The sequence below is a fragment of the Rhineura floridana genome, chromosome 15 (assembly GCF_030035675.1).
Source record: "Rhineura floridana isolate rRhiFlo1 chromosome 15, rRhiFlo1.hap2, whole genome shotgun sequence".
Taxonomy (NCBI): Eukaryota; Metazoa; Chordata; class Lepidosauria; order Squamata; family Rhineuridae; genus Rhineura; species Rhineura floridana.
This window is the reverse complement of record NC_084494.1, coordinates 18,154,291-18,226,379: the sequence shown is the minus strand read 5'-3', so window position 1 is coordinate 18,226,379 and position 72,089 is coordinate 18,154,291. Positions and strand designations below refer to the sequence as shown.

General features: G+C 44.1%; 1 protein-coding gene across 4 annotated transcripts; it reads right to left on the bottom strand.

The window, feature by feature from the left end:
- Positions 1–14,221: 14,221 nt before the first annotated feature.
- SESN2 (sestrin 2) lies at positions 14,222–70,578 on the bottom strand. Of its 4 annotated transcripts, none has more exons than XM_061596684.1 (11): positions 70,146–70,578; positions 62,279–62,338; positions 42,902–42,967; positions 34,805–35,002; positions 30,546–30,728; positions 28,789–29,001; positions 27,406–27,556; positions 26,896–27,014; positions 25,023–25,213; positions 22,055–22,199; positions 14,222–19,380 (listed from the first exon to the last, which is right to left on the bottom strand). In XM_061596684.1, the coding sequence occupies exons 1-11, from the start codon at positions 70,233–70,235 to the stop codon at positions 19,294–19,296; spliced, it is 1,503 nt and encodes a 500-aa protein (XP_061452668.1). In that variant the 5' UTR covers positions 70,236–70,578; the 3' UTR covers positions 14,222–19,293. The 4 variants fall into 4 exon arrangements, with proteins under 4 accessions (XP_061452668.1, XP_061452670.1, XP_061452671.1 ...); XM_061596686.1 differs by having other exon boundaries at positions 26,896–27,011; positions 70,146–70,577; XM_061596687.1 differs by lacking the exon at positions 62,279–62,338 and having other exon boundaries at positions 70,146–70,577.
- Positions 70,579–72,089: the final 1,511 nt, after the last annotated feature.

The window sequence follows — 72,089 nt, the reverse complement described above, 5'->3', positions numbered from 1 at the left end:
AGAAATCAGATCTGTACTGGCTGCTGAACAAAGAATATATATATATTTAAAAGTCTTTTGGCACCTTTAAAGATTAACAGGAGCAGGGGGGAATTGGGAGGAAAGCCTTTTCATGAAGCGGAGTCTATTTCACGAGATGGATTAAGTACTATTTTCCAATTGCTGGGAATCACAAGTGGGGAGACTGCTCTTGTACGCATGCTTTGCTTGCAGGCTTCCCATAGGCATCTGCTTGGCCATTGTGAAAGCAGAATGCTGGACTAGATAGGCTTTGGCCTGATCCAGCAAGGCTGTTCTTATTTTCTATTGGCAGGTTCCTATAGACATATATACATAGAAGGGTGGTGGTGATGGTGGGTGTAAACAGGTGGACCGAAAAGCCTAGAGTCTGTGGTATTTATTTTATTTATCTATAAATATATTTGTATACCGCTATCTTGTTAAAAACATCAAAGCGGTTTACAAGTTAAAAACCACCACCGCCATACAATAAAAACTTTAAAAGACAATAAAAACAAACATCAACTATTGCATGCAAAGCCCACATGTATACAAGGTAAGCCAACTGCATGGCAATTGCAACTTTTTTTCTATACCCATGGATGATATCTAGACATGCACTCGCACAACTTGAATTTACATGTATACTGACTCTGGTACTTGATGAAGTCGGCATTAAGCCACTGCTGCCACATATTTTACTCTTTAATGCAAGGGTGGGGAAACTTTGGCCCCACAGATGCTGCTGAACTACAACTCTCACCAGCCCCAGCAAGCAAGGCCAATGAGAGTTGTAGTTCAGCAACATCTGGAGGGCCAAAGGTTTCCCCACACCTGCTTTAAAGCACACAGAGCCTGTTGCCCTGCACATTGACAGCATCCAGAAGCCTGTGGACAGAACTATACTTTATGAAGAAAACATGCAAAGGACAGGGCAGTGAGGCAGTTGCAGGGAGAAACCAGCAAGTGGGAGGATTGCTTAACCCTTTCAGTATTCCCACCCCACCATATTCTTTCCTGGAAATTAATCCCAAGGCATTTCTTTCTTTCTTTTTGCCAACTCAGAAGCCAGAAGCAGGCACAGCTGAAGAAAAAACTGGTGACCTTTTACTCCTGAACAAAAAATGAACCTACTGTATTGTAACGGTCAACATTTCAGATTATGATCCAGGTGCAAAGCCTCACTTAGCCATGAAGCTCTAGATGGATTTTTTAAAATTTGCAATTTTAACCCAAATTATTAAGTAATAATAATAATAACATAAAAAGACACAGTATACAAATAATAATAAAAACATGTTTCACAATAGACAGATAGGTTTTTATTGGGAAATCAGTGCTGCCCATGGGTGCAACGTTTTTCTTTGCAGCATCTTACTGTCATCAGCAACAAAATGCCAACCTGTAATTTTCTTCTTACCCATTCAGTCAGGATTTACCCTTTATGCAGAAAATCCAGCAGGTGCTTGTTCTGAAAAGCAAACACCTTTTGACAACAAGCTGTTTGCAACATCGGATCATTTAGATCTGATGCAGTATTAATGCCCCATCTGGAAGCACCCTCTCTCTCACCATAACCAACCTCACAGGATTGTTGTAAAGATAAAATCAGCAGAAGGAGAAGTGGCGTATGCATCACCCTTGGAGGAAGGACAGGATTAAAATGTCAATATACAAAAATAAAACAAACAAAACAGCATTGGGGTGTTTATCTGATGTGTCAAGCTGTTATCCTCGCCTACACATTCCCTTTTTGTTTATGAAGAGATATTAGCCTTATGTAGTCATCGTGATGCAAGGTTCCCCACGTATTAAAAATCTGCAGGCACAAACAGCAATTTGCACACAACGTGATCATTTCTGCTGCCTTTGAAATCCCACTTTGCAAAGAGGCCTTATTGCTCAATGCATGGTTAGCCATCCATTGAGTGCATTTGCAGACTAATGATGATGGGAGTCACGTGCTGATCAGAGGGATCATGTGGACCCCTGGCCATTGGAGACATCCAGCACGTAATGTCTCTGTCAGCAGGAATCTTGTTAATGCGTGCAAACAGTAGCTGTCAACAGGGGACAAGGCTGCCCTTGTTGAGCTAATCACCACGGAAGTGGAGGAGATTTACTACTGTTATCTTGTGTATTCACAATGGGGGGAGATTCAGCCAAGACCACCCAAATAAGCTTCAGGACCTAGCATAGTCGATCTCCCATCCCAGCTACAACAAACTATCTCTTGGCCCATGGCTGACATCAGCAGTTGGCAAAATCAAGGGTGGTAGCAGCCAGTGTTATGGGGCAGAACTGCAGAGCCACCCTCCCAAAGCTGGTGTCTTTGAAGGTTATCAGTTTGGCTCTGGTGCAGGAGCGGTGTGGACAGGAGGGCCAATCTGATGCTCCTTCCAGTGCATCCATGCATCCCTGCCACTCTGCCCCATCCCCGTTCAGGTCAATTGTAGTGACACCAGTGTCAAGAGGGTGACTCTGCCCCGTCACACTAGCCACTTGTGGGATTCCCTCCTTAAAGTTCTATCCACAGAGAGCTGAAGACAATGATGGTAAGGATGGAGACTTTTTGGTGGTGGCCTCTTGATCAGTTGTAGCAACGCCAGTGTCAGGAGGGGGATTCTGTTCCACCACACCGGACACTAGTGGTGAAGAGCTTACTGCTGACCCATTAAAGCAGGGATGGGGAATCTTTTTCAATCCAAGGGCCATATTACCTTCTGGGCAACCTGTCAGTTGTAGGCAGGGCCAGAGGCAGTAGTGGGTAGAGCAACAAATGGTTAGTTCACACACATACACACACACACATCTTTCCTCTATACAGACAAGCAAGAGGTATTATCAGAGTTCCAGTCACACAAAAACATTCAGGGTGTGAAGCAGGGCCAGTGAAAGGTGTAGCTTGGGGAGAGTTCTCAGGGCCAAAAAGGAGACCTGGAGGGCCACATTCAGCCTCTGGGCTGGAGGTTCCCCACCCCAGCATTAAGGAAACTATTTGCCAAGCACAAGTGCTGCCACCTAGATTCTCACTTGGCACAAGGCCCGGATAGGTCAGAGATGTCATATGAGGTTTCTCTGTGAAGCTCTAGCGAAATAAGAATGCTTCTAGAGTCCTCTGTGATGGTAAAGGAGACTGTCTGAGGTGAATCTCTTTGTTCATGCGCCCAAAGGTCTTTCATCTCTTTGTTTGTTTATCTGTTTGTTTACAATATTTACATACATCCAGTAACAAAATATTATCAGAGCAGTTTACAGTAAAAAACAAAAACACACAAAGCAGCTTCCTGCAAGCTGATACTCTCCAGATTTTTGGACTCCAGCTCCCATCAGGCCTCACCAGCATGACCAGCAGTCAAGGACTACGGGAGTTGCAGCCCAACATATCTGAAGGGCACCATCAGGTAGCAGAAGTTTGCCTTAAAGCAGCGTTTCCCGACTAGTGGGCCACCAGATGTTGCTGGACCACAATTCCCATCTTTCCTGACCATTGGCAATGCTGGCTGAGGCTGATGGGAGTTGTGGTCCAACAACATCTGGTGGCCCACTAGTTGGGAAAGGCTGCCTTAAAGTATACAAATAGATACATGTAAAGCCCAAAAAGAGGAAAAGAAACAACAGTGGCAGAATAAAACCAGAATAGAATAAAACCAGGCGACAGGTAATAACAATAATGAAAAGATCTAAAAAGCACTAAACATTTTTTTTAAGACCAAAAGGTCTAGCACAACAAAAAGGTCTTTACCTGAGGACCCCCAGTCAAAGTCCACAATGGAGGCACCAGGCAAGTCTCTCTGGGGAAGGCATTCCACAACTGATGCGCTACCAGTGCAAAGGCCCTCTGTCTCCATCTTCCACCCTGAGGCAATTATGAGGGCTCCTTTCTAGGTGCCTGAGGGGCTCCCAAAAGCTGGAGTTGGCTATGCACTGTTGATCAGGCCCATTTCACAAATCAGGATAGTCCATTAGGACAAATGAGGCATTGTACCACCAGCCACAATTTGCCTTCACCTGTCTGCCTCCTTACCTACAGCCATACACACTTTGTATCCACCAGAAGCCATGTGTTCAGTATTGTGGGCCCAATTTTGTCAAACTCCCTCCCAGCTGAGATCTGACGGGCCCTCTCCCTGTTGAACCTCTGACCCCTACTGAGACTTTTATTCCAGCAGACATTTTAAGTCATTTTTAAATGTTACAGTTAGTTTTTAACTGATTTTATCTTGCATTTGTTGAGCTTGAGAGCATTGTAATTAAGTGGTACATAAATTGTCTCAATAAGTAAAAACCACTCCAGGGGGTGGCATTGTCTGTTAGCTTCTCCCTAGGCTTTGTGTTCCCCTTGTAGTACTCAGCAGGGAGGAGGATGGGGACATGACTAGAATTAGCTGGCTCTCCTTCTCCTTGGTTCTGGCTGCAGCTCTGCCTACTGTGGGTCTCTCTACTTTCCACCCTACCGATCTCAATGGGCACCAGTTACCACAGTCACAAATGTACCCCTCACTATTACCCAGTGGAATGCCTCAGCTGAAGAGCAAGGGTGCCATTACCATATCAGATGGACGTGGGGAAGAGAGATTCTGCAAAACCCAAAGGCCTGCTCCTCCTGGGTAAAGTTAAATGATCAAGGAAGGACTTCATTTAAGACCATGACATTGTGCTTTTTTCTTTTAAAAACCTCACAGTGTCCCAGTGCTATCAAAAATAGAACAGCACTCACCCATCCCAACTTTGTGCAACCACAACAAAAAAGCAAACTCTTCTCGAGGCAAATGGATTTGTGTCCCTTTGGCTTACAAACCTACTAGTACATTTAGTAACTTATCACACTGCTCACATAGCCTGGAGAACCAATAAGCAGGCCAGACAGAAGGGCCCCTCCTTTCACCTCAGCATTTGAGGTGATATATTAATGCTCCGTCTGCAGTATTTTATCGGTGCTGGTTGACACAAAAGTCATTACTTGATACCGCTGTCATGAACATTCATGTGTTAGCCCACAGACTATCTACACACAATTTTCGCTCTTGAGACCTTAGAAGCTTGCTTTTTGCGTGTGTGCTACTGGTGGATTGCATCTTTAAAAGTCTGAAAAAGTTTGTGCACGGTAATTAGGAAGTACGAAAGATAAGCTTTGGTAGAGTTGAGCTTTTAGGTTAAAGGGCTCTTTTGCAAGAGTTCAGCTCCTGCAGTAAGACTGTCAAAATAAATTATACTTATAGGCAGGCAGCTATAAGACATGTAGAGTCAGGAACAGGGGAAGCTTCTTTGTATGAAGTCAGACCACTGCTCTATACCCAGTGGGGGCTGGTGGCTCCAATATCAATGAGGCAATGAAACCGCTCTGAGTTTTTGTCAAACTTTCAAGGAGCTGTCTAAGGTACTGAAGCACCTTGGACACCTTGAATGTCCGGCTTCAAACTTGGAGCAGATTCACTACCCCACTGACATCAGAGCCACCAGCCTTCACTCTCTACACCAGGAGCGGCTAGACTTCAAGCTTGTGGGATCTACTTTGCTTTTTACTATTTATTTAATAATATTATTTAAAAGTATTTATAGACCACACTTTTCATAGAGCATAACAACATACAAAGGCATAAAAATCTAAAAACAATTAAAAATGTAATTAACAATAAAAATAATAATATTATTATTATTGGCATGTATAACCGAGACCTGGGTGGGCGAACAGGGAGGAGTTAGTCTCTCCCAGCTCTGCCCACCGGGGTATCTGGTTCAGCATCATGGTAGATCTGAGGGTCGGGGAGGTGGGGTTGCTGTGGTCTATATAAGAGTTCCATCTCACTCACCAAGCACCATGTCCATGCAATCACTGGTCTGGAGTGTTTGCACCTTGTGCTGGGCCAGAGGGACAGACTGGGAATCCTTTTGGTGTACCGCCCACCTTGCTGCCCAATGGCTTCCCTAACTGAGCTCACGGAAGTGGTCTCGGAGGTACTATTGAGATCCCCTAGACTATTAGTACTGGGAGATCTCAACATTCATGCTGAGGCTACTTTGTCTGGGGCAGCTCAGGACTTCATGGCCGCCATGACAACCATGGGGCTGTCTCAATATGTTAGTGGCCCAACACATACATCGGGGCATACTCTTGACCTGGTCTTTGCTACCGGACATGGGGATAGTGATCTGGATGTGGGGAGTTTTACATCTCTCCCGTTGTCATGGACAGATCATTGCTTGCTGAAGTTTAGACTTTCAGTAGCCTTTTCCCTCTGCAAGGGTGCGGGACCTATTAAATTGGTCCGCCCCCGGAGACTAATGAATTCTGAAGGTTTTCAAAAGGCTCTGGGGGTTTTTCCGGCTGATAAGACTGGCGCTCCTGTCGAAGCCCTGGCCGATCTGTGGAATACAGAGATGACCCGGGCTGTTGACACAATCGCTGCTGCGCGCCCTCTCCTATGTAGAGCTCATACAGCTCCTTGGTATACTCCGGAGCTGAGAGCGATGAAACAAGACAGGAGGCGGCTTGAGCGGAGATGGAGACGAACTCCCGACGAATGCAATTATGAGCTGGTTCGTGCTTCTACTAAGCTCTATGTAGGAGCGGTGAGGGCGGCAAAAAAACATTTCGCCGCCACTATTCAGTCATCTCTCTCACGCCCACGGGAGCTTTTTAAAGTGGTTCGTTGCCTACTCCATCCAGGCCTACAAGATACGGCAGATACATAGGTAGCTCGATGTAATAAATTTGCTGAACACTTCCAGCATAAGATCTCATGCATTCGCCGGGACTTAGACTCCTATTTAATAGCAGTTAATCCTACTGAGGTGTCCGGAGCACAGTCTTGTCATGTTTTGTTGGATGAGTTTCAGTTGGTTCAGTTCGAGAACATGGACAAGGTGCTTGGACAGGTTCGTGCGACCACTTCGGTACTGGATCCTTGCCCCTCTTGGCTAATTAAAACTAGCAAGGAAGGAACAGTTGGCTGGGCCAAGGAAGTGATTAATGCCTCTTTACGAGAGGGAGTGGTCCCTGGCTGTCTGAAAGAGGTGGCAGTGAGACCACTCCTGAAAAAACCTTCCTTGGACCCAGAGGATTTCAGCAGCTACAGACCAGTAGCCAATGTTCCGTTCCTGGGCAAGATCCTGGAACGTGTGGTTGCTGACCAGCTCCAGGCGCTATTGGATGAAACCGATTATCTAGATCCATTTCAATCAGGGTTCAGGCCTGGTTTTGGCACTGAGACTGCCTTGGTCGCCCTGTTTGATGACCTATGTCGGGAGAGAGACAGAGGGAGTGTAACTCTGTTGATTCTGCTTGACCTCTCAGCGGCTTTTGATACCATCGACCATGGTATCCTTCTGGAGAGGCTTGCGGAATTGGGAGTTGGAGGCACTGCTTGGCAGTGGTTCCACTCCTACTTAGCAGGTCTCCAGAAGATAGTGCTTGGGGAACATTGCTTGACACCGTGGGTTCTCCAATGTGGGGTCCCGCAGGGTTTGGTTCTGTCTCCCATGCTTTTTAACATTTATATGAAGCCGCTGGGGGCGGTCATCAGGAGTTTTGGAGTGCATTGTCATCAGTATGCTGATGACACGCAGCTCTACCTCTCCTTTACATCTTCTTCAGGCGAGGCAGTCGACGTGCTGAACCGTTGCCTGGCTGCGACAATGGACTGGATGAGAACTAACAAACTGAGACTCAATCCTGACAAGACTGAGATGCTGTTGGTGGATGGTTTCTCTGATCGGATGGTGGATATATACCCTGTCCTGGATGGGGTTACACTCCTCCTAAAGGAACAGGTGCGTAGTCTGGGAGTCATCTTAGATTCTTCCCTCACACTTGAGGCTCATGTAGCTTCAGTGGCCTGGAATGCGTTCTACCAACTTTGGTTGGTAGCCCAGCTACGTCCCTATCTAACATAAGAACATAAGAAGAGCCTGCTGGATCAGGCCAGTGGCCCATCTAGTCCAGCATCCTGTTCTCACAGCGGCCAACCAGGTGCCTGGGGGAAGCCCGCAAGCAGGAGCCGAGTGCAAGAACACTCTCCCCTCCTGAGGCTTCCAGCAACTGGTTTTCAGAAGCATGCTGCTTCTGACTAGGGTGGCAGAGCACAGCCATCATGGCTAGTAGCCATTGATAGCCCTGTCCTCCATGAATTTGTCTAATCTTCTTTTAAAGCCATCCAAGCTGGTGGCCATTACTGCATCTTGTGGGAGCAAATTCCATAGTTTAACTATGCGCTGAGTAAAGAAGTACTTCCTTTTGTCTGTCCTGAATCTTCCAACATTCAGCTTCTTTGAATGTCCACGAGTTATCTGAGTAAGGAGGACCTCACATCAGTGGTACATGCTATGGTAACCTCGCGTCTAGACTACTGCAATGCGCTTTACGTAGGGCTACCTTTGAAGACGGTTCGGAAGCTACAGCTAGTGCAAAATGCGGAGGCCAGACTGCTAACAAGAACTAAGCGGTCTGAGCATATAACACCTGTGCTAGCCCGTTTGCACTGGCTTCCAGTATGCTTCCGGGCCAGATTCAAAGTGTTGGTACTTACCTATAAAGCCTTATACGGTGCGGGACCACGATATCTGTCGGAACGCCTCTCCCGATATGAACCGGCCCGTACACTACGGTCTACTACGAAGGCCCTCCTCCGGGTTCCGACTCATAGGGAAGCCCAGAGAGTGGTGACAAGATCTAGGGCCTTCTCAGTGGTGGCCCCCGAACTATGGAATGGTCTCCCCGAGGAGGTGCGCCTGGCACCGACACTATCATCTTTTCGGCGCCAGGTTAAAACCTTTCTCTTCTCTGAGGCATTTTAATTTCTGTTAATTCTAAATTATTATATTTTGATTTTAGACTGTACAGTTTTTTGTACAGTTTTGTATTGTGATATACTGTATTGTGTTATTTTTATTGTATTTTTAATGTTCACCGCCCAGAGAGCTGTTGCTAGTCGGGCGGTATATAAGCTTAATTAAATAAATAAATAATAAAATTATAATAATAAAACCATCAAGAATACCATCTTGGCAGTGGTGGAAGCTAGAACTCAGAGATCTGCTAACTGGAGTCCAGTGCAAAACAGTAGCTCAGCTGAGTGGACATATGCTAAACATTAATGAACAGGATGCCTTTGAGCTTATGTTCAGCCCAAGAATATGTGATCAGTACCAGAACCAAGGTTAGCCTTTCATACCAAAATCTTGTTTTCCTCTGAACATTCTGTTTCAGCAACCTATGTTAAAGAGAGGTGTGTGTGTGTTAGTTACTGTTAGATAACATGGAATTGGAAACTCTTGCTGATTTATTGCAAATCAGATTCTGAGATGTTCTGATCTATGTTCTACTCTGACCGGCAACAGCTCTCCAGGGTTTTAGGACAGGTGTCTTTCTCAGTCCAACCTGGAGGCAGCAGGAATTGAATCAAGGTCCTTCTACATCAGGAGTGGGAATCTTTTTGGCTCCCTGGGCCAGAGTCTCATCATATCGTAGCCTCATGGGCCACAATGACATCAGGTTATATGGGCACTTTGAAGTCCCAAAGTCGAGACTTCAAAGCAGCATGCAGGGCTTGTGCATCATGAGAATAAAGGACGTCTTATACCACATCAGGCCATATCTAGCTCAGTTCATGTGAATTGGCAGGGCCTCTCCAGAGTTTCAGACAGGTCTTCCCTAGCGCTATGCGGAGATGCCAGGGACTGAACCAGATATCTTTTAAATGCAAAGCATGTGCTCTTTCACTAAGCTACGCCCCTTGCAAGGAGTTTAAACATTCCATGCCAGCTTTAATAAATAATAATGTAGGAGTGCACTTTAAGGGCAGTTATGCATTGGCAGCTGAGTCTCCACCTGCCCCATACCTGACATTGCATATGACGTCAGGTGTGGGGCAGGTTGGGTGTGGTTTGGGGAAAACCAAGTTTGGCCTGTGGGCCAGAGGTAAGGTTCTGCAGCCCTCTTCTGTCTGCAAAGCATGCTATCTACCACTGTGCTACAGTCTTCCCAAAATACTTTCAGCATTGCACTGGGGTGGCCTGCATGTTGCCTTATCCAAGGAGGAAGGCAGCTTTAAGTGGAGGCTGTCCATGTGGGGCTTTAACTTTTATGCAGCTTGCCACATACAATGTATGGAATGCCATTGAACTTGGCTGTTATCTCCCACTAACCAGATCGGCTTTTCACTCACACAGGATGGAACGTTCTGTGCCTCACTTCATGCTGCTCACCACTGATAAAAACTTGTTATCCCAGAAGCTCTTACAAAATTGGTGTTGAGTAACTCCTGCAAGCCGAGAGTCCTGGGCAGAACAACAACAAAACAATCCTCCAATGCTGGCCGTCAATGCTACACCCATGATTGGCCCTTATCACCAGCCAAATGCAAGCATCTATTGCCTGCATAGGCCTGCTGGCGAAAGGAGACTCCAGAATGATGGCTGTTTTCAAATGGCAGTGACCAGTCTACCTGTGAACATGTGCCACTTTTAGGCATCTCAGCCAGGGTTGTAGTATTCATACCACCACCTCAAGTGGTTTGTCCCCAAGCCATCTAGTTTTTTTTCCAGAGGGAAGGGGAGCTATTGCTCACTTGCATGATACATGCATGCAGAATTAGGACTTGCTCCTTGTTCATGTCAGAAAGCCAGGGTGAGGTAGTGATTAGTGTTGGACTAGGACCTAGGAGGCCAAGGTTCAAATCCACACTCAGCCAGGAAGTTCAGTGGGTGACCTTAGGCTAGTCATCTTTCTCTCAGCATCAGTGGAGGCTGGTGGCTCCATGTCAGTGGGGCAGTAGAATCCACTCCTAGGTTGGGGAGTGGGATGGGCATGTCAGTGGGCATGTCACTAAGTTGGCATGTCAGTGGGGTAGTGGAATCCACTCCTAGGTTTCAGCACCTTGTACAGCTCTTGGAAAACTCTGGAGTAGATTCCTCTGCCCCATTCACATGGAGCTGCTGACCTCCACTACTCAGCCTAGCCTACCTCACAGGATTGTTGCAAGGTTATATGGTACGGGGAAGAACCATGTATGCCACTTTGAGTTTTTTTGGACAGGTGGGATATAAATGTAGTAAATAAAATTTTAAAATATGTCAGATTACCAAGGCGGTGCAATTGCAGCAGCAAGCTTGGCATAATACAGATATGATAACAAAACCAGTTTGTTCTTGTCATTGTTAAGAATCTGCACCATGGTCTGAGCTTCTAGACATACCATTGGCAAACCATACGAGCCGCTTGTATGCTTTCCATTTTCATCTGCTCAGCTTCATATGTTCACTCTCATCTCCACGGTACAGCAGCCTCATCTTGAGACAGAGGGAAGGCTTTAGCTGTGGACATCAATCGTTGGTACAGTCAGGCATAAAACAGCAAAAAGCAGAATAGTTTGCAAACCAGCTTCAAGCCCCTTGCAAACCATGGTTTGTAAGTAGGCTCAGACACACAAAACTGTAGTTTGCCATTATTTAATTTAATTTAATTAATTCATATATATACCACTGGGTGCAGTAGGAATGAAGCCAATGACTTGGCATGCAGAACCGAACTGGAATCCTTGGCAATGGACAGCCACCCCTCCTTTAAAGACTATTTCTTTAAAGGTAACATACTTTACCACACCCACAATAAAGATTTATATATATATATATATACACACACACACGTCAGTGGTCAAAATAAAAGGTACATGTGCAGGGCCATTTTCCAACCCACTTCAGTTCCCAGAACTCAAAAGAAGATTGGCAGAAGTGACTGGCATATGCCACCTTGTTCATAAGATAGCATAATATAAGGTGTTCCCAGACAACCTGTTGATTGAGCATTCATCCTGATTTTTTTGCAGGGAGATTAGACACCCTTGGCTATTTAATGAGCATTCATTCTGATTTGTTTGCGGAGAGGGTAGATGGCATGATGTCAAAGCAAATCTTATTCCACACTTTCCAATGCATTTCCCTTTCACTTTCCTTATCGCAAAAAGTCAGATCTTTTGGGGAACTGGGTTTGTTGGGCAAGATCTCCCAGTAAACTATAGCTGTGCAACCTAAATTTGCCACTATATGACTGAATTCTATCTGGAAATAGGAACAGTCTGGAAATGGCCATATTGGGTACCTAAGGAACTCAGCCATGAGTTCAGGCACTTTCTCAGCCTCAGTCCTTTATCTGCAATATGGGGATAATACCATCCTGCTGCAGGAACCTAAATGACTTTGAACACACTTGATGGATGTGAAGGTTGGACAGTGAAAAAAGTGGACAAGAGAAAAATCAACTCATTTGAAATGTGGTGTTGAAGGAGAGCTTTACACATACCATGGACTGTGAAAAAGACAAATTATTGGGTGTTAGAACAAATTAACCCAGAACTATCACTAGAAACTAAAATGATGAAACTGAGGTTATCATACTTTGGACACATAATGAGAAGGCACGATTCATTAGAAAAGATAATAATGCTGGGAAAAACAGAACAGAGTAGAAAAAGAGGAAGGACAAACAAGAGATGGATTGATTCCACAAAGGAAGCCACAGACCTGAACTTACAAGATCTGAACAGGGTGGTTCATGACAGATGCTCTTGGAGATCACTGATTCATAGGGTCGTCATAAGTTGTAGTCGACTTGGAGGCACATAACAACAACAGCCATGTGAGCCATCTAAAAATGCCAAGTCACTACATCTTCTAGCCTAGGGTTGGGGAACCTGTAGTGGCCCTTCAGATGTTGGTGGACTACAGTTCCTATCATCCCCAGCCAGCATGGCCAATTAATCACGGATGATGGGAGTTTTGGTCCTGCAGATGTTGCTGGACCACAACTCCCATCATTATTGCCTATTCTGCCTGGGCTGATGGGAGTTGTATTGCAATAATACTCAGAGGGCCAAATGTTCCCCAGTCCTGTTCTAGGCCAACCAAAGGTTCAGCTGAGCAGGGCAAAAGCAGCTTGAAACCAAGCACACAGGGGTCATGCAGCTGTGTTGGAGAGATATGGGAGGGGAGCAGCAAGATGGAAAACTGTTATATCCACATTGAATAGGACAAGAGAAAGCTTTTAACTGACAGCTTATGCCAGAATAGTTAAGTCTGTATGGTGCTTTGTTTTAGCAATCACAGAGTCATCATCTTAATGGCTGCTTTATTAAAGAGTGACAAAGTCCACAGGCCAAACAGGAACAAGTTGCTGAGTGGGAATAGGAAGCAGACTGGCTTGTACCAGTGAGGGAGCAGCTGCAGCGGCTCTTCAGAGCCACACCTGGACTTGAGCCACCAGCCTAAACTTTATCCGGTAGGGTTGTTATGGTTGTTAAGATAAAGCACTATTGGAGTCCACCCTGAACCGCTGGGATACAACACAGAAGAAACTCATACAGAATGTTGGATTCTATGAAATTTGGTCTAATCAAGGAAAGCAATTCCCGTGTTTTGTTGTTGTTATGTGCCTTCAGGTCGTTCATGACTTATGGCAACCCTATGAATCAGCAACCTCCAAGAGCATCTGTCATGAACCACCCTGTAAGATCTTGTAAGTTCAGGTCTGTGATTTCCTTTATGGAATCAATCCATCTCTTGTTTGGTCTTCCGCTTTTTCTACTCCCTTCTGTTTTCCCCAGCATTATGGTCTTTTCTAGAGAATCATGTCTTCTCATATGTCCAAAGTATGATAACCTCAGTTTCATCATTTTAGCTTCTAGTGATAGTTCTGGTTTAATTTTTTCTAACACCCAATTATTTGTCTTTTTTGAAGTCCATGGTATGCGCAAAGCTCTCCTCCAACACCACATTTCAAATGGGTTGATTTTTCTCTTATCCACTTTTTTCACTGTGCAACTTTCACATCATACATTTGTTGTTGTTGTTATGTGCCTTCACGTCGATTACAACTTACAGCGACCCTATGAATCAGTGACCTCCAATAGCATCTGTTATGCACCATCCTGTTCAGATCTTGTAAGTTCAGGTCTGTGGCTTCCTTGATGGAATCCATCCATCTCTTGTTTGGCCTTCCTCTTTTTCTGCTACCTTCTACATATGCATATCTGGAATTAGAGGAGCACTACTTGATTGTAGCTAGTAAAATCATTGCCCTGTGTGCATAGTTGTGGTGTAGGGTTGTGGTGCCCACAACAGATCATCTCTTTTTGCAAATGCACCCACAGGCCCCAGAAGGCTGGCACCTCCTGGTTTTGCCAACATAGTTGAGAAGTGAATATAAAACCAACCAACCAACCAGATATTTGGAAAACCAAAAGGCAACTTTATTTCTCAAAAAATAACAACAAACAAGAACTGGTAGCAAAGTCACAACATCGGTACAGTCAAGAGTGAATACTTAAAAAACAAACAAACACATAATTTATATGGAGCAAAGGATCCATCCAGGTGACAGAGGTGGTCAGTTCTATATTACTGGAGGTGGGAGCTGGGGGTGGGGGGAAGAGGGAGAGAAAGTGACAGTATGCATGAGAGAAAGGATGCTGGATGGCAAGAGATTTGATAATGGTCATTTCACAGAGACCAGCACAGTGTGAAAGGTAGTGGCACATCCAGGCTAAAGCTATAGCCCTTCTGCCACCACCCCCATCCCACCCTGTGCCAATTAATCTCTCAAGGTCAAAAGAGACAGAAGTTTTGCGAGAAAGATCCATCTGAAATGGGACACATGGTAACTAAGAAACAGAACAGCATTTGGATACTGACATAACCATAAAAGTGGAGAGTATGTAAATCAACTGGAAAAGCCAGGGTGGGAAGGAAGGGCGGGGGGCACGAGGAAATGTTCAAAACCAGCTTGAGGAAAGAGTTGAGGCCTGCTCAGCTCAGTCTAGTCACGGGACAAGCTAGCCTTTGAATTTCACAGTGCATTTGCTGCCTGGATGTGCAATACTTCCATGGGCAAAGAGAGAGAATAATTGTGCTTTACTGGGGAGGAAGTGTTTCTCCAGAGAAGCTAAGTAGTGGGCTACTCTGGCAAAGCCAGTTCATATGTATTCTCCTGTGATCAAAGGAGGAGGGTGACTAAAGTTCTTGCAGAGTGTGCCCTAGAGGTTTAGATCCTTGCAGAGACAAGCCCCCGCTACAGAAAGACATACCGGTCTTTTTGCAGTGCAAGATGTGTACAAAAGTTAACACTGAGAGATTGTACAGCGTCTTTAAGCAGAGTAAACCAAGCAACCAAATATAAATCCCAGCTTTTTCATTTTTCCATCTAGGGAACAATGTTTCTGGGAGAAGAAAGAATATCATTTGCAACCTCTCAAGGCATCTACGGAGTCATGATCCCTAGTATCTTGAGAACGTACAAAACAATGGCTAATCTGTGGCCCTCCAGATATTGCTTGGCTCCAACTGACATAGCCAAATGGTCAGAAATGATGGGAATCCTAGTCCAATAGCATGTGAATGGCCACAGGTTACCCAGCCCGGTTTACAAGGCAACACAAAAACACCAGAATGATTAATTCTACACCCAACGGGAATTCCTAAAGAGAAACCCAAGGCTCTGTACCAAACCTACTGTAAAACACATTTTTTCTGGCCTCTGGTAAACCAAGAATAGCAAATGTTGTGCTTTCTAGAAGATACAGACTACAACTCCCATCAGCCCCAGCCAACATGGTCAATGGTCAGGAATGATGGGAGTTGTGGTCCAACAATGTCTGGAGGACATTTTGTTGGCTATCCTTGTAATAGAAGCCTCCAGGCAAATGAATCTTGAGCATCACAACGCTTAATACTGCTTTAGCTTCCCTGAATATGCTGGCATTGTGCCAACCTTACTCTTCCTGGGGCAGGGATGGGGCACCTGTAGCCCTCCAGATGTTGTTTGACTACAAATCCCATCAATCCTGAACATTGGTCATGCTGGTTGGGCTGTTGGGACCTGGAATCCAGCTACTTCTGAAGGGCTACAGGTTCCCCCATCGCTGTCCAAGGGCTTGTAGACACAATAAGGATATACTTCTGAACTCTGCACTGTCATCATAGGAAGCTTATAGGGAACACCTCATGCCATGAGGCCCCAACCATCTCAGAGATCTCTGACCTGACTAAGCCAGGCACTGGAGGGAAAAGTGAAAGGGGCAGCACTAGCTCCCAAGTCAGTGTCTTCCCCCCCAAAAAAAACCCTATCCAGCCCAGTTTTCCCCAACCTGTTGTCCTCCAGATGTTGTTTGACTGCAACTCCCATGAACCCTAGCCAGCACAGCCATGCTGGCTGGGACTAATGGGAATTATAGTCCAAAATATGGGAATTGTCATCCAAAATAATCTGGAGAGCACCAGGGTTGGGAAAGACTAGGCTGGCTTCAGCAACCTCTGGCTATGCCTGCAATGGCTGAAATTTAGATCTTGTAACCAGAGTACAGGCAGGCCCCACTTATACGGCAGGTTCCATTCCGGACTGCAGCCATAAAGTGGAAATCACCGTAAAGCGGAACCCATTGAGTATAATGGGGCACATCACGTGAAAATGCCGCAAAATCAGCTTTAAAACGGGGAATTTCCCCTAATTGAAAGCCGCCGCATTAGCGGAATGCCGGAATGCGAAGCGCCGGTAAGCGGGGCCCTACTGTAGTATGCTTTTGACGTATATTTCAAATGTGTATATTTCAGGAATTCTTCCTCATGTTCAGTCCTTATCAATTGTCCAAGCGTGGGATTTTCATTAGTAACATTTAGAAGAAGAGCCGGTACATACACAAAGAGCAACCTCCCAAAATTGCAGGCATACCCCAGGAGTTTTGTATTCATGGTTTCGCGGAAACAATCTAAGAAATAAAAATTCAAGATTGCAAGTATGAAAGGAGGAGGTGCCAGAACGTGACATGCATCTACACCACTTTAAATGCGAAACCTTTTTGAAATTATGGACAGTTAGTTCTTTCCTGAAGTTAAAAGAAAAGAAAAAGATGAGCAGCGGAGGAAAAAGAAAAGTAGCTTAAGAAACCCAACAAGAGTAGGGTGTTGTTTTTAAAGCCAACTTTTCAAAGTATTTTTTTTCACAGCTTAGTGATCTACTCACAGACCAGGGAAACCAGTTAAGGCAGATACACAGTGGACTCGTCAGAATTTTTGTGTGTGCGTACGCACATTGGCCTATCAAAACAGAACCAAATCAGGATAGCTCCTCTTTCCTTCTGCATGAACAAACTCACCTCAGTTGGAAAATTCAGGGCCTCGTGAGCACAGGGCCTGAATGGTATTTTTTTTTGGGGGGGGGACCTCTTAAATTGAGATGGAAATGAAAACTGCATAAAAGAGTGTTAAGGCAGGCTGTTTAAATCCTTTCCACTAGTCAACACTCTGAAGAACTTCTACATGTTGACATTTCAGGAGCCTGTTTAGGCTACAACTGAGGACCTGACCTAGACATGCAAGAGAGTGAGGCGGTACATAAGATTGTTCAATTATTCTATATTTTTAGGCCACAGACTTATTTTTTACAGAAATTAAAACTTTTCATATCTACGTTATAGAAATACATGGGTTGGATCCAATGCTAGTCCTACTCACAGCAGACCCACTAAAGTAATGAACATGACTAACTTAGGTTCATTGATTTCAATGGGTCTATTCTGAGTAAAACTTAGTTGGATACAATCCATCAGGTTTATTTAGTACCTTGACTTTATTGATTTTTTACAACAGAGTTGTACCACTTTAGGGAACTAGTGAGGGATCATATTTTTGCATAACCTACATAAAAAAGAAATTAAAGATCACAGCAAGTAAAGGTCAAGCACATCAGGGAGAGAAGGTCTAGCTGAACCTTCTCCTTTAATGCTAGTTCTCTATTCCCAGGGAGTTTAATTAATTAGTTACGGTAGGAGAGCATTTAAAAAAGGCTTCTCTCACCTGCAATATAAAGTGATGCAGAGCACTCTATTACCTCACAAGAATTACTGCTTTAGTCCACTGCACGGACAGATCAGGCCTTGGTCTTTTGAAAATAGCTCCTTAGTCCCCAACTCTGGATCATCTAAGTGGCAACATTCTACTGCCTAATCCAAAGGTAGATAGCTAAAACTGGAGCAAGACATTCAAATTTCAAAAGCTAACAATTTCAGGCTGTGCTGTGTGTGGCAGGGCTAAGAGGCAGAAAAGGTAACAGATTTGTAATGTTAAAAACTCAAAACACTTGAGGAAGAGCAGATCCTGGGTTCTGCAAGGCTGCCTAAATGTGCACATACATACTCTTGCATTGGAAAAGGGTGCTTTTTAAAGGGATGGCAGGCACAGATGGACATCCCCTTCTATATCGCCATTTTCACAGGTGAAGCATTCTTCCATTCTGCATCTAGTCCCTGAGATCTGTGTACTCCAGAGCTGGTTTCCTCACCTAAGAGATCCCTTGCCAGGAGAGACATTTGTATTTTACCCACTTTCATGAGGTGAAAAAAAAAATCTGGCCAAACTTAATCACAACCTTGGATTCTGTGTCCTGTTTGACCTCTTTTAAGCCAGCCACCATTTTCTCAAGACTGGGAGACTCCCATGTCTTATCTGTGACACAAGGACAAGTGTTTGGAGTGCAGTGATCTCAGGTACAAAGCTAAGAAATGTAGTGTAGTCACCAAAGTGCAGAGGCAAGCTGGTTGTTTCATATTCATTTGAGCTCTCCTACCCACCTTCCAAAGGGGGACCTGCTTGAACATTCAATGTCCTACATTCAAAGTTCTACAGGAGGCAGAGAAAAGAGAGCACTACGTCACAGCAGAGGGAACTCTTTGGTTAACCAAGTCTTCGCCTCAGCTGGTCCAGCAGCACCATCGTTGCAAAGGACACGGCCACAGGATTCGACATTCACTGCAATAATCACCAAATTGGGGTGGGAGGTAGCTGTGTGGGCAGCCATGATAGGAAGCCACCATCAATTTCAACACACACCAGACCAAGACAAGGGCATCAGCCTGAACAAAATGAGTCTTCCAAGATGGCAGCTGGCAGCTCTAACAACAAACATGACCCTCTTCCCCATGGGAGGCAGAGCCAACAAGCCACGCGGCAAAACAGGGATAAGTCTGCTGAGAAGGCTGGGCTTGGGCAAAGTTGGTTTTCAGTTGACATGTCACTGAGCAGTTTGGTTTCCCCCACAGCCCTTCTTGGCTTGTCCCTTGGCAAGAGATGCTCAAGAGCGCCTCAAAAACACACACGTGTACATCTCCAAAAAGCTGCAAGTAAGGGGGGGAGAGGTGACAAAATGTCTTTCGCAACGTGTTCCAGAAACTTGCATTTTGGGGGAAAGCTCCCCTAGTCCAAAACAGTTGGGCCTGCCCCTTGCAGAGGACAAGGGGGAGCGCAGTCCCGTCAGGTCATGTAGCGGGTGATGGCGCGCAGGGCGTACAGCAGGGCAGCCTGCATGCGGGCCTCCAGCAGAAGCAGATTGATGTGCACCTGGAAGAAGAGAAGGGGCCAGTCAGAACGGAAAAGGGAAGGCCCACAGAGAGAGCCATGCAAGGCCTGACACCTCCGAAAGCAGCAGCACTCGAATTCTGGAGCATCTGCCTTGCACACAGAAGGGCCCAGGTTCAATCCCTGGCATCTCCAGGTAGGACAAGGAGAGGTGCCTGCCTGACATGCTGGAGAGCCGCTGCCAGTCAGGGCAGACAAGACTGAGCTAGATGGACAGGGGTCTGACGTGGTATAAGGCAGCTTCCTATGTTCTTATGGGTTCTTGAGCAGCTGCTACTGACCCATGATGCCTGCCCTGAGCCCCCCCTTAAATCTGTATCCTTGGCAACTGGTGCCCCAATCAGCACCAGGTGGCACCATTTCCCATTATGCTCCCTTGTGTTTCTTTGGGACATTGTGGGAAATGTAAATGGCGACACCCAATGGAGTCTTTGCTGAGAGCTCAGCACTGATTGAGAGCACCGTTGCTCACCACCAACACCAGTTAAGGCCACCAAAGTAACAGAGGGCCCACTAGAGCTGACCCCAATCCTCTTCCTTCTCTTCTCTATCCTGTTTGACACAACAAGACAAAAACTGTGCTCCCCTTTTGCTACCAAGGAGTAAGGATTAGGGTGAGAACCAATGTGGTGTGATGCAGCCTTTCTCAATCTTTGGGTCCCCAGATGTAGCTGGACTACAACTCCCATCAGCCCCAGCCAGTATGGCCAATGGTGAGGAATGATGGGAATTGTAGTCTGGCAACATCTGGGGACCCAAAGGTTGGGAAAGGCTGGCGTAACAGTTAGTGGGCTGTCTTTAAGCCATGGAGATCACAGCTCAAATCCTTGCTCAGCCATGGAATTCATTAGGAGACCTTGGGTCACTCTCCCTCACCCTAACCCATCTCACGTGATTGTTATATGTGGTTCCCAGCACATGCACACAAACACACACATCCATCATCTTCTCACATCATCCTGACCTCCTTGCTGAGCAGACTTAAAAGACATATATAATTATCCAAGCCATTTTGGAGACAAATGCACCTATACGCCATGGGAGACTGGGTTGTATCCAGTGCCAGTCCTACTCAAAGCATTGAAATTAATGCAGTTAACTAACTTAGGACCATTAATTTCAATCGGTCTGCTTGGAGTAGAGCTTGGTAGGCTACAACCCCACTGACTTAATACATGGGCATCTCTCCCCATTGGAATGGAATATATATCAACATTCTGCAGGTACACAGAATTTTGCTTCCAGAGATGCTCTGCTTTTCTTTAAAAATAAAAATAAGCAAGTTTCTAGCCCTTATGACTATGAAGATATGCTGGAAAAGCCACTCAGGGAATATTTATTGATGGCAGGCTATATAAGCAAAATGAAATGAAATACAATGTCAGATAGGTAGCCCAGTAAGATTTGTAGTGGTAATAGTGGCTTCAGCACACTGCACAGCTGTTTGCTGCTCTCCAAAATACTAGCAAAACCAGAAGCGTTAAAAATCATAGTAACAAAACATTTCAGAGCTGTACAAAATTTATTATTATTTTATTAATTAAATTTTTATGCTGCCCTTCCTGCCAATAAGAGCCCAGGGTAGAAAAATGAGTAATGAGTAATTATGCAGATTGGCTCAATTTGCAAAATTCAGACAGGTTGCTGAATTCAGTCTCCTGGTGCAGAATTTAGGAAATGTAGCATAAACAGAGCCCCAGGCCTTGCGCATCAAGAACCAAATCATGCAGACATATATATGTACTACTGAAGACAGCAGTGAGATACGTATGTATATGCACTCCGACTCTTGGATGAGATGTGTGCTTGGATAGGGAACAAGTAGATTACTGTACACCACTGGCCTTTAACTGGTGGGTCAGGATCCACTAATAGGTCACAGTCTGATCAAAGGTGGGCCATGACAACATATATAGTAGAAATGGGTCTCCAAATGCGTATTTGTCAGTTCCAGGTCTGAAAAAGTTTAAGACTACTGGACTATGTAGAGTAATACACTTTGGGTATATGTGTGGGGTAAAATGCAAAAGGAAGAAAAAATAAAATAAACTAGTTTAATAATTGCTGGGACCATGTATTAGACCCCATCTGGAATATATACAGTATTTAATGCAGTATCAAACCATTTTAAACAGTCATGGCTTCCCCCAAAGAATCCTGGGAACTATCACTTGTTAAGGGTGCTGACAGTTGTCAGACCTACAATTCGCAGAGTTCTCTGGGAAGAGTGATGGATTGTTAAACCACTCAGGGAATTGTCTCTCTTTGAGGGGAAGAGGTGTCCTCCTAATACCTCTCAGCACCCTTAATAAACTACAGTTCCTAGGATTCTTTGGGGAAAGCCATGACTGTTTAAAGTTGTGTAATACAGCTTTAAAGGTATAATGAAGATGGGGACTCAATGTGCAACCAAATACTGCAGGGATTGGGAACCTGTGGCCCTCCAGATGTTGCTACAGTCTAACGTCCGCAGCCAGCATGGTGGATAGCCAGGGATGATGGGAGATGCAGTCCAGCAACATATGGGAGAGTCCTTCCTGCTATGGCTGTCTCAACAGTGAGAAACCCAGACCAGTCTTTCGAGATCCCAGAAAGAGTGGGAGAAAAACAGCCTCCCTCTCAACTCTACCACCCAGAGAAATGCATGTGGCTTTACCTTCTCAGAATGTTTAAAGTGTCTCCAGAAGTGTGTGTACATTCTCTTGGTGGCTTTCTCCGGGTAACAGGCCACGGTTTTGATGTAGATTTTCAAGCTGCGCTCCAAAAGCTGGTTCACTTCCCTGTAATCGTAGTCGTCGTACCTGGAAAAAGGGGGGTGGAGGTATGTACATTATGAAGCTGCCTTATACCGAATCAGAAACAAAGTGCACATGTCTCCAGCCCAACGTGTTTCAGTCATTTATTGTTAAAAGGGCTTTATTCTTCAGGGGTTGAATTGCGTCACCAGTTAATGTGAATTGGAAATAATTTTTTTAATGGCTTTTTAAAATTTAAATTATCATAGTTGCACATCACATATCCTAAGACAAAATAAAATAAATTATATTACAACAAAGCCCAAAAGTGCATATGGTTGTACATTTTCCTGATTTTTGTTAGTTCAGTAACATAACAAACATGCTCCATTTTTCTTTGGAGAGATTGTTCTTCTGCTTTCCCTCTCTAATGCTTACTGTATTAATTTAACCATGTATACTTTCCCCCATAATTTCACAATCCAGTCTTCAACAGCTGGAGTTCTTATTTTCTTCCAATTTGCTGAGATCAACATTATTAGAAGATGCACTACCATTTCTCAACCTTCAGTCAGAAAACCAAAAAAGTACAGTCACAGGATCCAATAATAACTTATAACCTGTTATAACTTCGATTTTGTTAATTACTTCTCGCTGCCTAACAGATCTATCTAACAGAGATCTCTGCAGACTGCTTTTCAGTTTAACACCTGGAGAAAGCCTTTAAACAATGATTGGCTGAAACACGTTAGGTTGTTTTGAAAATAAAATCCTGAGACGTGTTTGCTTTTGTTCATGTTGGATGCTCTACGGTTTTTGCATTTATTGCTATACTGAATCATACCACTGGGTCCAACTAGCTAAGTTACAGCCATTTCGATCGGCAGCTGCTCTCCCAGGGTCTTCTGTGGAGTAGGCCTTTCCTGGCCTTGCTAATCAAGGCACTTTAAAATGGAGATGCTAGAGAATCAGCCTGGACTTTCTGCAAGCAAAGCACCTGCCCTGCACTCAGGGCCAGCACCAGATATGACCGGGCCTTTGGGTGTCAGCCTGCCCAGACCCATAGCGCCATAGCCCAACTCTCCCCATACAGGTGGCACGGGACTAATAAGCCCGCATGCGCATCCCATCTACCCCTCCTGTCCTTGTGAATGACGTGTGCACATGCTTGCCATCAACCAAGATAGTGGCGGGGGCATCAGCCCCTTACGAAAGGCCCCGACACCATCTTGGTTGATAGCAGGCATGCATACACAGAGCGCATGTCACTCACAGGGACAGGAGAGGTAGGAGGGATGCATGGGCGTGTTTCCTGAATCCCATGCTGACAGCATAAGGGGGTGCCTGGGAGCTCCCTCTCCATGATCCATGGCAGGGTCGGGGCCGACGTTCCATGATCCGCAGCAGCAAAAGCGCTACCCTCCCACCCTAAGGAGGGGACCTTCAGGGACCCTCAGCCAGGGCCTGACCTGGCCGCCCTTTGGTGCTGGCCTTGCCTGCACTATTGAGCCCTTCCCAGAGAAACAGCTGCTTTAGCTCCATGCAAACCAACAGCATCATTACTCCTTTCCTCTTCTTTTAAGTCAGGAGTTGGGAACCAGTGGGCCCCCAGACTAATTTAATGGGGGTGAGAAAGAAGGGGAAAATGGGGAAAGGGGTGGTGGTGGCAGAAAGAAAAAGACAGGGCAGAAAAAGGTTGCCTCCCCTTGTTTTAGGTGAACCGTTCTGTTCACATGGCAGATCCAGCAGAGGCTATGACAAGACAAGTCCTCCCACATCCTCCAAGCGTGCCTAATATCTGACCTCTCCATACATTAGATGACTCACTCCCTGATTCACACCAGTTTGGCAAGATCCATGCAAGGCCATCCACGTGGCGGGGCCAGTCATCCAAACTAATCTTGCCAAAACATACACTACAGGTTATTTCCCCACTCACCAGTTCTATACAAAACCAAGCAACTGGTCTGAAAAGGATGGTGGTTCCCTTCCCATATGCTTCCTTCTCCTCCTGTGTATTCTGCTTGTGAGTTTACTTCCTGGTTTGAGGCAAACCATATTTTGCTGTTTCTTGCTGGTTCACATGTAATGCCAAAACCATTGTTCTGCCATTAATACAAATTTACTTACTATTTTTTATCCCACTTTTCAGACAATTGTCATTGCCCAAACACCAGGAAGCACCTAATTAAGTACAGCCTATTAAGGATAGATGGAGGATGTGAATACAAGGTTCATCCTCACACTGCCAAACCATGGTTTGGTGCGACATACAACTTGGTCCAATGTTTTCTTTTCTAAGAATTAATTATCCAGTAAAGTAAAAGTCTGGAAACTGTAAGATGAAAGGTACTTCATGTTAACCAGGCAAGGCTGAAGGAACAAGATAGGCCAGCCACAGTCGCATGATTGTATTTGGCACCTGAATGCCTACTGCTTCGCTCCACCCTTCTTGTAGCAGTGAAACAAGCCAGAGTTAACAATTGTTTCCCATTATATTGGAACCAGGAAACAATGGTTAAGGGTTTCCAAACAAGGCAGAATAGGAAAACACTGGTTCAAACTGTTGGCTTCCAAATTCTCGCTTATTTGGAAGCTCTTCACCAAAGTTTCCTTGTTCAGACATAGAAGGAAACTATTGTTAGCTGTGGCTTCTTGGCTCATTTTGCTGCTCATGTAATGGGAGAAGTGCAGTAGCGATGAATGGGTGCTTGAAGCTTATGTGTCTCTTGGCTTATTTAACCAAGATTTGATTGTGCAAATGCAGTCAGAATGTACAGGTTTAGGACGAGGCGCATAACAGCACAGGACAAGTCTGTTAGAGTTTCCTTGATGGGACACAATGCCATGAATGGGAGTGGGGGAAGGGGGAAAAACAAAATGTCTTACCGAATGCCAAACACACAATGAACATAATTCCAGATGGCCCTCCTGAGCATAGATGTGTCCACCCCACTGTGCATAGCTATTGTGTTATACGTCAGGTTGTAAACCACTTGGAATTTCTCATCTAGCAATTGTCCCGCATCAGGATACAGGCGATTGATGAGCGAGTAGCCATGGTCCTCCCAGGTGTAATCCTGTGTAGAGAATAAAACAGCTTCTTTGGTGCTTCTGCGCCACAAAGCCTACTGATACTATTAAGTTGTTTACTGTTTTGACAGGTCTTGCCCCTGTTCATCCACTTAAAGCAGGGCTTTTTAAGATCAACAGAGTATTGCAGGATGCACAGATATTAAGTTTATCTTTTTATACCATGGCTATCCCCAAGGAACTTGCAGCTAGTGTGCGTTTGTACTTCCAGCTTTTTCCTACTTGCAAAGATAGAAAGAAAATCACACTCCTCTTACAGATGGTATTCGTGAGATCAAGTATGACTATGTTCTACTTTGCAAGAAGCTCTGTAGTGGCTAAACTCATTGAAGCAGCATTAGCAGTGTACAGCTATATTCAGATTCTATAAGCCCACCATGTTGAAAGAAAAAAAAGATTAAAAAGATTTCCACTTGCACAATGGAACTGCCACCCTCCTCCCCCTGCACCCTCTCCAAATCTGCTCCAGAGGGTTGGAGGAATCCCCAGAACAAGTTTGGGGGGGCACAGGGGGAGCAAGTGGAAATCCTTGCATTAATGGAACTAGTTACCTAGTGATATATTAGATACAAGTTAACGTTAGTTGAACTCAGTCTCCACTAGGGATGGAATAATCTGACAATTTCAATTCTGTTTCTCATTTTTCTAATTTTAAATTGGGTTCTCCTAATTTCTGCAGCAATTTGCAATTTTTTTAAAAAAAATGCTCATGAAAATTCAACATTTTAGTGTGAATTTCTCCTAATACAGTGGTTCCCAACCTTTATGAGCATGGGACCCCCTTTATAAGCTGAAAGTTTTTTGTGACCTCCTCCCCCCAGGGAGGCAGGCTGGCTGCCAGGAAGGAAGGGGGAAAGCAGCCTTTCTTTGCAGGCTTGCTTCTTTTTGCTTCACAAAAAGCCCTCTCCTCTCATCCTAAGTAAGGGTGTTGTCAGTAGCAGCAGTGCAAGGAGACGGGAATCAGTGATAGTAATCCCCTCTTCTTCCTGGTAGCCCCACCCTCAGCCTCCTTTGGCATCTGCCGTGTATTTTACAGGCAGATGCCTGCCCTTAGTGCGCCTGAAAGATGCTCTAGCACTTCAGCAAAAGGCCTCCCCTCTCGTTTGGAGCAAGGGGGAGGTGTCATCTGCAGTGGCAGTGGAAAGCAGACAGTGTAGAAGGAGTGAAGACTTTTTTTAAAAAAATAATAATTAATTCATTTCTTTACTGTTCATGGCCCCCACGGCCCCCCTGGGGGTCCTGGCCCCCAGGTTGGGAACCACTGTCCTAATAAACACATTTTGACTAATGTACACATTTTTGCAAGCAATTTATCCTAATATAATGCATTTTTGTACATTATTTTCACCAATGATCATTTTGTGCACACCTTCCCCTAATATATACAACTTTGTGAACATTGCTCGATTGTAGAACTACATTGCAACACTCAGATAAGTGTAAATTTTGAAAAACCAAATGTGCACACACCCCCACAGACACACACACCCACTAATGTTTGAGAACTCCTTAACTAAAGCATGCAAAGCAAGGAAATGTTGCATGTTACCAATCTGCAGGACTGATATTAAAGGACAGAATTTACATTGTGTTCTGGAGGAAGGGGAGGTGGGTAAAACCATGATCATGCACACAAAGCATGGATCTTAAATGCACATGGATAATGTACCTGAGCTCGGAAAGTTGGGGGCGTCTGTTCTCCTCTCTTGGTGAAATCCTTGTATCCAAACTCTGGATCCTCCACAAAGCGCAGGACGTTGGGAGGCAGGGAGTGTTCAGTAATGTCTACTGGGGACAGGACCCAAAGGAAGATGACCATGAGGGCATCAAACACAGCAACCCCTCTCTAGAAAGTGCTTTTTCTTCAACGAGAACAGAGATTGGGTGCAACTAAGCTATTTTAGTGGAGTATAAATTTTCCTTATTTGACTATATATTTTTAAGACATTGGCTGTACATTACACACATTTGGATCTACCTAGTAGTTAGCCACTCTGGAGGCAGGAAAATAACCGTCTTGCACTAAGTTCCAATGCAAGATTCTCTACTTTTCTTTGCATCATCTGTTTCAGCTGATGACAGCACAGCCGCCTGGGAGAACCCCACCCCCCAAATCCTTTCCAAGCCCATCAGCCCAGAGTTCTAGGAAACTCTCTACTGAAACTCGCCTCCATCTCACCTGAAGGCGTAACAAGCAGGCTCTCTCTCTTTTCCATTTCGAAGCGCGTCTCCATCTCCTCCTGCGTGACTCCCTCTTCTTCCAACTGGCACTCCTGCAGCAACTTCATCCTCTCCATCAGCACTTCCACCTCCTCGACAGCATCTGAGCCCTGAGAAAGTTGGGACAGAAACCGGTTAGCTCCTGGGACAGGCATTTATAAACCACTTAACTGGGGAAGGTCCACAGCTTGCTGGCAGAGCATCTGCTTTGCATGCAGCCTGGCTCAGGTTCAATCCCTGGCATCTCCAGGTAGAGCTAGGAGTGTTCCCTGCCTGAAACCATGAAGGGCTGATGCTAGTCAGTGTTGACAATACTGAGCTTGATGGACCAATGGTTAACTTGGGATAAGGCCTAAATCCTAAAATAAGCCTCGAAATGCTGCACATAAAAGATCAGTAATACGTAGATCAAATAAGCAAATATCTAAAAAGGAAGTACAAAATAACTCACTTATTTTATACGGTCTTACTATCTGCTGACTGCATTACATCCTACGTTTTGCACAATGCAGTGCTAATGATGTCGAGGGAAGAGAAATTGGAAGGGGAACTACACAGGCAAACTAATCCATAAGATCTACACCAGCCTCCCCCATCCTGGAGCTGTCCAGATGTTTTAGACAACAGCTCCCATCTTTCCTGACAAGTGGCCATGCTCTCTGGAAATTATGAGAACTGAGAGTTCAAAATATCTGGAGGTCACTGGGATGCCGGGGGGGGGGAGGTTACCTAGGCCAACACCTGGAGACCATCAGGAACTATTTAAAAGTATTTTCTCCTGATACCTTTTTGTTTTTTTTAAAGGATTGTGCTATTATTCAGCCTTTCCATGAGGCTGCAGCAGAGGAAAAGAGAGGAAGCAGGACCACTCCATCTGCTAGAAAGCTGCTCCACCAGTTTCCTCCCGCCTTCAGCTGTCACCTGGCAGCAATCCTTCCATCAGGCTGCAGCGAGGGAGAGAAGGGAAGCAGGGCCGCTCCATCGGCTCAGATGAGAGCCCAGCTATTTTTGGCTCCTTCCCTGCTTGAATACTTTCCATTCTAGCTGATCATTCTATAAACTTTGTAACTAAAGATCTAGTGCCCGAGTTTGCTTTTTTCCTCCTCCCTCCCCCAGTCCCTTCTGTGTTGCATCTTTTAGGTTAACCATGGAGTGTTTTCCTTTTATAGATCTGATGTATCATCATAAGCCACTCTGGGTTAATAATGCTTTTAAGAAAGGAAATAAGCAACGTGGAGATCCCAGGACTCCCTGCACTCTCTACGAACGCCCCCCCCCATTTTCTTGTTCTATTTTCTTCTGGGCTTTAAGGGGACTAAATGCAGTAAGGAAAAAAACTTACACTGGAACTGTTGACTCCATCCTCCGAGGCCGGGCTGCTATCACAGCTGCACGGCGAGGGGGGCCGGAAGACGTGGCCTCCCTCTTGGTCGATCTCCAGATTGATGCCACAGCCAAAGACGAAGGAGGCAAGCGAGTGGTAATGCGTGAGGAGCACCAGAGCCTGGATGAGTTCTGCCAGGGACCAGCTGTTGTCCCTTGTCTTCAGGAGCGCCTGTAAAAGACCGAAGGAGACCTCATCTAGCTCCGCGTGCCAAAAGAGGAACTGCCCATCTCTAAATAGGAAGTGGATGTCATTAAACACCACTCTAAGGTAATGAGCTACCTTACCGACTGAAGCAACAGATCCATCTAGCTCACAATTAGGTTTCCAGCGACTACACCTGGGGCCTTATCTATGTGACCTACTACTGATCTACAGCAGGGATGGGTGAGCCTGCAGCCTTCCAGGTGTTGCTGAACTACAACTTCCATCAGCCCTAGCCAGCATGCCCAGAAGTCAGGGATGATGGGAGCTGGAATCCAACAACATACAGAGGGGCACAAGTTTCCTGCTCCTGATCCATAACGCCCTTCCCAAGAGTGGCCTCAGTTGGCATAAACTGTATACCACACAAAGATTCCCTTCTGCAACTCTCCCAGCTGACACTCGCAACAACTAGATGATACAGCAATGTAGATTCAGATTTATTGTAACTTATGACCCAGCACCATTGGCCCACTCCAGGTTCTTCACACAATCCTTAGGAACATAAGAAGATGCCTTATACCGAGTCAGGCCAATGGTCCATCTAGCCTAGCATTGTTTTCACTGAGTGGAAGTTGCTCTTTGGGGTTTCAGACAGGAAGTCCTTCCTAGTCCTACCTGGGGATGCCAGGAATTGAACCTGGACCTTTTTGCCTCTGTGAGGAACTTGATCTCACAGCCAATCCCTACAAGAAAGCATGAATGTCCCGCCCACCATTCAAAGTTAACCCACAAGAGAAGAACTAGACAATGATCAAATCTACCAGGCCAAAAAGGTTCCCCACCCTTGCAGTACACAATAGTGAACCAGAGAGGCCAACAGTCTGATCTAGTATGAATCAGCATCCTATATTTGTATGTTATTCGTTTTTTGGGGATTGCCAAGAAAACAAGAAAATGGGGAAGATTTAATTTTAAAGGGTTGGTCTTATGAACCAATACATTTTCCTCTGAGGAGGTTCAATGGATGGGATTTGTTCACCTATCATCCTGTGAGCAGCAGGGAAGGAATCTCCTTCCTTGCCCCTCCATCAGCCTAGCAAGGATATACAGTTCTTTTCCCCCCTTAGCATTTCCCCTGTAACATACAACTCAGGCTGCATACACACCATATATTTAAAGCACATGACTTCCCCCAAAGAATCCTGGGAGTTGTAGTTTGTTAAGAGTGATGGGAACTCTAGCTCTGTGAGGGGAAAACTACAGTTCCCTGGATTCTTTGGGGGAAAGCCATGTGCTTTAATTGTACACAGCGTCATCATTTATTCCTTGCGTCCCACCCTTCCTCCAATGAGCTCTGGAGAGCTTACACAGGAAAGTAAGGACAAGGATGTCTATGACTAGACAAGATTACCTAGTAAGTAGGGATTTGAATCCAGGTGTCCTTGGTCCAAGTCTCACATACTAGCCACTATGTCACATTGTCTTTCCACCCTGCCTTTCAACAGAGAGCAGCCAGAGTGGGATCAGCTTCAAGGCTCACTGCTCCAATGCCCTTCCTGGTTACTTACCTCAATGTGTGCCTTGGTGATCAACCAGGGCCGGTGGGCGAGGATCTTGTTAATTTCATTGAGGTTCCTCAGTTTCTGTGGGGCATACTGCAAGCCTCGCAGCCACTCTGGATCCCCACCCACCTGGAGAAACTCTCCCATGTGAAAGCCCACCAGATAGGAACACTGATGTCTCGCAGCAGCCTGAGAAATTGGAAAAATGAAAGAGAGGCATTACTCAGAAAGAAATAAGGCATACGCTATGGGCACATCGAGCAATACAGAAGCAGTTGCCCATATTAGCTTCGTATTGGTGAATCCCTTGAATTTTGATGGCCATGTACTTTTAAATTATATTCCTGTTATATGAGGATCAACGGCAGGGCAGGGCAATAAGAAAGGATTTTATGTCACTAGGAGACTCACACTTCAAGCCTGGGAGGACAAATACCCGTCAACTATTGCACAAAGGTTTGCTGACCTGAATGCCCCTCTACATTTGAGCGTACCTTCTAAAAACACCAACTTCGTCTGGATGCCTATTTGGACATTTGGATGGCATATATGGATCTATATGTGTAAACTAAAAGCCTCTATCTCTGTTTCAATGTTCTATTAATGTGAGCTGACAGGTTTTTCTTTCTTTTTTTCTTGACACTGCAATTAAAAATCATTTTTTTAAAAAAAGAATAAATGCAAAAGCAGTCTGCTAGGGATCATCTGTTAGCACAGTGGTGCACAGGGCCACTTTGGCATCACTGGACCCAGATGGTGAGGAGACCTTCCCATTGGGCAATGCTTAATTCCTGAAATTGAGAGACTCATAGGAAGCCGCCTTTGCACTGTCGAGACCACTAGCCCATCTGCTCAGTGCTGTCTACACCAGTCTTCCCCAACTGGCGCCCTCTAGGTATTGTTAGACTCCCCTTCCAGTCCCAGCAACGATGGCTGATGGGAACTGTAGAATGTCAAAAAAAGGGAAGGAATTCCAAAACGTATAAATTTATTCAATGATTTCTTTAAAAGAGAAAGAATTTATCTCAATATGCCCAACGCATTTCAGCCCTGCAAAAGAGCTTTCTTCAGGGGCTACAAACAAATTAAAAAAACATCATTTTAACAGACAGCTATGTGGCAGCTATCACAGTTTTGCAATGTCTCCGAGTTGTTTCCTATTTATATTAGTACACTTATATGCAGAAGTTTAGAAGCTTGCAAAAACTGCAAGTCTGTATATTCCAAAAATACAAAAGCCACCCCCCCCCAAAAAAAAATGACAAAAGAAGTTCCTTCCCATTTCATTTTACCCATTGGTAGAGGTCACCCAGTCAGTATTTTTCATCTCTTCCAAAATTTCCTAGACTTCAACATTCAGATGTAATACATTTCCATGCTGAACTATTTAATGGATTAAATTGCTGCAGGTTTAACTGTTTGTTTAAAAAGAGAAATTGGAAACCATGAAGAATTAATTTTATACAAGTGTAGTGATAGCTTTTGAAAGCTTTAAACAACTACTTTAGTTTGATTTCATTTTATTGGGATGGTGTCTTATATGTTTAATGGACTTTTGTAAAAAGGTAGCCTAGAAATATTTAAAAATAAATTATCCCATCTTTCCTCCAAGGAGCTCAAGGCAACGTATGTGGCTGTCCCTCCCCAATTTATCTTCACAACAACCCTGTGAGGTAGGTGTGAGGGAGAGTGTGACTGTCCCAGTGAGCTTCATAGCTAAATGTTGATCCACAACCACAGTTTCCCAACTTCTGGTCAGATACTTCCCCAGCTATACCCATTATATTTTATTGAGTGAATTCAAATTCTGCCTTCCTTGCCCTTCAAAAGTGAAACAGATTTGCAGCTTACAAGGAGCACACAACCAGCCAGTGGAACATCTAACTGCCATTGCTCAACAACAGATCCTGTTCCCTTCCATTTTGCCCTCATACCATGATGTGGCCAAAGTCACAGCCTATATCCACACCATCTGCTTAATGCACATGACTTCCCTCAAAGAATCCTGGGAGCTGTAGTTTTCTAAGGATGCTGGGAATTGTAGCTCTGTGAGGGGCAAATTACAGTCCCAGAATACTTTGGGGGAAGCCATGTGCTTTAAAGACCGTCTGATCACTTATGGGCCACCTCAATCACCAGGATCATCTGATGGGGCACTTCTGGTGGTTTCCCCACATCCGTGAGTTTCAGTTATTCTCTTCACTAGGGACCAAGCTTTTTTTACAAGAAAGGTTCGGCAGGAAATGCCTCTGCCTTCTTTTAGATGTCTTCTGAATGTAGCATTGTTTGACAGGCCTTCACAATAAGAATTTATTTCACCAGCCAGTATCTAATAATGCTTTACTGATGCATTCAGTTATGGATACTTTTACTGGTTTTATTTTATTTGTATATTCTCTACCACCTTGATATATTTTATGAAAGCATGGCTTATAAATACTTCAATTAAAAAAAAAGTATGGTGCACATGCAGCCACAGAAAGCTGGATGGCCACCCATTATAAGTGTTCTAGCAGTAGGTTTCCTGCCATTTTATTCATTTTCCTACATTTAAATCCTGTTTTTTTGTGTATCATGGAAACCAAGGTGGTTACCCGTGGTTCCTAGGTAGCCAACCATCCCTGACCAGAACCAGAACTATTAAGTTTCAGCAAGATGGTGACCTCATGTGCCTTCAGGCAGTCTCTTTATTTTATTTGTTTAAGTATTTAAAAATCAAGCTTTCATATAAACAAGGTGGTGTACAACATAAAAACAATGACATCAATAAAAACATCAATAAAGACTGGTTGGTAAAATATTTATGTTCCAAAGGCCTGTCTGTACAGTTTTTTAAAAAGGCATCTAAAAGAACACTCCCTGCTTCTATTGGCAAGGAGTTTCCCAGGGCAGGGCCTGCCACTCTAAAAGTTTGGTTTCTGGTAAAGGTCAACCAACCCTCAGGGACATGAGGGATCACCAAAAGAGCTCCACCAGATGATCTCAGCAATCAAGGTGGAGCATAAGGAATCAGGCAGTCCTTAGGATACTTTGGGCCCAAGTTGATTAGGGATTTGTGGGCTGGACTAGATGACCTTTGAGTCATCTAACTCTATGATTCTAGGTCTTGAAGGGGAAGTGAATAGGAAGCGTGCAGCCAGGCACTACCACACTCAAAAGAAAAGACCAGCTATCAGAGGGGAGCGGGATGAGGTACAGAGTGCTGAGAATTTAATTGGACTTCTTTTGTAATGGTCATAACTGATTCACATATAGTGGCTAGGAAGAGTGAGTTGATTTTCTTTTGCCTGATTGTCAATCATGTTATTTAAAAAGGTGAAATTATACCTTTTAGTCAATTTTCATTTGTAATGTTTTTCTTTCTGATGTTTAGAGGATATTTTGTTTGGATGTTTGCTATGAATATTCCATGTATTTTTGTAGCTGATTTTTATATATAATGTTTTTTTGATATTCGAAAGTATGCTTTATTTAGTTATTAACTGTGCTTTATAGAATGTAGAAATTCTCTGGGGAGTTTTATTTGCTGTTTATCTAAAATGTTTTAACTTGTGCTGTAAACTGGTTAGAGCTTTGTTTAAATATAAGCAGTCTGTAAATTGCCCCAATATATAAATAAATGGGGCAAAGGGGCGATCGAAACAGTTGCTCAACTAAAAAAACCCAAACTGGCGTTTGGGAAGAGGAAGGAGTTGCCTCTCTGGAACAACGCAGAAGGGGAAGGGACATAGCTCAGTGCTAAAAGCCTTACATGCAGAAAGAAGGTCCCAGGTTTCAATCATCCGCTTCTCCAGGTAGGGCTTGCAGAGACCCCTGCCTGAAACCCTGGAGCCTCTATCAGTCAGTGTAGACAACACTGAGCTAGATGGACCAATGGTTTCACTCGGTGTAACACATCTTCCTATGTTCCTAATGCAATCAGCAAAGGATCAGAAGCAGCTCTGGTGTAGTTATGGCTGCATACACACCATACATTTAAGAAGGCACCCCACACAAAGAATGCTGGGAAGTGTAGTTTGTTAAGGGCACTGGGAATTGTCACTCTGTGAGGAAGAAACTACAGTTCCCAGGATTCTTTGGGGAGCAGGAAATGTGCTGTAAATGTATGCTGTGTACATAGCCTGTATTTTATTTCAAAAAGGGGGATCAAAACAGGTGCAGGGAGAGAAAAAGATTTTTTAATAGATAGTTAGATAGATAAACTTGTTAAATGTTATTTAAACGCCAGACTAGTTCCCCCACCCCAACCCTCCTCATTCACTCACCATGATAGCAATGTAATGGCGCTTGTGATACGGCAGAGGCCCATCCATCCGTAGCAGGAGGTACTGAGTCTTCCAGAAGCTTGTCAGGTACTCTGGATGCAGCCCCATCACCATGGTAATGTTATCCACCCTGCCCGTGGAAACAAAGGCCTGGATGAAGAGGCGTCGCTGGGCACTCTCTGCTCCTTCTTGTAGGATCTACAATGGGCAGAAAGAGGGGAAATGTAACTTGGCGCTCCTCCAGATGACCTGTTTACTGAGCGTTCATGTACATCAAGGTAGAGATGTGCTACAACAGCGCCCAATTTGGATTTGGTACCAAATTTTCCACTAATTCTCTTACTCGCTATTGTTGCGAATCAGATTTTTAGGTAGTGATTTTCCGCAGCTATTATCAGAAACAGTTTTTTTAAAAATTGTCTGAAATATTGTTATTAATATTGATGTTTTTATCAATATTCCCTTTCAAAATATAATATTAATATCAATATTTTTTCTGAGGGGAGGGTGAAACAGATTGATGAAAGCAGCAGCTTGCAGACAAAGAACAAACTGACATTGATTCCAGCCTGTTAGGCTGATGGAATGCTTTCAAACCAGCACCGGCCAACGGATTCCATCCCTACATGGAGGTTAGATTATAGCTCAATTTTTATTATAGCTGATTAGAATATAGCCTTTATTGAGCCAGTTTGTTTGCAAGGAGGTTATATCATGAACATTCATCCCCATTTATTTGCAGGGTGTTTATACATCTTTCCATTAATTATTATTATTATTATTATTATTATTATTATTATTATTATTATTATTATTATACCCCGCCATTTTTCCAAAACTGGAACTCATGGCGGCTTCCAGATAAAAAATACATATAATTAAAAACATACAAAGTCTACATTAAAATAAGATTAAACTATTTCCAATATTAAAACCATACACACATATAGCTAAATGAGTTCAGACTAGCTTAAAAATGATATAATAGACATTAGCAATGCAGCACCCTTCACGCCCTATCCTTAGCCTTCAATTCCAAAGGCTTGTTGGAATAGGAAGGTCTTTGCTTGTCGGCGGAAGGACTGCAAAGAGGGGGGTCATTCTTACCTCCCTAGGAAGGGAATTCCAAAGCCTAGGGGCAGCCACCGAGAAGGCCCTCTCATGCGTCCCCACTAGTCATACTTGAGAAGATGTGGGTAGTGAGAGAAGGGCCTCTCCTGAGGATCTCAGGGCCTGGGCAGGCTCATACAGGGAGATACGGTCTGATAAATAGCCTGGACCTAAGCTGTATTAATCATTCGTTCACTCCACAATTTTCAATACATTTCCTCACCACTTTCCTAACTGCGAAAAGTACAATTCTTTTTTAATTATTATTACATTTGGATCCCACCTTTCCTTCAAGGAGGTCAAGGTGACCTACATGGTTCTCCTTCCCATTTTATCTGCACAACCACCCTGTGAGATAGGTTAGGCCAACAGAAGGTGACTGGCCTTAATGGCTGAGTAAGGAACTGAACATTTTAATTGTGCAAACCTAAATTTCTTGGTATGCACTTGAATCCCTCCTGTAAAATACTGACAAGCCTGCAAGCGCCCTTTATGCGTGTGAAGGTAAAGCAGCAAATCGCATCTACCCATGTCTTAAGTCAACATGCATATCATCCAAGGCTGATTAACTTATTTTGGCACCTAACCACAGTCGATAAAATTATTAACAGTTTGCTACCCATTCATGACACCCAGAAATCAGCTGCCTGAGGCCACCACTTCACTTTGTCCAACTGTACGGCTGGTCCTGATAAGGACACTTGATGAGCTCATAGCTGTGAATATCTGAAAGTCATTTCATCAGCTCTTATGTGGCAAGAGACAGGAACGATTTGGACTAGTTTAAAAGGCCTGTGACATATGTCGGGGGATGGGGGAGAAGGGAGTGGCTGCTTCCGAAGAGTCTCCCAATTGCAGTAAGCAAGGATTCCATTTTATTTCTATTTAGGGGTGTCGTTTTCTATTTGCTATTTTTAAATCCTTCCCTTGATTTAAAATGGCAAGGGGAGGGGGGAACACACACAGCTGGGGTAATTGCATCCAGTTCTGGGCATCAGATTTTAAAGAAAGACACTGGGGTGGTGATGATATCCAACTCAGAGCAGACCCATTAAAATTGATGGATCTAGGTTAGCCCTCCCCATTGATTTCAGTAGGTCTCTGAGTAGGACGATCATTGAATACAACTCTGGCAAACTGGAGTGTGTCCAGAAGAAAGTCAGGGACCAGGAGTCAGAGTCCTATTCAGGGGAAGAAGCAGAGGACTCCAAAAGTGTTGCCACCTGAAGAGCCTGCAGGGCCAGCGTGTGTCCTGTCCCACCCCCAGGCCAGAAGATGTGCCACTGCTGTCCTCAGACTCAGAGGACTCCATGGAGGACTCAAGGTAATCAGAAATTCCCCACATTGGGGCTGGTTCCTTTTAAGCAGAGCGACACCTTCCAGTATGGCAGGGCACACAATTAAGGAGGCAGCTGTGCTGCTCCTGTAGATGGCTCCCTGCTGAAGCAACATAAGAGTTCTGTACTCAGACCAGAGTCAGAGGCCCCATCTGCACTATAATTAAAGGAGTATTACACCACTTTAAATAGTCATGGCTTCCTCTAACTGAGAACTGTAGTTTGTTAAGGGCATTGAGAGTTGTCAGGAGACCCTTATCACCCCCACAGAGTTACAATTCCAGAGTGGTTTAACAAGCTATCCCTCTTCCCAGGGAACTCTGGAAATTGTAGCTCTGTGAGGTCAGTCCCCTGCACAAACTACAGTTCCCAGGATTCCCCACAACTGTTAAAGTGACACAAGAGTGCTTTAAATATACGGGGCGGAAGTGGCCATCTGTCAGAGATGCTGTGGCTGCATGCTACGTTGTAGGTCCTGTGTTGAGCAAAGAGGATGGACTAGATGATCTCCAAGTAACGCAGTCAGATGCAAAAGTTACCTTTACTGTTCAGAAGCAGCCACTTCAGGAGGCGTGGCTTATCATGCAAGCCACACCCACTGAACTTCTCTCTTCTAACACAGCTGTTAAAAGGTGAAGGAGCCCTATTAACTTTTGCATCTGGCCAGCCTGTCTCCAAGGTCCCATCCCACTCTATGATCCCACAAACATCCTCCGTCATTCCAATGCATCTGGCAAAGTAGGCTGTTGCCTACAGAAAGCTCACGCATAAAAAAAAGTATTCACTGTTTTAAAACCAATTAGATTCAAAGGCGTCACAACGCCAGACAATCTGCAATAAATGCATTCAACTGCCACAGCTTCACCTTATGGCAGCTTTTGCCAACCTGGCACCTTTGGAGGTTTGGGACTACAACTCCCATCAACATGTATATCATTCAAGGGAACATGGGCAATGATCAGGGATGACAGGAGTTGTAGTCCAGCAGTATCTATAGCAGGGATGGGTTCCGTTGGCCAGGGCCACTTTGAAAGTATTCTGTTGACCTAACAAGCTGGTGTTGATTCGAGTTCATTCTTTGTCTGCTAGTCACTGCTTTTACCAATCCATTTTTTTCTCGCCCAAAATATCGATATCAATAAACGAAAGGAAATATTGATAAAAGAAAGGAAACATTGATACAATTATTGTTCTTAATATTGGTATTTTATAGGCAGATTATTTAAAAAAACAGTTTTGAGTGGAATTCTAGCACATCCCTAATCTGCAGGGTACCATGTTGCCTACCACTGCGTTAAGGAATCCTGAAATGGCGGTTCTGTAAAAAATGGTGAACGCCGGGGCAGAGCCTGACGGACTTTTTTTGAAGCAAACCGAACGCTGCAATTTCCAGAGTTGCCCAGGCAAGCTTTTTTTTTTTTTTTTTTTTTTAAGACAAGCTATTTAGCCATTTCCCACAGCAGCTCAAGGGCTCAGGCATCTGATGCAATCCACTTGTTTGTTTAAATTCCAGGCAAAAAACACTCAGAACCACCCACCCAACGGCTCTCCACCGCCAGCCCAACCCATCACACACCTCCCTGCCCTTTCCCCCTCCTGCTTGGCAGGAGTGTTTAAAAAAAAAAAAAACACCACAGGGCTCTCTGGGTTCCTGGAGTCAAAATCCTGCCTGGTGGTGACGTCTCTGGAAGCAGAAACTGTCTGTGCAGCCAGCACCAGAGAGCTGTCCAGGAACACAACTACGGATAGAGCCAATGGCTCCGTGGGGCACCCCTGGAAAGGAGAGGGGGGAGTTGGCACTAGGCCAGAGAGAAGGGGAGAGACACCTGCCTGCCCAGGAGAACCCTCCCCCCCCCAGCAAGACTGCAAGAGCCACAAAGACTTTGGCTATAGCCACACTGCCAGAAGGGCCCCCAGCAGGCCTTGAAAGGATCCGACAAGACAGTGGAGAGGTAGCTGACGCTATCTCTTTGAGATGTTGTTTGTGCACACATGGGGCAGGAAGGTCACTCGATAAATAAGGAGATGACGACACCACAGGGCAATGCACTAACATATGTGTCGCTCCCATTACAGAAGCAAAAAAAAAAAAGCACAGGGGGAAGCCAAGGACTTTGCTGCGGTAATAAGCAAACACCACCACCCCCTTTCTGTCTCATCCCATGTTAAGAGATGCCCAAGTGCAAAGCTGGGGCAGGGGAGGGCTGGCTGCCCCCCCCAAAACTAGGAAGGGGTGGCGATGGTGAGGAATTAACACTTCAAACACCTCCCAACCTGTTGCAGCACTTACGCTGTTTACAACACTGCCCGAGGTCAGGGGAACAAACTGAGCCAGCCTGCAAACAAACCACCGTCTCCACTGCTTTAGGCAAAAGGAAGCCACCAGGGAAGGAGAGAAAATTCTTCAAGGCTCCGAGGAAAAATACAGGAATTTTCTTTTGGTGGTGTTGGGGAGTTGATTTTAGTTTGCAACCACCTTTCCCATACCCACCCCAGTTAAATAGGGGGTGCCCCAGAAATGATATTCTGAGGCAATATTTTCACACAAAGAGAAAGAGAAAAATACAATTAAAAAAACCCCTCTACGTACTAATAGCAAACTTGTTCTCTCAGTGCCAGTCCTTCTATAGCCAAAACAACACAATCCAGGCATAAGGAGATATTAGCAGGCTTGGGGGGAATCCCATGATTTTTTTTAAAAAAATACCATTTTTATTTTTAGGAACACAAACTCAGGTAGATCCCCCCCACTAAAAAACACAGCCCACTGAGGTCCAAAGATGTTTATCACCTACAGAAGGGGGTGGGGGAGAGAACAGGAAATGGGGAGGGGTGAGGAAAGAATGAAATAGAGTGTCTTCAAAAAGGGTAGGGCTGGCAGGCCTGTTGAACAGCAACATTCCCCACTGCAACTTTTTGTTGCAGGTCCCACTTGTAAAATAACTTCCCTGCACCTCCAAATCATCTGCTGATTTTACTGCCTTTGCATTCTCTGTCAGTGCCAATCCCACCCCAATCTTTTGCAATTTCTTCTGCCACAGTCCTTCTCCCAGGCTTGATTCTGATTTGAGGGGGTCCTAGGCAAAATGTGCTCTGGTGGGCCCCTCTCTTTGATCAGTTGGCCCTGATGAGCTTACTTGCATATGATGGAATCACTCCCAATCAGTGCTTTTAATTTCCCACAATGCCCAAAACCCCATTAGGTCAGGGGCATTATGGGAAATTAAACCAGTGGTTAGAGCTAGTGTGTTGTAGTGGTTAGAGCAGGGGGAGCTAGAAATGTGAAGTCCCAGAAGAAATAAACCTGGAAGATGGAGGGAAAATTTGTTTTTCTTTCCCTCAAAAAATTTTTTCCCCCAGGCTTTCACATCTCTATGGGTAGCCAGCACAATTTATTCTGTTGTTGGGCTACAACTCCCATCCTCCCTGGCCACTGGCCACGCTGACTAGACCCAATGAGAGCTAAGAGTCCAGCAACATCTGGAGGGCACCATGTTGGCTACCCCAGGTTAGAGTGTCAGACTTGAACCTGGGAGATCAGCGCTCAAATCCCCACATGGCCATGAAGGTCTCTGGGCGGCCAGTCACAGTCTCTCAGCCTAACCTACCTCACAGGGTTGTTATGAGGATAAAAGGGGGGGGAGAACCATGGACACCACCTTGAGCTCCTTGCAGGAAAGGTGAGATATAAGGGTAACATATAAAAGCATAAATCCAGCCAGCAGGGCCCAGAAATTAAAGGAGTAGACTTGGCAAACATCATTTGTGGGCCCTGGCAGCTGCCCAAGGATGCCAAGTGCTTAAACAGGACCAGTCTCCCTTTACCCCTCAAAAGTGGGAGTGTAGACTCTTCCTCTTCAGTAAATGCATCCGTTAAACTGCCACAGACTTTTAGCATCAGTTATCGGAGAGTTTCTTTCCATGCTGTGGCTTGACATTTTATTACCTCCCAATACAACCCCCCAAGAGGTCTCGAAACACTAGTAGTTATCTATACCAGTGGTGGGGAAAATGGGGCCCCTTCCAGATGCTGCTGGGATTCCCAACACCCTTCATTCCCAGCTAGCATGGGCAAAAGTCAGAGATGATGGAAGCTGTCATCCAAAAATATCTGGAGGGCCACAGGTAACCCACCTGTGGTCAACCCACTAGAAGGAACCCATCTGTGTGACTATAAGCAACCCCACTGGATGGTACAAGGGCTGTAATGCTTTGGCAAGATGCATCGCCGCAAGCTTGACCTATCAATGTTACATCATGCATCTTCCTCAAACTTCTCTGGAATACTCTGTTCTTCAACACACACACCAGTTTGCAGGTGAGAAAAACAGAGACAGTGAATGTCTCGACTCCAGACGTGCTACTCTCTACTTAAATACCTACAGCCAAACCTAGTGGGTGTTATTCAATGCTAGTCCTACTCTGAGTAGACCCATCGAAGTTAATAGACATGACTAACTTCGATTCATCCATTTCAATCAGTCTACTCTAAGTAGACCATAATCACACCATACATTTATTCCACTATTATTCCCCTTTGAACAGTCATGGCTTCCCCCAAAGAATCCTGGGAAGTGTCATTTGTGAAGGATCCTGAGAGTTGCTAGGAGATGCCTATTCTCCTCACAGAGCTACAATTTCCAGAGTTCCCTTGGAAGAGGGACTGACAGTTAAACCACTTTGGCAATTGTAGTTCTTGTTGGGTCACCCAACAAGTGTCAGCACCTTTAACAAACTATCCTTCCCAAGATTCTTTGGGAGAAGCCATGATTGTTTAAAGTGGAACAAATGTATGCTGTGAACGCGGCCTCAGTTGAATACAACTCTACGTATACTAATCCGCAACAGTGATGAAGCCCAGACAGGTTTCCATCTGTTACACGCATGCATGCAAATTGCACACCTGTTCCTCCTTATAGCGGACTGGAAGTGGAGGAGGTGGAAGAAAGGAATGCTGGGTTTCTGCTCCTTCTCAACACAAAAAAACCGAGCTCCAGTTTCTGTAGCTTCAACGTTCTTTTTCCAAATTATTGCTCCCTCTACCTGCAAACTCAGGTGGCGAGTGCCGACAGAAACTGAGCAAAACAGGGCCACTGAGGAACAAGACAGGCATCCCCATGCTCAGGGGAACCTCAAGGTTTACATAATGATGATGATGATGAAAAGAGGGCAAAGAAAAATCTCACAGATGGAATCAATGTAGACTGAGAATGTTCAGGGGCTATGGAATGTTGAGTGCTTGAAAAGAAAAATGGGGAGGGAAGCAGAATATCCTGCCTGAGCTCCACATAGCTGAGAGTATCCTACAGGGGGGCATAGCTGGCTGCCTAGCTAACAGGAACCCTGAACAGGAGCACTCCTGCTACAGGGGAAGGATACACTGCAACACTGTTATTAAATAGGATCGATTGGCATGTGTTCTTTCATTCTGTGGCACCTGGAGACTACTAGATGCTGAACGCTTGCTGGCTAGTTTCCCCAAGAGTTAGGATCACTCCTAACCTTCCCAGCAATCCAACCCCTTTCCTCCAAATCCATTCCTGTATCTGCAGAACTAGTACAGCCATTATAAAGGTGGTCTTTGGGAAGGAAGATTCGGTGGGCTGTCAGAAAGAGAAAGAGGAAAAAAGTTTCAAGCTGTGCTTCTTACCTCTTCCACGGGGATGAAAGAACTTGGGCCTCTTCTCAACTGCCGGGGGATTTTTATTCCTCCGTCCTGGGAAACGAAAAGGAACAGCCGTTTTAAAAAACACACCCAACACTCCCATCGTACCAGCTCCTCCTCGCCACTTGCCAGAACTTCAAAGGGGAACCTGCCCCGCCCCTGTTCCCTCCTCCCTGGGAGGACGGCTGTGCATCAGAAACACAGCTGGGGGGAAGAACAAGGCAACGAGGCAAGGATGAAGGCACACACAGGGGGGAGGGAGAGAGCCAAACCCTAGACAGCAAAGGTAGCTGATGAGACTTTCCCCCCACACACACACGCAGCCTTCCCTCCCCACCACAGGCCCAGGGGATTGCATCAGACAGACAACCTGCCCAGAATTGGTTAGCCCAGCATGAAATATGGGGATTTCCACCACCACCACTCTCATACACCCAAAAAGAAAACACCAAGCTCTCTCAAATATGAGCTGATTGCCCTCTGCTCTTGACCAGGAATCCTCCTACCTGCTGCAAGCAGCCCAACCAGTTACAGGATGAACTCTCTGGTCCGTGAAACACAGAGACTAGGCTTACATCAGCAAGACCATCTATCACATTTCATCTTTTCCCCCAGGACAGGAGAAGTTTGGTAAGCTAGTTTCTCTTTCTTATTCCACAGACCAGTGGTGCCAAGATAAAAAGAGCCTCAGGCAGGAAGACTTTTATCTAGACGCAGCTGATCCTAGGAACCACTTGCTGAATTCCATGACGAGACAAACAGAAGGCAGAGTCATCCATACTACAAAAGATGCCTTTTGCTGACTCCCCAAAGCCAGATCAGCACTTGGCATTTCTATGCTCTGTTTTACTGCTGCGATGCCTCCGAGTGCTTCCCTCCGCACATCGAAGTGGGGAATTTGTGGCACTTCTAGACAGGATCAGGAGGACTGTGTCCAAGAGAGAGCCAGGCCTACACTGGCGGTGGCTCTCCAGAGTTTCAGACAGGGAGGGTCTCCCAGCTGTACCTGCAGATGCCACGGATTGAACCTGGGACCTTCTACATGCAAGGCAAATGCTCTGCCACTCAGCTATGGCCTTTCCCAAGGTTTTCCAGATAGATTGACTAGCACTGGGATGTTATTGTTTCTCTGCAGAAACCTGGGCATGCAAATACATTCACCCTTTAGCTCACCATTGATGAACGTATCTTTTTACCCTGGCGAGCGCAGCATTAGGGAGAACCCATGTATCCCTCCTAAACCTGGAGAAGGACAGGGATTCTCCTCAACAGCGTGTCAAGTTTAGGAGACATCACAAAAGCAGAAAGACGCCTCTTTACTTTGCGTGTCTCCCAAGACCCAGCGCAACAGGCATGACCCCTCACCCCTCTTCCCAGCTCAGACCTGCGGAGGAAGACAGAGCTCTCCTTTTATCCACTCACATTGGGCTTTGAGCACAGCACAGAGCTTGAAAGATTACTTCCAAAAAGGAATAAATTACAGTTACTGGTACATGGCCCCAAAAAGTAATTTTGCTCCGAAAGTAACCGATTACTTTACCGTTACTCAAAAGTAATCACTACCATCACACTTAAGTTACTTTTTTAAAAGCCTACAAGGTGCTGGCCTCCGCTGCTGCACATCTAAGTAGCCTAAAACAACATTAAAAATAAACACACACACACACACACACACACAGAGGGGAGCAGAATATTCTTTTTTATCCATAAGATTAACAGAATAAAAGAACAGAATCTCACATCCACCCCCCACCCCAGCAATGGTGATACCCCAACACACGTATACTTTTTCACTCAAAATCAAATTTTATACTTGAAATGCTGCTTTTGTAATACATTTCTGTTATGTCTCATCTTTGCTCAAAGAGCACCTCAGACAACGAATGTCTTTTTACAGTCATTACGTTGCCACCAGTATTGAACAGGTGTATTGCGGCACTTGAAGGCATGCCTGTATTGCGCTGCAAAAAACACCGCAGTACCCCTTTCAACCAAAACACATTTTTATCAATATGGCAGTCCCCTATCATCAAAGAAAAATGCAAATTTTAGTACTTTACTAGTTGCCTTTGTATTTTTTTTTTTTTTGTAAACATCGTAACTTAGAGGTAACTTAATCCTGTACCTGGGAATAAGTCCTATTGAACTCATTGGGTAGACACATATGCATGATTGAACTGTCAGAGGTAGAACTTAAGAGACATAACGGAGGTAAACAGAAAATGCACATATCACCACCTCACCTCCTCCAGAGTACAATGCCCTGAACCCAGGCCTCAGACTGAGCAGCAGGGCAATCAAAGCAGAAAATATGGGACTTTCCACAAACCGCTAAGACTGTAGATGGACAATGACTAGCCACTTTGAGTACAGTTTTTTTTTTGTAAGTCGCTCTGAGTTCCTTTTTGGGAAAAAAGCAACTAATAAATATTATTAATAAATAGTAAATAAATAATATCAAAAGTAATCCACCAGAATAAACATTATCCCTTCTCCTGCAATTAAATATGTAGTCTTGCACAGCATATGGAATCTGCTACCACAAGAAGCAGTGATAGGCACCAACTTGGATGGCTTTAAAAGAGGATTAGACAAATTCATGGAGGATAAAGCTATCTGCAGCACTTAGCAACGATGGCTATGTTCTACTTCCACTGTCACAGACAGGATGCTTCTGAATATCAGTTGCACAAGTGAGGAGAGTGCTGCTTGTGCCCTCAGGTCCTGCTGGTGGGCTTCCCTTTAGGGCATCTGATTGGCCGCTGTGAGAACAGGATGCTGGACTAGATGGGCCACTGGTTGGATCCAGCAGGCTCTTCTTATGTTCTTGTATGTATTGCAACAAACAACAAAAGTTACGTGTGGGGCCTTACAGACCAGGGATAGCCAACATGGTGCTCTCCAGATGTTGTAGGACTACAATTTCCATCATCCCTGATAATTGGTTATGTGGTCTGAGACTAATGGGAGTTGTAGTCCAACAACATCTGGAGGGCACTATGTTGATGACCTAATTCGATTGACATACCTCCCTTCCCACCTACCCACCTGTTTCAAACACGGCCAGAAAAGTATGTCTCTTAAATGCTATGTCTGACTATGCTATGTTCTTTTCAGAGGTAAAAATTAATCTACAATCCTATATATTTATCCATTTAACTCAATGAGGCTTAATTCAGAGTAGACATATACAGGACTGGACTCCACCAGAATACATTTCAGCATTTCAGGGACTATTTTTCATTAATGCTGTACCAACTACAACTACCAAGCGCTGCTTATGCACATATATTGTATCAGCCTAAGCTATCTCACAGGGTTGTTGCAAAGATAAGTGGGGGGAGGGAATCGCAATGGTCATAGTATTCACAAATCAAAATAAATCTGGGGAGGGGGGCACATACAAGTAATAAGATGACTGACAGAATGTTAACAAGTGGAGCTTTCCCCATAATTGTATTTCCGTTGTAGAAAAGGCTTACTCCATTTAATTTCTACCTGCCCCACAGCTGTTAAATGCACAAGAGTCTGATCTCCTGCAATGCCAACCCTAAACCATGCAAAGAACTCAAGTTAAAAAAAAAATAACAATCACAGATTTTGGGCATTTTTTTTTAAAAAAAGAACATCTGTAACTGAATGAAATACAACATTCTCAGGCAGAAAGAAGTTATGAGACAGTAGACATAAAAAAAACACACACACAAAGCCTTGACAAACAGCAACAAAAATACTCTGAGCATGAGTATTTTCACATTCTAAAATTTTACTTATCATTACTTTTGCTTATTTACTGCCTTGGGCGAGTTCCTAACTCTCAGCCTAACCTACCTCACAGGGCTGTTGTGAAGATACAGAAGGCAAAATTAAAATGGCTGCAAAAGGAAACTAAGGCTGCAATCCAATACATATCTACTCAGAAGTAAGCTCTACTGGATTCAGTGGGACTTACTTCCAGTTAAGTGTTTGCTTCAATAGTAAGTTCCATTAAACCCAATGGAACCTACTTCTGAGAAGACATGCATTAGATTGCAGGTTAGTCCTTGTATTACAGGCATCAAATTTTACTTGCCTTGACCAGATTGATGCATCTTTTTACTAAAAGGTACAAATTAGTACAGCTTCAAGCCTTCATCCAGTCCTTATCTCACCTAATTAGTGCAATCCTATATCCAATTTGATTTACCTGGAAGTAAGCTCCAGTAAACATAAAGAGACTTACTTCTGAGTAGACTTGTGTATATTGTACTGTAAGTTAACTATACAATGATTTTTGACAAGTGCCTGTTTGGAACTCTTTTCATTTGCCATGGGGAGGGGTTTTATTTAATTTGACAAAAGAACTTCCAAAGAACACCTTCCTCAAAAGACGAAGATGCATCCTGGTTGTTATGAAAAAAGGAAGGGCAGGAAAGAAAACTGGAAGCAGTAGCTCTTTAGGACCATGGCTGCTTGCTGCTGCAACTTCTGCCTGCCCCTTGCTCACCCGGAAGCCTGGCTGCGAGGAGGCTTTTGGCTCTGCTCTTTGCACTCTCATCAGCCCTGCTACTTCTGGATGGCTAGGTAGCAGTGGTGGTCTCTCGTCTCTACACTGGTAAGAGAGTGGAGGTGGAGAGGGAGGCACCAAACTGTGTGCAACCCACACACACACACTCTCTCTCAGCCAGCAAGCACAGTCTCTTTCACTCATCCATCTCCCGCACCCTGCCCTGCCACAAAGCTAACATTTTCCCTTGGGGTGCAAAAAAGTTAAAACCCTAAATGCAGCAAAGTAGCCAAGGAGGGCTACTCCCACGTACCAAGTGCAAACATAGTATTAACACACACAAACACACATTCATCATTGCCTCTCACCTTCACAGTTCTTCATGTCCATTCTGCCTCCACTCCATTCTTCACCACCACTGTCCATTTTTTAACCATTTTTCTCCACTCCACCTCCTTCTTGCTCTCCCCACCTCCTCTCTCGTCACCTCCTAAACACCCATAGAGCACGAGGGAAGAGCGGCACTGCACAGAAGCCCGTGATATTTATCCGTGAATCAGAGGAGCAGAATGTTTCCGCTGATCCCCCTCCCCAAGTAACGCCCCAAAGTAAAGCCAGAAACATTACAATTACAGCTCAAAAGTAATGAAATTACTCCTATTACAATCAAAATGTAAAAAAATTACCCACTCGTTCCTCAAAAAATGGATAAATTACAAGTAGTTCATTTTTCCTAATGAATTACTTCCAAGCTCTGGCAGAGCATGAGGTCAAGCAAAACTCTCGCCCTTTCACTGCATGGGGGCAAGGAAGATCTGGGTTATGGTGAGCAGATGTTTTTGCCTTGCAAAATGAGTGGACCTGTGGACTCAGGCTCAGAATGAGCAAGTCACTGTTAGTCTAGGACTTGTAAAACAAATGGTTTACAGGTATCTCAAATCGTACCTACTCAGAAATAAAAGCAGATAATATATATTTAAAAAGAAGCTTTGCAGGAAGAGGTTTGATGTTGACCCAACATTTAATTTGGATCAGGGACTGCTCACCAGAAATTTAAGTACTGACGGTTCTCAACCTGGGAACATAAATACCACTCCGGCAGTCTTGTGTCACCTTACAGACTATTGGATTTGTTATGACACAAGTATCCTTGGAGTAGGGATTCATCAGATACAGTACAGAACTGATGAACTAGGCTCTGGCTCACAAGAATTTATGCCACAGGACAAGATGAAAAGAAAGGATGTCTTCACACAGTGCATAGGTAAGCTATGGGATTTGCTCCTGCAAGAAGTAATGAGGGCCACCAGCTTGGACGGCTTTAAAAGAGGATTACACAAATTCATAGAGAATAAGGTGCTCAATACCGACTCGCCATGATGGCAATGTTCTACCTCTACTGTGGGAGGCAGTATTCCTCTGAATGCCAGTTGCTGAGAATCACAAGCGGGGAGAATGTTGTTGCTCTCTGGTCCTGTTTTTGGAATTCCCATTAGCATGTGGTTGGCCACTGGCCAGGATGCGCCTTCAGCCTGATCTACCAGGGCTCTTATGTTCTTAGGACTTGCTTTTTGCATTTTGCTGTAAACACATTAACATGTGCTACCACTCTGGCAATTTGTCACCGTGGAAAATGCAAAGATACTTTAAGTATGTGTAGAGTGCTTGCCCCTTTCTGCTGAATAATTATGGCCAAACCCAGAGGGTGGTACTCAATGTTAGTCCTACTCAGAGTAGACCCATTGAAGTTACAATGCTAGATCTGCTCAGAGTAGACCCACTTAAGTTAATAATCATGACTAGCTTACATTCATTAATTTCAATGGGTCTACTCTGAGTAGGGCTTAGTTGAATACAACCAAGTATGTTTGGGATTGGGGAGCATTCATAGCTTCACTATATTAAAAAAAACAACCCTACAGAGTCTATTTTCTTTAGGGGTATCAAAAGGATGAATTTGTTAATTTGGACAGTTAATTGAACTGCTTCTATGAACCAGATGGCTGATTAAAAAAAAGATTTTTTTCCACTGACAACCCTAAATCATGGTACCCACCCTGCCTAACCCCATCAGATACTTTGCTTGGAGCAAAAGTGAGCCACGGTACTCAATTAAAGTGAGGGAAAAAAGAAGCCCTTATTTGGACAGTCTACTAGTTTATTTTGTAATGTGTGTATGTGCATGTGCATGTGTAATATATAAAGCAGGGAGATTTAAAAAGATAAACCTTCCATCAGCAACTCCAATTACAGAAGATGCAACTACAATAGATAATTTACTTTTAACAAGGGGCTGATCATTCAGCCTCTTGGCATTCATATATGTAAGAATTTATATAGGACTTTTCACCACTGCTCCCAGAGATCAAAACACTTCAATTAGATTATCCCAAACAATCCTGTTTTCACCCTTAGATGGAAAATGAGGACAACACAAGGAAATCCACTAAATTTATTTATTTATTGCATTTGTATACCGCCCCATAGCCAAAGCTCACCAAAGGCCACCAAAGTGAATTCTTGCCAGAGCCAGGATTTGAACTAAAAGCTTCTGCTCACTCACAGCTATATTCTTAACCACTGCACCACACCAGGACTCTCATACGAAAATGTTTTCAGTTGTATGGTAATTCCAGAATAATCACTACTAAAAAGGCAACCAGCAACCACAGCTTCCCATTTCTTTACTGCGGTGGAGCTTTCAAAAAGTTAATTACATCCAGCAATAACATGCAAAGTTAATAAGCCCAAGGGCTTATCATCTATTTTTGATGTGGCTGTCAGCACTAAACAAGCTGTTCCCCATGAAATTAAAAGATATAATTAGTGGCACCAGAAACTCCTATTTTTCAAACTGTAAATTACCAAAGATGGAGCATGGAGAGAAAAAATGACAAGAAACAACACATTCTCCAACATGTCTTCAAAAGCCACAAGCCATAACATTCAAAACAGTCTGCCCCAACTTGGTGCACCCTTCAGAAGTGGATGGATTCCAACTCCCATCAGCCACAACGTGGTCAATGATCAGGAATGATGGGAGCTGTAGTCAAACAACAACTGGAAGGTTCCAGGTTGGGGAAGCCTGCAAAAATGTCCCTCTAAGTGGGATATAGTGGCAAAAACACCACCTTCAGATTAGTTGTCCATTGTTTTCTATCACCCTGCATATTTTTAGATTTTTGCTTCGAGCGATTTATTGTAGAAAACACAGTGAAGATGCTAATAAGGAATGACCCTGCATTTTGGAGGGGTAAGTACATTAAAACGTCACAGAATCAAAACCCAGGATACATACTTGCAACAGGCCAGATTTGTAAATGGATAAAACATATCAAAACAATACCGTAAAAGAACCCTCTGAAATGCAGAGGCAATGCATTTACCAGGAGAAGCAGCCTCCACTTTATACTGGCATGGGTCACGTGCTCAAAGCAGCATTTTACAAGATCTCCAGGGAAGACTGCTAAGCTGTAACCTCTGGCCCTTCAAATGTTGCTGAACTACAACTCCCAGCATCCCTGGTCATTGGCCATGCATGCTGGGGTAGATGGAAGCTGCCATTCATTCAACATCTGGAGGGCCAGAGGTTTCCCACACCTGCCGTAACCACTCTAGACAAGCAGCTACGTCCTTCATAAATCAGACTGGACAAAGCATGGCGGAAGGGCGGACACTTTCCTTTTTTGACTAGTGCTTAGAAAACAAGAATGATAGAACTCTAAGACCCAACATGAGAACACTGCAGGTTAAGTAACTCAAATTACAGCGGGGTGTTTTTTTTAAAGGACCTTATGTTATTTTTGGAATGTTACTTTATTATTTTTGTTTGGGTGTTAGTATTGTTTTTGTAAAAGTATTGCATTTCAATAAAAATATTAAAAGGGGGGATTTCCTTCAGACTGTAGGAATACACACAATTGTTAAAAAGTGGGTTTTCACTTCTAAGACATGCTGCTATCTTTCCTGTGCAAAGAGCTATTAATACACCTTCATGGTCAAAACCTGCAGAGTGTTTCTCTTTAGGCCCTTTAAAATTACTTTTTTTAAAAAGTGTACATAAAAAAATGTGACTCACTAGAGAAGACAATAATGCTGGGAAAAACAGAAGGGAGTAGAAAAAGAAGGCCAAACAAGAGATGGATTGATTCCATAAAGGAAGCCGCAGACCTGAACTTACAAGATCTCAACAAGGTGGGTTATAACAGATGCTATTAGAGGTCGCTGATTCATAGGGTCACCGTAAGTCATAATCGACTTGAAGGCACATAACAACAACAACAACAACAAAATGTGATGTGCAAAGGCGACAAACCTTACTTGAAAGCATACCTCTCATACAGCTACGCCCATCAGAGTTCCAGGACTGACGTCTGCCATTTTGACAGTACACTCAAAAATGGACGTGTTAATGTGTAATGTTTAAAAGTGCCTTACACGTTCCCTGAGGCAAATCATGACCATTCTAACTGATGCTGTAAGGAACACTGGGAGCCCTTACACCAAGTCAGACTATTGGTCCATCATTACAGCTCATTAGCAACTCATTACTGCCTACAATGACTGGCAGGGGCAGGGACCCTCCAGGGTTTTCAGGCAGGGAATCTTCCCTAGCCCTACCTAGAAATGCTGGAGACTGAACCGGGGACATTCTGCATGCAAAGCAGATGCTCTACCACTGAGCTACAGCCCTTCCCTAAAGCATGAGAACAGAACTCATCTGTGAGTTGAGGGATGAGCAGAGCTATTTATTCCATCTTCCCCTTTACTAGGCTCTCATTAAACTTTTTTAAAGTTTTATGGTTGCTAAGAGACATACTTTGAGTCTGGAAAGGTAAGCTGCTCACTGGGACATCGCCAACATGTCACCCCACTGCTGAAAATATTGCACTGGCTGCCCATTTGCCACCGGGCTAAGTTCAAGGTTCTGGTTTTGGTGTACAAAGCCCTATACAACTTGGGACCAGGATACCTGAAAGGACCATCTTACCCCTTATATACTCAGTCAATCACTGCACTCTGCAGGTGAGGGCCTCCTGCAGATGCCATCTTATCAGGAGGTCTGTCCCGCACAACATAGGAAGCGGACCTTTAGTGTAGTGGCACCTACCCTGTGGAATTCCCTTCCCTTAAATATTAGACAGGCACAATCTTTGTTATCTTTTCAGCGCCTACTGAAGACCTTCCTCTTTCAACAAGCCTTTTAATTAGAGACCTTATCCCATTATGTGACTACGTTGGAGTTGCTTTTTAAGATGTTTTTAAAGCTTTAAAAAAAATCTTACAAGATCTGAACAGGGTTCAATAACAGATGCTACTGGAGGTCGCCAATTCACAGGGTCGCCATAATCAACTTGAACAACAAAGCTTTTTAAAAAAGATGTTTTGTTTTAATGTGTTTCTATTTTGTTTTAATATATTTTATAACAACAACAACAATAAACCATCTATTACACAGTGGTCTGAGGTCCTCACTGCCCTGGCTACGTTTGAACATACTACTTATTAGAGATGGGCAAGAAATTCTTTTCAGTTCACATTTAACCAAAATCTATCAAATATGTATTTTCCAAAACAATATGAGAACTGAACACAACCATCCTTCAAAAGTCACACTGATTCAAATTTTGCAATTCAGCTCGCCAAACAAACACTGTTACAAAAGTGTGTATGTTAGGGGAAAGCCTGCATAAACATGAATATATGAGAGAAAATAACATACAAAAATGCATTATATGACAAGAAATTTCTTTAAAATATGTGTTTATTAGGAGAAATTCACACTAAAATGCTGGAGGATTTTCATGCGGAATTGCTGCAGAAATGTGGAGAACTGAATTTAAGATGGAACAAACCAGAGAGAAATGAAACAGATAGACCCTTCCCTTCCTACAACTTATAGACATCAATTTCATGTGGATACCTATTTGGACATCTGGAGGGCTTATATTAACATATATTTAACTTAAAATGGATGTACCGGTGGGTATTGTATCCTTAATGGGAGAGGATGGTGTTGGATTATATTTTTTTTCTTTTTTCTTTTAAAAAAAATCTCCTTTTCCCCCTTTGTTAAATTTGAAATTAAACATTTAATTTTTTTAAAAAAACAGAAATTAGTTTTAAAAAGGTATCCCACACAAGCCAGCATTTACACTCTTGTGACCAGCTAAAAAGGGTTAAAGAAGTGGCTCCTTACCCCCACAGACTCCAAAAATGCTGACTCATGGATGACATATGTGTTTTTTTTAATGGAAACAAGCCAGGAGGCTAAATCCAGAGGCAGACGCAAGACACTCTGGTGAACTAACCTTTGTCACTCTGCCTCCTCCCCGCTCCACACCATACACACACCCATACCAATTAAGTTGAACTCAGCTCAAAAATAAAGCTCTCCAAAATTGCTGACTTGGCAGCCTTTTCTCCCCCCCCCCAGCTTCAAACATGGAGCTTTGATAAAGCGAAGCTGAGAAGGCCCATAAGGGGTGGTGTGTGTGTGGAGAAATAGGAAGGTCAAGCCTTGCTCGAGGCCGTGCGCATAGCCAAACAGCTAGTCAAACTGTAGAGCTAGTTAAACTGTATTCCTTTGTCACCAGATGTTAGAGGCAGCCAGTCACAGCAAGGGATAAACACTCAAATTTTTAAAAATGAGCGCTATTTTGTAATCATTTGAGCTTCCAGAAAAGAATGTTTTAAAAGTGCAGTGTAAATCTCCACAGGTGACTGGCTATTAGTAATACAGGTTATAGTGATAGCCCACTGAGAGTCTTTCCCTAATCATCTCAACCTTCACAGGCACGCTTTTTAAAGACATGTAGATTTACATCAAAATGCTGGCTTTTGTGCAATTTTGAATGCAGGTCCACACACCATAGATTTAAATCCACACTATACATTTAAAGCATATTCAATATACATTTAACAGGACACTGCAGCCTGCCTTGGGACTTTATGGTGAAGGGCAGCTCAGAAATCCTAGAAATAAAAATTAAATAACCTCTCCGCATCAAATGCTCCAGGGACTGTAGGAGATGTACATGGGGTACAAAAGCTATTTTAACTGTCCACTCAAAAGACTCTCATTGGGATTTACTCCCACTTAAGTGTGCATAGGGTTGCCTGTTTGAGGGCCACGACGGCAAGACCTTTCACATGTCAGCTCCCTGCAGATTAACCCACAAATGTGCTGGGCTACTTTCCTGGACCGCAAACATGAATGTCAGGTTACAACTTCCACTAGGCTAAAATACTGTATTATTTCATAACTATCCTGAGGGTGGCAACAAGGGAAGAGGCCTTTCCAAACATGCCTGCTTCCCTCTCTATGGAATGCCTTCACCAGGAAGGCTTCCTTGGGTGCACCTGAAATTCACATATTTTCAGCATCAGGCAAAGACGTTTCTCTTTTCCTAGACACTTGAGTGTTAATTTCCCCCCCTTTGCAGCAGCTGGGGATATTTCCTCCCACATACACACACACTTGGGGGGACTGTCTGAGGTGGTTAGACCTATGCTGGGAAATGGAGAATTTTTTTAATGGTTTGTTTACCTTGCATTGTACTTCGTTTGTAATTATTCTGTTTTTCATCAATTGTATTGTGCATTTGATTAGCTTTGAAACTCTTGCAAACAGCTACTAGGTAAACATAAATAATAATAAGCCCCCTCTCCAGGGTTTTAAGTGTAATTGTAGATCTCTTTCTCCCTGCATCCCAAATCAATTCATGGAGGATAAGGCCATCAGTGGCTACTAACCATGATGGTTATGCTTTGCTTCCACTGTCAGAGGTAGTATGCTTCTGAATATCAGTAGCTGGAAACTACGGGGGGGAGACGGCTGTTGTGCTCAGATCCTGCTTGCAAAATTTTCACAGGCATCTGCTTGGCCTCTGTGCAAACAGGATGCTGGATCAGATGGGCCATTGGTCTGATCCAGCAGTCTCTTTCTATGTTCAAGAGTCTTTTACATCCGTATGACTACTACTAGCCATTGTTTTGGTGCATGGATATTAACTAGCGCAGGGATAGGGAGCATGTGGCCTTTGAAATATGTTGAACCAAAACTCCCATCGGCCTCAGCCAGCATGACCAATGGTCAGGCATGATGGGAGTTATAATCCAACAACATGTGGAGGGCTACAGGCTTCCCATCATGAAGAGAACATGGCAGTTACCCACTCAAGATTAGCGGGTCAGTCTGTGGCATATTTTACTAGTGATCCTTGGCCGTTGCAAAATAGGGAAACAGGTCTTAGTCTTGCAAAACAACAAAAATGAATGCATTTGAGCACTGAACTAGCTTATAAAATTTATAATGCAAATCCTCACTTTGAAGCTTGATTTGAAGAGAACAGCCTTCTCTCAACAACAGGACTAATGCCTTGAAACCATAAATCAATCAGCAAGGAGCTGCTGATTGTTGTACCTATCTCCAAAGCAAAGGTTTTTACTAAATCCCTTTGATTGGAAAAAAGCCTGGGAAAGCAAGCCCAGCCATGCCTCCTCCGCCCCCACTACTGGCAAGCCAACCTACTGAAAAGCTAGGAAATTGCTATTAGTTCACTCCTTACCACAAGGGTCAGACACACGTGCATTAGTGAGCAACCTGTCAGTCACTTGAAGACCAGTGGTGGGTACATCTGGTAGAGGTACACAGCCAGAAGTTACCGTGTTAAGGTAAAAAGGTAAGCCCCAGATCTGAAAAGACTGAAGAGCTGAACATTTGCTGCTTCTCCATTCTGTCGGATGAAGTTTCTTGTTGATAACTTAAGCGCAATGTATTCCTGTTCAACTCAGTGGAACAGCTCAAAGTATGCGGATTGCCAAATCCAAACAAAAGGGTCTCTTTCCAACTTACATCTCTGACATCAAGCAGCCAAGCAACATTTATTTACTCTCTTTGCCTGCAACCTAGTCAGAAAGACCTACCTTGATTTTGGTCTCTCTTTCTCTCTCTCTCCCTCTCTCCAAACAAAGGTTTCTTTTTGCCGGCCTTCACTCTCAACTCACAGAGCTTAAACCAATCCCATCCTCAGTGGCTTCTGTGCTTCCTGTTCTAACACATCGGCATCCCTTAATAGTCTGATGTCTGCCCACAGATGCATCACGTCACAGACCAATTATCTATGATGCAACTTGTTTCCACCAAGAGAAAAAAATGTTGAAACACAACAGAGACACAGCACAACAACTCTGGATAAACAGGCAAGTCAGTCAAACCAGATTGTTCTCCAAAAAGGATAATACTCAGATGTCTGATTTCTGCCTCTGCCACTTGCCTCCTCTTGATGTCTGATTAATGTCATCATGCCACCTCCCACAGACACCACAGCTCAACCAAATGCCTCCACCTTCTCTGTTAAGATACAAACCCCACGCAGGGATCCTACGCAGGCAGCCGGTTCTTCCAAGACTGCTAACACTGGCTTTATTAATATCTAACATGGACACAGGTAAAATGAGTGGGGAGGTCAACCTAAAAGAATACCTCTCCATTTCAACATGGATTACAACAAAGCCCGACGTAGCAAGGTGAAAACGACAAGAAAAGGACCTATAAAGCACTTTGTACATTTTAAGAAGTCTGTCTTTAATTCTGCTGGTTGCCTTCTCTGCGATGGTTAGTGTTGGACTATGACCTAGGAGACCAGGATTCGAATTCCACTCAGCCATGAAGCCCACTGGTGACTTTGGGTCACTATCTCTCTATCTCCACTATCTCTCAGCCTAACCTACCTCACAGGGTTGTTGTGAGGATAAAACGGAGAGGAAGAAGAACCTTGTACACCACTTTGAACTCCTTGGAGGAAAATATATTATGATTATAATATATCACTGGGAGGGATATATTATTATTTATTTATTACTTGAATTTATATGCCACTTTTTCACACAAATATGCTCAAAGTGCTTTTATTTCCTGTCTTTAAAGGAGCTTTAAAGTTCCCCTTCCCCACCCCTTTTTGATCCAATTATTTTTTTGGGAGGGTGACCATTTTAACCATTTTTAGCCATCCTTGTGCCTCCTCTTCCCAAGTTCTTTTGTTTCGTTATAGGCATGGGGGAGAAATTGGGTTCAGTTCACATTTTACTGAGAACTTGCCTCATCTGTAGCTCCTGAAAACAACATGCAGAGCAAAACACAGCTATCCACACTTCTCCAAATGTTGTGATGCAATTCTCCAACACCAATCCCAAAAAAGCGTATATTATTGGGAAATATGTGGAAAATGTAAATATTAAAGAAAATTGCTTGCAAAAATGTGTACATTGGAAGAAAGGTGGCAGGCCACAGCTTGTCCATCTCTGGTCTAACAGTGACTGGTACCAACTCTCCAAAGTGTCAAGACAAGAGAGTTTCACCCAGGCTACCTGGAAATGCTGGCAAAGGTGGCTGGAGGCTTACTTATTTATTATACTTGTATACCGCCCCATAGCCGAAGCCCTCTGGCCGGTTTACAGTAACTAAAAACAAATACAATTTAAAATACATCTTTTAAAACACAATTTAAAACACAATTTAAAAATTTGAAACAATATAAAAATATATTGTCAAATGGGCAGTGGAATCCGCTTTGGGTTTTACTCTGAACTTGCAAGAGCCTTGGACAGCTCCTTGAAAGTTCAGACCAAAATGCTGAGTGGATTCCACTGCCCCAGTGACATGCAACCAACAGCTGCCACTGAATGCTGGGAACTGGACCTGGGACCTTTTGTGTGCAGAACATGTGCTCTACCACTAAGCTGAGGCTCTTTCACTCTATGAGCAAAAGAGATCCCATCCTTTGCCCTCCCATTAGATATTTTCCTCTCCCCTCTGAAGAAAAACACACAACAGTGTATTTCATAATTTAGCAGCAAGTTTAAAGATCAAGTTATCTGTTCATATACTATATTAACCTATGTTTTAATATAGACTATTATTTCAACATAAACTTTCGTGAACTTTTAGGTTTTTCCCAGGTGCCTGATATTGGAGGGCCCTAACAGTTTGATGGAAGCACCTCAGAGTCTGAATCATAATTTTCAAGTTAGAATAGGCCATTCTGACTCCCCATCTCATGTAAGATTTAAAAATCAAATGATTGAAACTGGTTTCTCCCCCCTAAAGTACTACATCCCAGTGCCTCTGCACCAGCCCATATGTAGAGAACACCACACACTATATGCTACATTGTAAATTGTATGAAACACGCAGGCAAAAATACTTAGGAAAATGTTTAGTGGTGGTTCCTACCCTCAGCGATATGGATAAGATCAAAAGTTTGCTGTCCAATATGGACAGGTTTGCAATGCTGGCCTGGGCTTTATCTGGGAGAAAGGGTGGCATATAAATTTTAAAAACAAACAAACAATATGGCTAAATGCGCAGTGAAGGCTGCTCAGCTTAGACATGAAAACGTGGTCCGTCTTGAGATTTAAGATTTTGTTTCTTGTGTATGTTTTATTGTTGTATGTTGTTGACTTGATAGTTTTTTATGCTCATGTATAATTAATATTTGTGGTTTTTATTTGGCTACAACCTGTATTTGGTTGCTTTATTAATACATTTGAAATATAAAGTACTATTCCAAAGGAAGGTAAAATTTCTTTGCTGTTATCCGCATGGTCCCTCGTCCCATATCCATTGACTGACCCCTCGGTCCAAGGCTGCGCAGACACATAATACTCACATCAACACTATCACTCCAATACAGAAAGTGCATGATAAAGCACCTTGGGATGGTTGTTAGATTTATTAAAACATGTCCTCCGTAATAATCAAGGCTTATTAAAACTAATTAACCACTGCAACATCCTCCTCTGGCTACAATATCGAGACTGAAGTAGAGGGAGATCATTTCTGTTTGTCTAATCCCACAGGCCATGTTGCCGTCAAGTGATCAGACATCTAAACGTGTGGATTTTAGCCTGGGAGGTAGCGCCACCCTCCTTCTGATGTCCAAGTCACCCATCGAGAGCCAGTGTGCTGACTAGGTAGAGCGACGCTGCAGGAGATGCAACTCAATGCTTAGTCAGGCATTGGCAAGAGCATAATTGATAAGCAAGTCAGGAAAGGTTCAGCAAATTACCAGCCATACTACAAAACAAGGTTATTATAGTGTCATAAACTAGACAACCAAAGAGGCTGCTTAAACTACTGGAGCCTACAGAACAAAAGCAAGTCAAGACAGCTCTTTAAGTCTATCTGAGATCCTCAGGTTTATTTTATGTCAGTGTTCACATCCCACCTTTCTATTGAAAACACACACACACACACTCACACAACAATCCCAAAGGTGGCTTATGTTAAAATCTGATACAATGCGCCAAATAATGAAACCCTACAATATAAACAGCAGCAGAATTATTAATAAGTATAGCAGCTAGTAATATAGATCCATGACGGGTGTGTAAATGGTCCCAAAGTATCCCAGAATAACAGTCTTAGCCAGGCTTCTTACAGGCAACCAGATCAGACTAGAGGTCTATCTAGTCCAGCATCTTGCTTCCCACAATGGTCAACCAGATGCTTCAAGGAATGTCCAGAAACAGGACATGAAAGTAATGGCCCTCCTTTGCTATTTGCTGACTCCACCCCCTGCAGCAACTAGTATCCAATGACATGCTGGTTCTAAACCTAGAGGTTGCATATAGCCACCATGACGAGTAGAAACGGATAGGCTTTTCCTCCATGAATTTGTCCAATCCCCTTTTAAAACCAGCTCAATCAGGAAAATGCAAGACATGCATCTCTAGAGAGGAGGTCCCACAATGCTGGTGCCACTACTGAGAAGGCTCTGCTATGCATAGCCACCAGAGAGAGAGTGGGAATGCAGAACAACTTTTACCCCCTCGCTCCCTGGAAAATCTTAATGTGCAGGCAGGCACATATGGATGAAGATGATCCTTCCAAGCATCAAGGACCCAGATCAATTTAAAACTAAAAAGGTCAAGAATCAGCACTTAGAACCAGCTCAGAAACCAATCAGGAGCCAGTGAAACTGTTGTAAAATTGGTGTAATACACAAAGCCAGTAACTGGTGGTGTCACTTTATACCGATGGGAAGTATATCAAGACTCTTCAGAGGCAGATCCATGTAGAACACTTCCCATAATTGATACATGTACTTTGAGAACTTATCTTCTTCTTTCCTCCCCTGACCTAAGAGCATGGCCCTATTGGACATATGATTAAAATGGGAAGCATGACCGGTGTCAAGGATCAGCACGGTCAGGCATCTGTCAAGGTTCCACACCCCAGCTGGGGGCCCGCTGACAAGAACCTCCTGGACCTGCTTCAGTGAGAAGGCAGACTCACTGAGGGAGGTGGGCCCATGGAGGGAGCAGTGTGATGTTATTCCTAAGTAAGTGTTCTTGAGGTAAACAGGAATTACATCTCCTGAACTGTGTTTAGGATGGTGCTATTCCTCACCACTGAGAGGTACCACCCAACCCCAAACATAGGAAGCTGGCTTATAAAGAGTCAGCCCATGGGTCAGATATAGCCAACAAGGTGCCCTCCAGATGTTGTTGACTCCAACTTCCATCAGCCCCAGCCAGCATGGCCAATAGTCAGGGATGATGACAGTTGTAGTCTGTAATAGTTGATCCATTAGGGCAAGTGGGCACTGCCCTACCAACCTCAGTCTGCTCTCAACCAGTCCCTACCTGCTTGCTTACAACCAATATAGGGTACAGCACTGGCTGTCAGCTTCCTCCTCCATAGTCTCAACGCTGCCATTGTAGAAATCAGCAGGAAGGATGATGGGGGCCAATCTAGCATTGTCTAGCTTGTCATTGGCTCTGGATCCACCTACCATTGGGCTGCCTGCTTTCCGCCCCACCAGTCCCAATGGACACCAGCCACCACTGGTTGTAGTCCAGTAAGTTCTTGGACTATATCAAGAGTAGTCATGTTGGCTACCCCTGCCGCGGGTTAATCTAGCCTTAGTACTGTTTTCACCAGCCTTCCTCAACTTTAGCCATGCTGGCTGGGGCTGATGGGGAGGTGCAGTGCCAACACATTCTGGAGGGCACCAAGTTCGTAAAGGCTGGTCTACAATGACTGGCCGTGGCTCTCCAGGTTTTCAGCAAGGGTCTTCCCCAGCCTTAACTAGAGATGCTAGAATCTGAACCCAGGACCTTTTGCATGCATAGCATGTGCTCTACCACTGAGTTACAACCCATCTCAAAAGAAAACCATGTAAAAGAGCTTGATGAGTATTTTTTGTCAGAAGGGATCTCCATCTTTTGTCAGAGCAAACCATTTAGTTAACTCCAGTTATTTTATCTACTGCAGAATAATCAGCTGTTGTGTCCCAGGCGAAGGGAGAGTTAGATCAGGGAGGGGGGTCAGATGAGGACGAGGCTCCTTGGGGAGCTGAAGGAAAGGAGAAAGGGGAGGGTTCTGGCAGCCCACAAATTCCCCTGCCCAGCACTTCCACCGAGGAAGCTCCTGCCCCGCCTGTGAGTCCAACGCCTGAGCAGTTGGGATGCGACTCTCCACCCGTGCCATCTATTCCTGGGCAGGAATCCCTGCCAAGCACTTCAAATGCTTCCCAGCCAATCAGCATCCCGCTTCTAGAGACCACGCTATCACCTAGCAAAGCCCCGCTGTCAGATGGATCATCTGAGACTTGCCCCCCCTTGCCCCGCGCGAGAAGAGAGACTTTCAGAGGGTGGAACTCAGGCAGAGCTGCCATTTATGAGCCAAAACCTTCCCTACTTAAGTCAGTGTCTCCCAAGGCAAAGTGCTGAGTCAACTCTCCCCAAATACTGCAGAGACTGATTAGCTAGGATAGTTAGGGAAAGTAGCGAGTCAGAATAGACAGGTACATGAAGCACACCACTTTGGATGTATCTATAACTTTAATAAAAAGAGAAAAATACATCACCTCGACTCCGTCTGAATCCATCACCTCTGGGCAGGACATCGGCACCAACAGTCCCCCCTCCTACAATGAAGATGGAAGGAGGTGACCAGACCCGGTAGTAAAGGGCCCCTTTAAACTCCTGGGCCCTCAGGACAGTGCCCAACCTGACCATTCACTGGTACCGGGCCAGAAATTAATTACTTGGGTTCTGAAAATCTGGTGGGAATGGAATGGAGAACCCTGGAAGAAGGTAATGTTGGCTGGCTGACTCTATGAACAGAAGCACTGTGCACTGCAAAATTTTGTTGCAGGCCCGTTTGTTCTACAACCAGTCACCATGAGAGTTCAGTGGAACCTCCATGTTCAGAGCTGCACTCTCTGCTGGCAGATAAGAGATCTGAATGTTGTCATCTATGCCTTTATACAGCCTCTTTAAACCACAGGTCCCCCATCACACATAAGATGGAGAATGTCTAATTTTCATTTTACAAGTCAGAATCTTATATCAGGATGCTTTAAAATCCTGATGGGACTAGAGATGTGAAGGCCCAGAAAATTTGAAAAAATGGGGGGGGGGAGAAACCAGGAAAAATAGCAATTTCCCCCATTTTTTCCAGATCTTCACATCTCTAGGTGGGAGTTGGAGTCCAAAAACATTGGGAGGGTCACAGGTTCCCCATCCCTGGCCTAAACTATTATTTTCATATTGAAACACTCCTATGACACTTGACATCGGGTCCATGTCAGTGGAGCAGTGGAATCCAATCTATTTGGACTAAAACCCAAAGTGGATTCCACTGCCCCACTGACATGAACCCACCAGCTGCTAGTGCCTGACATTTTAACCCAATCCTTTTGTTTCCAAGCTGAAAAACTGTTCCAGAAAAAGACTGCTTCGTGATATCACAGATGCCAAGGCAATCAGCACACTGTTCTGTTTGAAAACAGCAGGACTCCCCAACCCACTTTCAGATCTCAATCTTCAGATGATTGTACACATGACAATAGCACTGTGAGTTCACTTTCCAGAACAGAAAGGCTCCTGTTTTTGTTTAAAAAATCCACATTAGGGCAATAAGTTTATTAGACTAATCAAGACATCACAAAACAGCATGGAGGCTTTCAAGTTCTCCAGAATACGTCATCAGGCCAGAAGAATGTTTCTTGGGCTGCGTATACATTATATATTTAAAGCACATGGCTTCCATCAAAGAATCCTGGGAACTGTAGTTCACCTCTCACAGAGCTACCATTCCCAGCACTCTGAACAAAAACTATAGCTCCCAGGATTCTTTGGCAGAGGAAAGTCTTGTGCTTTAAACATATGGTATGCGCACAACTATGGTAGTTGGAAAAAGAGAAATATTATACAAACTGCCTAGCTTTTCTTTAACAAACCTGGAGATTAGTTTTTGGTGGTGCTAGGTTAAAAAAAAGCCATACTGAGTAGCTTTTTCTAGCAGTTTGGAAGGAATGCTCCCTCAAAGAATAGACATCTTGCCTGGCCTAACAACAATATTGCTTTATGGGCCAACACATCTACCTTGATTTGCCTTGTTTTTGTGTATTTGTTCAACTTGTACATATAAGACTTCGAACCTCCTCTTGGTGTCACTTAACCCATTAGAATACATAGACAGGGTCAGTTGTGGCTTTTTGCAGCATACCAAGGGGAAATATACTAGCACAGGAATGAAGCCAAATACTAAACCTCAAAGATGCATTGGAAGCAATTTACTAAGGCCCATCTTTTTTGAACTGGGGGACAGCTCTTTGTGTGTCTGGGACCACTGAATCATTTTCTGCAAGAGCTGGATAAGGCAATGTTGTAGGCTAGCTGATAACACTCTCTTTACTTGATCGGATAGCATGCAAAATTGCCTTATCCATCCTTTGCAGAAACCAGCTCAGTGGTCCCTCAACTTAAAGCATGCTGGGCATCTCTGAGGTCATCCCCGCTGTTCTTCTGTGGCACATTATTATAGGATACGTGCAGTGAAAATATGTGCACCTTGCAAGATATCTGTAGGGATGAGTGCACCTGTCTCTCTTGCTCATTTTTCCAATCTTAAGTTCAGTTCTCCATTATTTCCACATCAGTTTGTGGTTTTTTAAAGTCCTCATGAAAATTCATCAGTATTTTAATGCAATTTCTCTTAATACATACATTTTTGAATAGCAATTTTCCTCAATACATTTTTAATGCTATTTTCAGTAATATATGTATTTATTCACAGACTTTATCCTCGTTTATGCATTTGTGTATAAAAACAGCATTGCAAAATTCAGAGAAGCGCTAATTTCAAAAGATTGTTGTGTTTTGGTTCACATTGTTTTGGAAAGTACAAATTAGATCAAGTTCACCTTTAAATGAACTGAATCCAATTTCTCCCCCATCCCTACATACAAGGCAGCTGCCCATTCAAATTTGGGTCTGTAAAAACTTCCTCCCTTGGTAACTTCCCAAATCACTTTGAGGCAACCACACCAATAAGCTTTTGCAAGTGGAAAAGATCCTCCCCACCCCCCACAATTCTTTTTGAGGTCATTGATATTCCATAAATGACTAACACAGGCATTTGCAGGCCAAAACAGGCTAATAAACATTTATGAGTGATTAACTTTTGTGAACTTGTTTGCAAGGTTGCAATAAATCTCTAACAGGTAACACAATTCTTAAAAGCAGCAGATCTTGGATTGCAAAATTACTGGCTAAGTTGCAAAAGCCTCCAGCAGATAAGCTTTCCAACTATGGCTGCAATCCAACACATGCATACCTAGGAGTAAGCACTGTTGAAAACAGTGAGTCATACCTGCGAGTAAACATGCTAAGTCCCAAAGGGAAAGTGCATAGTTAAACTATAGAATTAGCTTCCATAAGATGCAGTGGTGGCCACCAACTTGGACAGCTTTAAAAAAAAGATGAGATCGATTCATGGAAAGTAAGGTTATTAATGGCCATGTTCAGACATCATGCTAAGGCAAATCATGGTTCAGCATGAATGTGTTGGCTCCTGACTAGAAGATGGCAGCCACTCTGCTCCTTCTCAGGGCTTTTTTAGGTCAGCGCAGCAGCTAAGGCAAGTTCCTGTCCAAAGCCAGGATCGTGCTTACAGTCTCTCCTTAACCATGGCTTGTAACCATCAGACAAACTATGGTTACAGAGCAAGGTTAAGGAGGGGAGATCTTAACTATTATCCTGGGTTCAGACAACACCCCAAATCAAACCTTGGCTTAGCTGCTGCTCTGAACGCACCTAAAAAGCCGGGGGGGGGGGCTCCAAAGATGGAGCAAACTTCTCCTTGGGAGCTAGCACTTCTGCATGGTCACAGTAAGGCATACGCTGGCTTACTGTGACATGCGAATCAAGCCAATGGCTACTCGCCATGATAGCTATGTTCTACCTCCACTGTCAGAGGCAGTATACCTCTGAGTAACGGATGCTGGGAATCACAAGCGGGGAGACAGTTCCTGTCTGCCAGTTCCCCATAAGCATGTGCTGGACGAGATGGGACTTTGGCCTGACCCAGCAGGGCTCTTCTTATGTTCTTAGGTAAAAACAAAGGTTTCAGTTCACAATAGTTTCCCCCATATAAAGCTGCAAGAACACACCTGTTGGATTTCTTCAGGTGTGTATTTTAATAAACAACGAGCCTTCGGCCAGTGTCTTATTTTAAAATGTTATCAGCAAATCAGTATGGAGATCATAGAAGGGGGAATGCAGCTGTGCACAGACTGGTTGCATTTTGGAAAGTGCAAATTTGGTACACTTTTAAATGCAAACTGAATCCAATTTCTCCCTCATCCTCAGTTACCATATCCTGAAAACATCTCCTGGAGCATCCTCAGGCAGGCAATCTGCACTCAACTACCATCACTGAAGATATATCCTTCAGGATTTATCTTCTAATCTCTTCCATGTCAGTTCTGAAGCTCTCCTCTCACCCCATCTTAACCATATAGGGCAATAAAAAGTTGGAATGGGTAGCTTAACCACAGCTGAATCAATATGACACAGCAAATCCCCAAACCAAATAGTTTGTCTTCAATAACCATAAATCAAACCCTAGACTACTTGCTTTGGGGACGGGGGTTTGATCTTTCATCTGGATTTAGAATTGCCTAAGCCACCCCATCCAATGTTTTATTGCTCCTGGCTCTTATTGCCCTTATGATAAAATAATAACATTATTATTCAGTAAGTGCTCTCCGTGCTATTCTCAAATCTGAAAAATAAAGCCTACTGCAACAGCCAGGGAAATAATGCAGCTATACCAACTGGAATAAAATGACTGGTGTAATTAACGAAAGACTTCCCATCTTCACTCCTTCAGATTCACTACTTTCCACTGTCTAAAAGTCTTCAGCTTCCTCAAAAGACTCAGCCCTTTTTACCTTGTTGCCCCTTTGGCTTGGAGCAGAACATCTGTGTGCTGCCTGCCACCTCTCTTACTTCTTACAAGTACCTCTTCAAAGCCCACCTTTTCCGCAAACTCTTAAGTTCCCGTGTCCCTGCTGCAAATCAGTTTGCAAGTAACTTGTGCACCTAAACTTGTGCAACTGATGCAATCACATACCGTGTCCTTGTTTTCCCCTGCCTCTCGCTTCCCACTACTTCTGCTGGTTCAATACAGACACAGCCATAGAGGAAAATTAAAGAGGACCATTACTAAACGTGAGCAGAAACCATTGTGCTGGGTCCCAATTCACAGGGAAATGCAACATTTAAAGCCCTAACAAGTCTGGGTCCAGGATATCATCAATAGCACCTGTTCTATTGATTCATATCCTACCCCTTGTCACAAGTGATCTTGGAGCAAGTAACACTTTAAAATACAACAACATGAAGACCAAAAAAAAGGAGAAGACAGTTAAAAACTAGAGGTCCCACTATCAAATTTTGCAAACATGACACATACATCCCAGGCAGAGATGTGAAGGCCCAAAAAAAAGTTGGGTATTTTCCAGGAAAACCCATTTCTTCTCCACCCCCGCCACTTTTCAAAAAAACAACTTCAGAAACAAAGCGGGGGAATTGGGGGGGAATATTTCCATTTTTTTCCCTGGGCCTTCACATTTCTAGCACAAGCACATACACAACCAATTCAGAATGCCTGCTACTAAATTTGTCTCCCTATTGACTAAAATCAGAACAGCCATGACTCCATGTTGGGATGAAAAACAGGGCCATCTCAGTGGTGACACCAATGCCATGGAATTTCTGTACTAGAGACATTGGTGTTGGGTCAGCTTAATTATTATTTATAAAATAATAGTAAACATTTGAAAAGGATTTATTTCAACAGGCCTTTAGGAGCCTGGATTTTTTTTTTTTAACGAAAAGACTGACATATGGATGGAAAAATTGGATCAGAAAGTGTCTTTAGTTCTTTATTTACTTCACATCATTTTAGCTGTTTTTGAAGAAAAGATTAATTTGCTTTGTTGTAAGCCCCCTTGAAAGCTCTATGCCACATAGAGCACTGTTCTTCAACCTTGGGTCCTCAGATGTTGATGGTCTGCAACTCCCATCATCCCTGACAATAGACCATACTGTCTGGGGATGAGGGGAGTTGTAGTCCGACAACATCTGGGGACCCAAAGTTGAAGAACAGTGATATTGAAGACAGGGAGGAATGCTTCAGGTCAGAAGAGGTGGCCTCACAGGCCTCATCTGGCCCACAGCAGAGGCCAGTAGTTTCCCAGTCTTGCTCTATGTAAAGAAATGTTAGGAAAGAAACGATATCAACACACAAGTAAACAAAAACAACAGGCTTTTAAAAGCAATTCAAGCTCCTGCCCACCCAAAAGAAAACCCTAACAAAGGCTCTGTCCACCCTTGGGCTTCAGACAAACAGGACTGAGGAAGTGCAACAGAAAGAGTTTCTGCTGCTGTCCATCCGAGGCGTATATGTGCGCAAGTGAAATCAAAGGCTGCACACCTCCCACACATTTAATGTACAATTTCCCCCCTCAAAGAACTGCAGTTTACCCCTCACAGCTAAAATTCCCAGCACCTTTAACAAACTATAGTTCCCAAGATTCTTGTGGGAGGGATGCGCTTTAAATGTATGGTGTATATGCAGCTAAAACCCTCTGCTTGTGTCTTGAGCTTCATCATCAAAGGAGAAGAGATGTAAAGAGCCCTTTGCTCCATCCCAATGGACTAACGGGCAAAGACAATACTGGCTCTTTCTTCAGCACTTGCACAATTCAAAATATGGCCCCTGCCAATCTGGGCTTTATGGCGTACAGGGAAATTTTGCAATTCTGATTGGGGGGGGAGGAGGGGGAGCAGTGCAAAGCAAAACAGGAGATAGTAATCACCCAATAGACATTACACACTGGATTAACACCTTCTGGACCATCACCACTGCCATGTGGTTCTGTGTTGATCCACATTGACATCTGAGATGCAAAGAGGCCCATGAGCATAGGCTCAAAGGGGGAGAGAGAAATCCTTTTAAAACTCTTTAGCATTTAAACGATTTGAACAACAGGGATGGTGTGATTCTCCACCCCATCACAGCTCTGCACTGGGTGGAGAGATTCAAATGTATCCATCCAGCTCAGTGTTGTGATGTTTTTACTGATAATTTTAACGTTCCTTATAAACCACTTAGAGGTTTTTTATAATCTAGAGGCATGGAAATTTTGTTAAATACATATAAATCAATCAATGTTACCAGTCCTGCAAATTCTGCCACTATAGGCAAAATCAGTGGGTGTCTGGGGGACCAAAAACTTCCTGGTGGTGGCGGAGGGGGCGGTTAGACCCAGTCCATAGCCTGGCAGTTCATCCCCTCTGCTCCCCCCCCCCCGTTTGCTTTAGGATGGCTAAAATGCATTAAGATAAAGCTGCATGTCCTTGAGTGGGTCTGTGCAGAACAATGCAATCTCTCCTCAAGAAAAAGTTAACAGTGTTTGCCCAACCAGCCCTGGGCAGAGAAATCCTTATGCACAAATCCTGCAGTTAAGCTCCCCTCTGCTGCAGCAGTGTGGGGCACAGTGTGGGGCATGCCTGTACATGTATAATTGACTGAAACCGCATCAAAACGGGAACTTCTGCGTTTCACCTAATGAACAGCAAGCAAAAGGGAGCTGTTACCCTTGACCCATGCAAGTTAATGGTCCATTGCAAGGCTGTGGCAATCCTAACCCCTGCTTACACCGGGAACTTAAAAAAAAAAGGCATTTGCTTCAAAGTACACCCAGTGAGGGGAAGACTGAGTTACTAGTCCACAGTAAGGCGGCAATCCTAACCACACTTTTGCCTGGGGAGTCAGCCCCATTAAATTAAGTTGGCCTTACTGCTGAGTAAATATGGTTAGGACTGCGCTGCAAAGTCAATCAGTCGTTCAGGGGGCCTAATAATGGGGAAGGACTATCCTTGCCGTCTAACAGAGCAACACGCAGCTAAGCCAAGCCTCTACAACCGCTTACCATTTTTGCAGTATCCAGATGAAGGGAAGGCTGATCTCCGCTTGCGCCGAGGGCCAACACCGCTATCTTGTTTGAGCACTGATCTCACCTAGGTAGCCTCCGATAGAGTGCAACAGACACGCTTTCCTCTCACCCCAGTTTTTGGGCTTTTTATACCCCAGTTCTCTGTGCCTGTGGTATCTCGGCTGATGCAACTAGGCTCTAAGGTGTCCTGTTCAGAGGATCATCACAACAACTACCCTTTACGCAACTCCACAGCAGCAACTGGAGCGGGGCCCCTCCTCAATCCCCCTTCCCCTAAAATGGCAAAGAACGAGGGAACAAACAGCACCGATCCTGCTCAAAGTTAGCTAAGGCTACAGCTGAAAGGCAAGGGAGAAGCCCCCCCCCAAAAAAAGTCGAATCGATTTGTTAAAAAGACATGTGTCTCCCTCGTTTGCCTTACCTCTTTACTCCTCAAAGTTCCGCAGTTATCGCAGGGTAAATAGTCTTGGACTCCGGAGGGATCGCAACTCTCGGAGTCTGCGACTATCATGGTGCCGAGTAGAACTGGGGGAGGGAAGGAGGGGGGAGACGAGAAGAAAGCCCGGTCGTTATTTGCGACCCTCCTCCAAACTTGAGAAAAGTTTTAAAAAATAATCGAGAAAGAGAGGGAGGAATAAAGTGCAGGGGGGGACACCCCCTCCCCCGGGTGTGTCGAATGTCACAGGGGGTTAAGCGCCCCCCCGAGGGCTCTGCGACAGAACGTCCGAAAGTCACAGAGTTCTAGAACGTTCAGGTGCATGGGTTCTGGAACCCTCAAGTGCCTTTGAAGGCGCTGGACAGAAAACTCTCCTCCAAGTACAGTGTAATCGCTCTCAAAAGCAGACCTTAACAAAAAAAGTCCCGCCTACCAACAGCTGCATTTCTGAAGGGGAGGGGAGGAGGCGTTAACGGCTTCCAAAGAAGCCAATCACTAGAGGCAGGCGTGGCTTTCTCTGTAATTAGGCTTCCAACCGCCGGCCTTTTTTCTGCACCAATAGGAAGATGAGATGCACGCCTTTGGGATCATGGGAAGCGTAGTTTCCACCCCGGTTGTTTGTCTCCTAAAAAAAAAAGAGGTGGGAAATTGGGTGATTGTTTTGATTCTGCGGGGTCGAGCCGCTAGGCCACTTTGAAGGCAAGCCGCGCTGCGCCGTGCCACGCCACGAAGCAATCCCCAATACCGGGCGCTTCCAGACGGTTGCGATGGTCTTTGTCATTTGCTTTAATGCTGGTTTATGCCCTTTGCGCAACAAGGGTGCTTCAGGCGAGCTGTTTATTGCATTCCTGCTGATTTGTTTGCAGGGGAGGTTAGACGACGTGAACTGTTTATGGAGCATTCGGATTTGTTTGCAGGGATGTTAGACGACACTGGGTCAAAATAAGTGTTATCTCACACTTTCCAGTGCATTCTGCCATTTATTTCAAAAAAGGTCTCTTTTTTTGGAGGGGGAAGCGGATTGTGCAAGAGCATCAAATCAACTATAATTGTGCAACCTGAATACGTTGGTATGCAACTGAATCCCACCTAAATATAGTGAGAGGGTTGTATTCGTCCCAGTCCTACTCAGAGTAGACCCACTGAAATGAAAGAACCTAAGTTAGTCCTGTCTATTAACTTCAGTGGGTCTACTCTAAGTTGGACTACCATTGAATACCACCCATAGTCTGGAAGCACTGTAAGAAATCATCTTCCTCACCCACCACAAAGGAAACAGGGCTGCTTTCCTGACCATTGTCTGTATTTTGCAGGTGGGATTCAAGCATATGCTGCTGTGCAATTAAAGGATGCTTCCAGACAACTTGTTTATTGTGAATTCATCCTGATTAGTTTGCCCATAGTTTGCAGGGCAGTTAGACAATGGATTCTTCCAGAGTTTTGCTATTTTAAGGTGGGATTCAATCACATCCTGGCAGATTTACATTGTGCAATTAAAGTGGACTTGGAGCTCTTGCGCAACAAATTATTTCCTGCTCCTGCCGCCCCCCCCTACGTTTTTTTTTTGCAATAAGGAAAGTGATGAGAAAATGTACTGGAAAGTGTGCAATAACGTTTTCTTGGTGTAACACCATCTAACCTCCCTCCAAACACATCAAAATCAATAAATAGGCAGTGTTGGGCACTTCTAGACTATTACTAGTTTTCTTGTGGGAAATAATATACCAGCAAATTCAGGTTGCACAGTGACAGTTGATTAGGAGGTGCAACTAACTTGCTTCCACAAAGGATCAGACTTTTTGCAATCTGGAAAGTGTGGGATAATCTTAATGCAACGTCATATAACCTCCCTGCAAACAAGCCAAGATAAATGCTTAATAAATAGCTGGTGTTGTCTAACTTCCCCACAAGCTTTGTGCAAACATATCA

What these genes read in the sequence shown, in the direction of transcription:
- SESN2 (XM_061596684.1), bottom strand. Translation starts at nt 70,235, where the DNA reads ATGATAGTCGCAGACTCCGAGAGTTGCGATCCCTCCGGAGTCCAAGAC. An exon ending in CTTTCATCCCCGTGGAAGAG is followed by an intron (nt 35,003 to 42,901) that starts GTAAGAAGCACA and finishes TGCCCATTGTAG; the next exon opens with ATCCTACAAGAAGGAGCAGA. An exon ending in TCACCAAGGCACACATTGAG is followed by an intron (nt 29,002 to 30,545) that starts GTAAGTAACCAG and finishes GGTCTTTTACAG; the next exon opens with GCGCTCCTGAAGACAAGGGA.